Source organism: Chiloscyllium plagiosum, unplaced genomic scaffold (genome assembly GCF_037043375.1).
Source record: "Chiloscyllium plagiosum isolate Xiang-an unplaced genomic scaffold, Cpla_swu_hap1 HiC_scaffold_3, whole genome shotgun sequence".
NCBI classification, from domain to species: Eukaryota; Metazoa; Chordata; class Chondrichthyes; order Orectolobiformes; family Hemiscylliidae; genus Chiloscyllium; species Chiloscyllium plagiosum.
In genome coordinates, this window is record NW_028270141.1 from 124,920,504 (window position 1) to 124,992,592 (window position 72,089).

Consider the following 72,089-nt stretch of genomic DNA (forward strand, 5'->3'; position numbering starts at 1 on the left):
TCAATGTAGCTAAGTGTGAGGTGATTCACTTTGGTAAGAGTAATAAAAAGATGGGGTACTGGGCTAACGGTCGGATACTTGGTAGTGTGGATGAGCAGAGGGATCTTGGTGTCCATGTACACAAATCTTTGAAAGTTGCCACCCAGGTAAATAGTGCGGTGAAGAAGGCAGATGGCGTACTGAGGTCATGTTGCAGTTGTATAGGACTCTGGTGCGGCCACATCTGGAGTATTGTGTGCAGTTTTGGTCGCCATACTATAGGAAGGATGTGGAGGCACTGGAACGAGTGCAGAGGAGGTTTACCAGGATGTTGCCTGGTTATGTAGAAAGATCGTATAAGGAAAGGCTGAGGCACTTGGGGTTGTTTTCATTGGAGAAAAGAAGGTTTAGGGGTGACTTGATAGAGGTGTAAAAGATGATTAGGGGTTTAGATAGGGTCGACAGTGAGAATCTTTTTCCACATATGGAGTCAGCTATTACAAGGGGGCATAGCTTTAAATTAAGGGGGGGTAGGTATAGGACAGGTGTTAGGGGTAGGTTCTTTACTCAGCGAGTCGTGAGTTCATGGAATGCCCTGCCAGTAGCAGTGGTGGACTCTCCCTCTTTATGGGCATTTAAGCGGGCATTGGATAGGCATATGGAGGATAGTGGGCTAGGGTAGGTTAGGTGGGCTTGGATCGGCGCAACATCGAGGGCCGAAGGGCCTGTACTGCGCTGTATTCTTCTATGTTCTAAATCCTCAGGACCTGATCAGGTGTACCCTAGAACACTGTGGGAAGCTGAGAAGTGATTGCTGGGTCCCTTACTGAGATATTTGTATCATCGATAGTCACAGGTGAGGTGCTGGAAAACTGGAGGTTGGCTAACATGGTGCCACTATATTAGAAAGGTGATAAGGACAATCCAGGGAACTATGGACTGGTGAGCCTGATGTCGGTTGTGGGCATGTTATTGGAGGGAATCCTGAGGGATAGGATAAACATGTATTTGGAAAGGGAAGGACTGATTAGGAATAGTGAACATGGCTCTGTGGGTGGGAAATCATGTCTCACAAACTTCATTGAGTTTTTGAAGAATTAACAAAGAGGATTGATGAGGGCAGAATGGTGGACGTGATCTATATAGACTTCAGTAAGGCATTCGACAAGGTTGCCCATGGAAGACTGGTGAGCAAGGTTAGATCTCATGCAATACAGTGGGAACTAGCTATTTGGATAAAGAACTGGCTTGTAGGTAGAAGACAGAGAGTGGTGATGGAGGGTTGTTTTTCAGATTGGGGCCTGTGACCATTGGAGTGCCACAAGGATCAGTGCTGGGTCCACTACTTTTTGTCATTTATATAAATGATTTGGATGTGAGCATAAGAGATATAGTTAGTAACTTTGCAGATGACACCAAAATTGGAGGTGTAGTGGACAGCGAAGAAGGTTACCTCAGATTACAACAGGATTTTGATCAGATGGGCCAATGGGCTGAGGAGTGGCAGATGGAGTTTAATTTAGATAAATATGAGGTGCTGCATTTTGGGAAAGCAAATCTTAGCTGGATTTATACCTTTAACGATAAGGTCTTCGGGAGTGTTGCTGAACAAAGAGACCTTAGAGTGCAGGTTCATAGCTCCTTGAAAGTAGATTCGCAGGTAGATAGGATAATGAAGAAGGTGTTTGGTATGCTTTCCTTTATTGGTCAGAGTATTGAGTACAGGTGTTTGGAGGTCATGTTACGATTGTACAGGCTGTTGGTTAGGACACATTTGGAATATTGCGTGCAATTCTGGTCTCTTTCCTATCAGAAAGATGTTGCAAAACTTGAAAGGGTTCAGAAAAGATTTACAAGGATGTTGCCAGAGTTGGAGGATTTGAGGTATAGGGAGAGGTTGAATAGTGTGAGGCTATTTTTCCTGGAGCGTTGGAGGCTGAGGGGTGACATTAATGAGGTTTATAAAATCATGAGGGGCATGATAGGATAAATAGACAAAGTCTTTTCACCGGAGAGGTGGAGTCCAGAACTGGAGAGCATCGGTTTAGGTTGAGAGGGTAAAGATATAAAAGAGACCCGAGGGGCAACTTTTTCACACAATGGGTGGTGCATGTATGGAATGAGCTGCCAGAGGAAGTGGTGGAGGCAAGTACAATTGTAACATTTAAAAGGCATCTGGATGGGTATATGAATAGGAAGGGTTGAGAGGGATATGCGCCCGCTGCTTGCAAATGGGACTAGATCTGGTTGGCATGGACGAGTTGGACCGAAGGGTCTAGTTCTGTGCTGTACACCTCGCTGACTCTGTGTGACAAAACACGTTGATGAGGACAGAGCAGTGAATCATAGAATCCCTACAGTGCGGAAACAGGCCCTTCAGCTCAACAAGTTCACACTGACCCTTTGAAGACTAACCCATCCATACCCATTCCCATACCTATTATGCTATATTTTCCCCTGACTAATGCATCTAACCTACACATCCCTGAATGGGCTATGGGTAATTTCCCATGGCCAAATCACCTAACCTGCACATCGCTGTATTGTGCGAGGAAACCAGAGAACCTGGAGGAAAACCACGCAAACAAGGAGAGATTGTTCAAACTCCACACAGACAGTTGCTTGAGGCTGGAATCAAGCCCCAGTCCCTGGCACTGTGAAGCAACAGTGCTAATCACTTGAGCCGCCCCGTGGATGTGTATATATGGATTTTAGCAAGGCTTTTGATAAGGTTCTGCATGGTAGGTTTGTTCAGAAAGAAAGGATTCATAGGATTCAGGGAAGTTTGGCTGCCTGGATACAGAATTGGCTGGCCCATAGAAGGCAGAGGGTGGTAATAGATGGAAAGTATTCAGTCTGGCACTCGGTGACCAGTGTGTTATGCAGAATTCTGTTCTGGGGCCTCTGCTCTTTGTGATTCTTATAAATGTGGATGAGGAAGTGGAAGGGAGAGTTAGTGCATTTGTCGATGTCACAAAAGTTGGTAGATCTATGGATTGTGTGGAGGGCTGTTGTTGGTTGCAACAGAACATTGACAGGATGTAGAGTTGGGCTGAGAAGTGGCAAATGGAGTTTAACCTGGAGAAGTATGAAATTCATTTTGTAAGGTGAAATTTTAATGCACATTACAGGGATAAAGGCAGGAATCTTGGCAGTGTGGAGGAACAGAGAGATTTTTGGGGTCATGTCCATATATCCCTCAAAGTTGCCAAGCAAGTTGATAGGATTGTTGAGAAGGCGTATGGTATGTTGACTTTCATTCGCAGGGAGATTGAGTTGAAGAGCCGTAGGGTTATATTGTAGCTCTGTAATGCCCTGGTTAGACCACACTTGGAACACTGTGTTCAGTTCTGGTTGCATCATCATAGGAAGGATGTGGAAGCTTTAGAGAGGGTGCAGAGGAGATTTACTAGGATGCTGCCTGGAGTCAAGGGTATGTCTTATGAAAAATGGATCAGGGAACGTGGCCATTTCTCATTGAAATGAAGAAGGATGAGAGGTAACTTGATACAAGATGATGCGAGTCAGAGGTAGAGTGAACAGCCAGAGACTTTTTCCCAGGGCAGAAATGGCTGTCACAAGGGGGCATAATTTTAAGGTGATTGGAGGAAGGTTTAGGGGAGATGTCAGAGGTAGGTTCTTTACACAGAGAGTGCTGGGTGTGTGGAATACACTGCCAGCAGTGGTAGGAGAATCAGATACATTACAGACATTTAGCGAGTATTGGATCAGCACTTGGATGAGAGCAAAATGAGGGGTATGTACATTAGTGTGATCTCAGAGTAGGATAAAAGGTTGTCACAACATCAAGGGCTGAAGGATCTGTAGTGTGCTATACTGTTCTATGTTATATTGGGCTTGGTGTATTAAGTCAGGAAACCCAATGAATATTGTTTCCTGATGAATTAAATATGAACTTTTATCCATATTGCTAATTATGATCAAACTTTAATGTGATTTTTTAAAGTAGGAATTCTCCCTCTGTGTAAAACATGCTTCACATTTTCCCACAAGACTCAGAAACAAACATGATCAGCAAAGTGATTGTCATCCTTCCATCTGTGAGAGATGGTGGGAAAGCAGCCTCAGTATTTGCTGAGATTATCTGCTGCCCTCTGAATGTCTGAACAATTGATTCTGGAAAGAATCATCATCAAACACACCCTGACAAGCTGTCTCTCTCTGACACGAGTGATAATGAACTGGCCCAAAACAGGGCAGCAAACAGTGAGCTCCTGACCAGACTGAATTTGAATGAAATGTGCCCCAAGGACTGAAGGCAGAAAACTTCATGACAGAAATCAGCTGCCTCTTGATCAGCTCCTGTTCCTACAATTATCATCCTGAGGACGACAGACAGAATGAAGCAAAAACTCAAAATATCGATGTTCCCTCAGATCGGTGAATTCACGGTTCAGTTCTCAGCATCTTCAGGTGGATCTGCAGTTTGAGTAGTGAGCTCAGATATTTTCATACTGTTTTTGGAGCTGTTTTTGGAATAAATTACTCAAACATGAAACACAGGAGGCAAAAAGCAGCAATTTGCTTCTGGAAGTTTCCTTCATTCCAACTTTGAGATGGATTTTGAAATGATTAACTCACTGAGTGCTGGCTCCAGGGAAGTCTGAAGGTCCCCAGCAGCATTTGCTTTCAGCTCCCACAGTGTCAGGCTGAGAGTTTCCCTGGTAATACAGAAAGTACAGCGTTGTCAGAGTAGTTTGTCAGAGCAGATGAGATAAATCAACTTCACTCAACGACCTTCCCTTGGCTCTCAATGCTCCCATTAAGGAAGTCACACTCCAGGGTATTTAAATGGCTGGTAATCTACAGTCTGTGCTGGGTTAGACAATCTCACCCAGGTGGCAGGAAGGTCACAACAGGAAGTTTAACCTCCTGGTGTCAGGAAGGTGACTAGCATCGTCCCAGTTGAGGGGAGTAGCCAGTGAGCTCTGCTGAATTATGTCTCTGTGTGGGTGCTGAGTGAGGACAGTGATGTTTAAACAGCACATCACTTCCAGTGGGGTCAGAAACATCTCAGAGGTGAGAAACCACACGAGTTACCGGGAGAGACACCCTGATGTCTCGGTAAAATACAGGGCCAGCTCCTTCCTGCAGTGACGAGTGTTACAGTCTGGTATGGCAGGAGCACTTGCTCTGTCAATGTCTTTCTGAATTCTGCTTCCTCAATGGTGAACACAGAATTAAATAATCCCCTCAGGGGGGCTGTTCTCTGCTGACTGGGGTCTTCAGGTTCTTTCTTTAATCCTCAGATAATGAAGCAGTTCATGCACACACACAGCAATTCAGAGCGGGACAACATTGATGCCCAGATGGCAAGTGAAATCCATGCGGTGAAAGTGCCAGGCATTTGCCATGTCTGATCATATTAACATTATTGGGTCCAAGTTTCAAACTCCTGGTCATGCTCATTGGCCAGAAAGTGAACTTGACCACCCACATCAATACCGTTTCTATCCGGCCAGATTCGAGACTGCACTGACTCACCCTCTGCACAAACAAACCTCAATAAACATCACAATTCTGGTGTGTAATGGAATATTCCCAATCTCCTGGGTGTGTGTTCCCACTCCAGAAACTAGACACAACAGACCTCAATATATCAATCCCCTTGACCAGAATCCCATCCATTATCTTCAGACTCCATTTTCTCCTCTGTTAGTATATTGCATGTCAGTCTGTTCTTGCTACAGGATGGACTGCAGTGAGGTACTGCAGCTTCTTCAGCTGCTCATTCTCATTCCATAACGTTCACACTCAAAGGACAAATACAGCAGGTTGATGGGAACACCATCACCTCCAAGTCCCCCTCTGAGACATTAGTCTCCATTGTGTCACCATCACTGGCTTCATAGCCTGGAACTGCCACCTTAACAATGCTGGCGTACAGACCCCAGATAGAATCATGGAGATGTACAGCATGGAAACTGTCCCTTCGGTCCCTTCGGTCCACCTTGTCCATGCCCACCAGTTATCCCAAACTAGTCTAGTCCCACCTGCTAGCACCCATCCGCAGTCCTCCAAACCCTTCCTATTCAGGTACCCTTCCATGCCCTTCGTGATTTTATAAACGTTTATAAAGCCACCTCTCAGCCTCCGACACTCCAGAGAAAAACAGCCCCAGCCTGTTCAACCTCTCCCTATCCCTCAAGAGCCTCCAACCCTGGCAATATCCTTGTAAATCTTTTCTGAACCCTTTCAAGTTTTGCAACATCTTTCCGATAGAAAGGAGACCAAAATTGCACCCAATATTCCAAAAGTGGCCTAACCAACATCCTGTACAGCTACAACATGACCTCCAAACACCTGTACTCAATACTCTAACCAATAAAGGAAAGCATACCGTATGCCTTCTTCACTATCCTATCTACCTGCGAATCTACTTTCAAGGAGCTATGAACCTGCACTCCAAGGTCTCTTTGTTCAGCAACACTCCCTAAGACCTTACTGTTAAGAGTATAATTCCAGCCAAGATTTGCTTTCCCAAAATGCAGCACCTCGCATTTAACTAAATTAAACTCTATCTGCCACTCCTCAGCGCATTAGCCCATCTGGTCAAGATCCCATTGTAATCTGAGGTAACCTTCTTCGCTGTCCGCTACGCCTCCAATTTTGGTGTCATCTGCAAACTTATTAACTATATCACTTATGCTCCAAATCATTTATATAAATGATGAAAAATAGTGGACCCATCACCGATCCTTGTGGCACTCCACTGGTCACAGGCTTCCAGTCTGAAAAACAACTCTCCACCACCACCCTCTGTCTTCTACCTATGTGCCAGTTCTGTATCCAAATGGTTAGTTCTTCCTGTATTCCATGAGATCTAACCTTGCTCACCAATCTCCCATGGGGAACCTTATCAAATGCCTTACTGAAGTCCATATAGATCACGTCTACAGCTCTGCCCTCATCAATCCTCTTTGTTACTTCTTCAAAACACTCAATAAAGTTTGTGAGGCATGATTTCCCACACGCAGTGCCATGTTGACTATCCCTAATCAGAGCTGAAAATGTGTTGCTGGAACAGCGCAGCAGGTCAGGCAGCATCCAGGGAACAGGAGAATCGACGTTTCGGGCATAAGCCCTTCTTCAGGAATGAGGAAAGTGTGTCCAGCAGGCTAAGATAAAAGGTAGGGAGGAGGGACTTGGGGGAGGGGCGTTGGAAATACGATAGGTGGAAAGAGGTCAAGGTGAGGGTGATAGGTCAGACTGGGGTGGGAGCGGAGAGGTCAGGAAGAAGATTGCAGGTTAGGAAGGCGGTGCTGAGTTTGAGGGATTTGACTGAGACAAGGTGGGGGGAGGGGAAATGAGGAAACTGGTGAAATCCGAGTTCATCCCTTGTGGTTGGAGGGTTCCTAGACGGAAGATGAGGCGCTCTTCCTCCAACCGTCGTGTTGTTGTGGTCTGGCGATGGAGGAGTCCAAAGACCTGCATATCCTTGGTGGAGTGGGAGGGGGAGTTGAAGTGTTGAGCCACAGGGTGGTTGGGTTGGTTGGTCCGGGTGTCCCAGAGGTGTTCTCTGAAACGCTCCGCAAGTAGGCGGCCTATCCCTAATCAGTCCTTACCATTCCAAATACATGTACATCCTGTCCCTCAGAATTCCATCCAACAACTTTCCCACCACCAACGTCAGGCTCACGGGTCTATAGTTCCCTGGCTTGTCCTTTCCACCTTCCTTAAATAGTGGCACCAAATTAGCCAACCTCCAGTCTTCCAGCACCTCACCTGTGACTATCGATGACGCAAATATCTCAGTAAGCCGCCCAGCAAATCACTTCCCTAGCTTCCCACAAAGTTCAAGGGTACACCTGATCAAGTCCCGGGCTTTATCCAGTTTTATTCATTTCAAGACATCCAGCACTTCCTCCTCTGTAATATGGACATTTTTCAAGATGTCACCATCTATTTCCCCACATTCTATATCTTGCAGGTCCTTCTCCACAATAAACACTGATGCAAAATACTCATTTAGTATCTCCCCCATCTCATGCAGCTCCACACAAAGGCCACCTTGCTGATCTTTGAGGGGCCCTATTCGCTCTCCAGTTACCCTTTTATCCTTAATGTATTTGTAAAGACCCTTTGGATTCTCTTTAACCCTATTTTCCAAAGCTATCTCATGTCCCTTTTTTGCCCTCCTGATTTCCCTATTAAGTATACTCCTACTTCCTTTATACTCTTCTAATGATTCTCTCAATCTCTGCTGTCGCTACCTGACATATGCTTCTTTCTTTTTCTTAACCGAAACCTCAATTTTTCCAGTCGTCCAGCATTCCCTTCGTCTACCAGCCTTTCCTCTCACCCTTATAGGAATACACTGTTTCTGGATTCTCGTTATCTCATTTCTGAAGGCTTCCCATTTTCCAGCCGTCCCTTTACGTGTGAACATCTGCCCCCAATCAGCTTTCGAAAGTTCTAGCCTGATACCATCAAAAGTAGTCTTCCTCCAATTTTGAACTTCAACTGTGAGACCTGGTCTCTCCTTTTCCATCACGATTTTAAAACTAATGGAATTATGGTCATTGGCCCCAAAGTATTCCCCCACTGACAACTCAGTCACCTGCCCTGCCCTTATTTCCCAAGAGTAGGTCAAGCTCTGCACCTTCTGTAGTTGGTACGTTCACACACTGACTCAGAACATTTTCTTGGACACTCTTAACAAAGTCCTCTCCATCTAAACCCTTAACACTATGGCAGTCCCAGACTATGTTTGGAAAGTTAAAATCCTCTTCCATAACCACCTTATTATTCTTACAGATAATTGAAATCCCCTTACAAATTTGTTTCTCAATTTCCCGCTGACTATTATGGGTTTATAATACAATCCCAGCAAGGTAACCATCCCTTTCTTATTTCTCAGTTCCACCCAAGGAACTTCCCTGAATGTATTTCCAGGAATATCCTCCCTCAGCACAGCTGTAATGCTATCTCTTATCAAAACCTTCACTCCCCCTCCTCTCTTGCCTCCCTTTCTATCCTTCCTATAGTGTTTGTATTCTGGAACATTAAGCTGCCAGTCCTGTCCATCCCTGAGCCATGTTTCTGCAATTGTTATGATATCCCAGTCCCATGTTGCTAACCATGCCCTGAGTTCATCTGCCTTCCCTGTTAGGCCTCTTGCATTGAAATAAATGCAGTTTAATTTATCAGTCCTACCTTGTTCTCTGCTTTGTCCCTGCCTGCCCTGACTGTTTGACTTGCTTCTTTTCTCCACTGTACCAGTCTCAGATTGATCTCTTCCCTCGCTATCTCCCTGAGCCCCCCCCCCCCCCTTCCCCCTTTACTGGTTTAAATCTTCCTGAGGAGCTCTAGCAAATCTCCCTGCCAGTATATTAGTCCCCTTCCAATTCAGGCACAATCCATCCTTGTTGTACAAGTCACTTCTGCCCCAGAAGAGATTCTAATGATCCAAAACAGTGAATTATTTTCTCCTACACCAGCTCCTCAGCCATGCATTCACCTGCTCTATCCTCCTATTCATACCCTCATTAGCTCATAGTACCGAGAGTATTCCCGATAGTACTACCCTCGAGGATCAATATGAACATAAGCCAGTACCAGTGAAAAATATTGCCGACTTCATTAGAAACAAAATTACAACAACCTTTAATACTAAACACACAATCTCAAATCCTATTTGACTCCTAAGGTTACAATAAGTCCTGAGTTTCTTGGAGATTTACACAATTGCTCTCCCTCTCTGGGTGTGTGAAGCTGCTTTCATCCTCTCTCTCTCTCTGGATGGCCAGTTGGTCTTTGCCTCTTGCCATGTTGGTCTCCTCAGGAGGCCTCCAGAAGATTCCAAGAGCAACGTCTGCAGGTGAAGCCTGCTTTTATATCTTTTAGATGGTTTTCTGGAACTTTCTATTGTTCTGGCCAATCAGGGAGATACGCTTGGTAGTTGGAAACAGAGTCAATCATTTGGATGGATTGCTGATGTTAGTTTATTTTTGTGTAGAAAGACCCGGCACTGTACCTTGCTGTCCAGGCCCTCCTTTGTTCAGTAAATAAGTTGTTGGGAGTATGTCTGTTTTGCATAAATGTTGCCTTTTACATTAGCAAATGTCATTCGCACCCGACTTCTGTGTTTGCTCTGTGTCTGGTGTGTGGACTTTGTGATTTGAGAACTTTATTTTGCCAATGTACCCAGCATCCCGTGCTGTTTGACCAAGTTCGCAACCTATCTACATTTTAGTAGCCAGGAGGGTGCTGAAGCCATAAACAAACGCATAGATCTGGATGTCATCTATCAACCCCTCAGAAAACAAACAGGAAATTACATCACCACAAACCTCAGGAACCCCATCCAGGAGAAAGATATAAATAGAAAGCAGGAGACAACAGCTTCGCATCACTTGGAGGTCGCCACTGATGATGTTACCTAGACAGTGACGAGTGAAACGTCTGGATATCAAACCTACAGCTCAGCGAGCAAACCTACACCCTACACCCTACACCCGTACACAATGTATTAATCTGGAGTACTGTGCATATTTCTGATCTCTTTAAGAGAAAGGTATACACTTATAGAACCTTCCAGTAATACAATGACTGTTCATGAGGCAAGTTATGTAAATTTACCCATATTTGACCAATTCCATCAAAGTCCCATTTTAGGAATTCTGGGATCCTGTTTATAAATGCTGCCCTCTACTGGCAGTCAATAATTTTAGCTCCAACCAAGAATACTGAACAGCATTTATTCTCAGTTGAAAATTATTCAGCTGAATTAACGTCAGCAGGAAGCATTTCATTCCCATTTACACTCACTGTTCCCATTGGTTCATTAGTTCAATGATTCTAATCAATGGCTTTATCCAAGTTTCTCACTTCATTGGCCTTGGAATTCTGATCAGGAGTCAGTCATTGTCACTGACACACTTCCCCCGCTCCCCCTGACCTGACACCAACCCCGTAATGACCATGTCAGACCGGACAGGCCTCCTCAACCTGACACCCATGAATTGGATTGACCCAAAACTCCCTCACTTTCCCACCAACCCCAGTATCCTACAGATCCCTCATCACTGACCCACTACTCCCCTTCTCCCCAAACATAACCCCATTGGAACTGTCACCTCCCCCACCCCATTACCAGCAAAACAACAACCTCTCCCTTTCATTAGACTTGATACCCCATTTGACCCAAACGTGGCCCCTGCTCCTGTCAACGGGATTGGAACTACAACCACCCGCATCACCCATCGCCACCCAACACCCACCCAGCCCCTCCCTCACTGACCTGAAACCCCACCCAAAGTGACCCAGGTGGTACTGACCCCACCTTCCAGACCTGGTAGCACCACACCCCATCCCTAAAGCCTCTGGAGCTGACACTGCCCCTTCAACCCAGAGAATCATAGAGTCATACAGCATAGAAACAGACCCTTCGTTCCAACTATAATCCCAAACTAACCAGTCCCACCTGCCGGCTCCTGACCCATATCCCTCCCAACCTTTCCTATTCATGTACTTATCCAAATGTCTTTTAGACACTGTAATTGTACCCGCATCCACCACTTCCTCTGGAAGTTCATTCTACATACACAAACCACCCTCTATGTAAAAAAGGTTTTGAAACTCTCTCTTCTAACTTTAAAAATGTGTCCCCTCATCATGATATTCTCCATCCAAGGGAAAAGACAACTATCATTGGCTCTAGTTATTCCTCTCATTATTTTCTAAACTTCTTTCAGATCACTGCTCAACCTTCTACATTTCAGTAAAAAAAGTCCCAGTTTATCTCATTTTCTTTATAACTCAAACCGTCCAGACCCAGCAACATCCTGGTCAATCTCTTCTGAGTCCTCTCCAGCTTGATAATACCCTTCCTATAACAGGGCAACCAGAACTGCTCACAGTTTCCCAGAAGAGGTCTCACCAATGTCCTGCACAACCTCAATATGAGGTTCCCAACTCCTATACTCAAAGGACTGAGCAATGAAGGCAAGCTTTGCTAAACGTCTTTTTAACCACCCTCTCTATATGTGATGCAAACTTCAAAGAATTATGTTCCTGCAGCTGTAGTCCCTCTGCTCTACAACACTACCTAAGGCCCTTCCAATTGAATTGAATAAGCCCTACCCTTGTTTGTTGGACCAAAATACAATGCCTCACATTTATCCAAATTGAACTCCATCTGCTATTTTTCAGCACATTGGCCCATCTGATCAAGATCTCTTTGTGATCTTAGAAAATCTTCTTCACTGTCTGCTATGTCACCAATTTTGTCCGCAAACCTCCAAACCACGCCTTCTACATTCTCATCCAACTCATTTATATCAATGACAAACAAAAGAGGACCCATAAACAATCCTGTGGCTACACCGCTGGTCACAGGCCTCCAGTCTGAAAAGCATTACTCACACACCATGCCAACTATCTTTCATCAACTTGTCCCTCTCTAAATGTCCATAAATCCTATCTTTGATAATCACTTCCAACAATTTACCCACAACCACAGTCAGACTCACAGGTCTATCATTCCCCAGTTTCTCTTTACACCCTTTGTTAACCCAAGGTACAACATCAGCCACTCTCCAGTCATCAGGCACCTCGCCCATTGTTACAGATGTTGCAAATATTTCTGCAAGGGGTCTTGTAATTTCCTCTCTTACTCTCCACAACAGTCCGAGATTCATTAGATCAGTCCCCAGAGATTTATCCACCTTTATGTTCTCTGAGACCTCCCAAACGTCCTCTTCGAACATGGAACATAGAACGTTACAGCGCAGTACAGGCCCTTCGGCCCTCAATGTTGCACCAACCTGTGAAATTAATCTGATGTCCATCTAACCTACACCATTCCATTATTATCCATCTGTATGTCCAATGCCTATCTAAATGCCCTTAACGTCGACGAGTCTCCTACTGATGTAGGCAGGAAGTTCCACACCCCTACCACTCTCTGAGTGAAGAATCTACCCCGATAGCTGTTCTGAATCTATCACTCCTCAATTTAAAGCTATGTCCCCTCGTGTTAGCCTTCACCATCAAAAGAAACAAACTCTCACTCTTCATGGTGGTAAAAACAATGACTGCAGATGCTGGAAACCAGATTCTGGATTAGTCGTGCTGGAACACGACAGTTCAGGCAGCATCCAATGAGCTTCGAAATCGACGTTTTGGGCAAAAGCCCTTCATCAGGAATAAAGGCAGAGAGCCTGAAGCGTGGAGAGATAAGCTAGGGGAGGGTGGGGGTGGGGAGAAAGTAGCAGAGTACAATGGGTGAGTGGGGTAGGGGATGAAGGTGATAGGTCAGGGAGGAGAGGGTGGAGTGATAGGTGGAAAAGGAGATAGACAGGTAGGACAAGTCATGGGGACAGTGCTGAGCTGGAAGTTTGGAACTAGGGTGAGGTGGGGGAAGGGGAAATGAGGAAACTGTTGAAGTCCACATTGATGCCCTGGGGTTGAAGTGTTCCGAGGCAGAAGATGAGGCGTTCTTCCTCCAGGCGTCTGGTGGTGAGGGAGCGGCGGTGAAGGAGGCCCAGGACCTCCATGTCCTCGGCAGAGTGGGAGGGGGAGTTGAAATGTTGGGGCACAGGGCAGTGTGGTTGATTGGTGCGGGTGTCCCGGAGATGTTCCCTAAAACGCTCTGCTAGGAGGTGCCCAGACTCCCCATTGTAGAGGAGACCACATCGGGAGCAACGGATACAATAAATGATATTGGTGGATGTGCAAGTAAAACTTTGATGGATGTGGAAGGCTCCTTTAGAGCCTTGGATAGAGGTGAGGGAGGAAGTGTGGGCGCAGGTTTTACAGTTCCTGAGGTGGCAGGGGAAAGTGCCAGGATGGGAGGGTGGATTGTATGGGGGCATGGACCTGACCAGGTAGTCACGGAGGGAATGGTCTTTGCGGGAGGTGGAAAGGTGTGGAGATGGAAATATATCCCTGGTGGTGGGGTCTGTTTGGAGGTGGCGGAAATGTCGGCAGATGATTTGGTTTATGAGAAGGTTGGTAGGGTGGAAGGTGAGCACCAGGGGCATTCTGTCCTTGTTACAGTTGGAGGGGTGCGGTCTGAGGGCAGAGGTGTGGGATGTGGACGAGATGCGTTGGAGGGCATCTTTAACCACGTGGGAAGGGAAATTGCGGTCTCTAAAGAAGGAGGCCATCTGGTGTGTTCTCTTGTGGAACTGATCCTCCTGGGAGCAGATGCGGGCGGAGGTGGAGGAATTGGGAATACGGGATGGCATTTTTGCAAGAGATAGGGTGGGAAGAGGCGTAATCCAGGTAGCTGTGGGAGTCGGTGGGTTTGTAAAAAACGTCAGTGTCAAGTTGGTCGTCATTAATGGAGGTGAAGAGGTCCAGGAAGGGGAGGGAGGTGTCAGAGATGGTCCAGGTAAATTTAAGGTCAGAGTGGAATGTGTTGGTGAAGTTGATGAATTGCTCAACCTCCTTGCGGGAGCATGAGGTGGCGCCAATGCAGTCATCAATGTAGCGGAGGAAGAGGTGAGGAGTGGTGCCGGTGTAATGACGGAAGATCCACTGCTCTACGTAGCCAACAAAGAGACAGGCATACCTGGGGCCCAAACGTGTGCCCATGGCTACCCCTTTGGTCTGGAGGAAGTGGGATGATTCAAAGGAGAAATTGTTAAGGGTGAGGATCAGTTCTGCCAAACGAATGAGAGTGTCGGTGGAAGGGTACTGTTGGGGACATCTGGAGAGGACAAAATGGAGGGCTTGGAGGCCCTGGTCATGGCGGATGGAGGTGTAGAGGGATTGGATATCCATGGTGAAGATGAGGCATTGGGGGCCGGGGAAACGGAAGTCTTGGAGGAGGTGGAGGGCGTGGGTGGTGCCTCGAATGAATGTGGGGAGTTCCTGGACTAGGGGGGAATAGGACAGTGTCGAGGTAGGTAGAGATGAGTTCAGTGGGGCAGGAGCATGCTGAAACAATGGGTCGGCCAGGGTGGTCAGGCTTGTGGATCTTGGGAAGGAGGTAGAACCGGGCAGTGCGGGGTTCCCGGACTATAAGGTTGGAAGCTGTGGGTGGGAGATCTCCTGAGGTGATGAGGTTCTGTATGGTCTGGGAGATGATGGTTTGGTGATGGGGGGTGGGGTCATGGTCAAGGGGGCAGTAGGAAGAGGTGTCCTCGAGTTGGCGTTTGGCTTCAGCAGTGTAGAGGTCAGTGCGCCGGCTACCACTGCGCCCTCTTTATCCCCTGGCTTGATGGTGAGGTTGGGATTGGAGCAGAGGGATTGGAGCGCTGCGCGTTGTGAGGGTGAGAGGTTGGAGTCGGGGAGGGGGGAGGGTAGACAGGTTGAGGCGGTTAATATCCCAGTGGCAGTTGGAAATGAAGAGGTTGAGGGCAGGTAATAGGCCAGCGCAGGGTGTCCAGGTGGATGCAGTGTGTTGGAGGTGAGCGAAGGGGTCCTCGGAAGGTGGGCGGGGGTCCTGATTGTGAAAGTAAGCTCGGAGGCGGAGGCGACGGAAGAATTGTTCGACGTCACGGCGTTTATTAAATTCATTGATGCGTGGATGGAGGGGGATGAAGGTGAGTCCTTTGCTGAGGACTGATCGTTCGTCCTCAGTGAGGGGGAGGTCTGGGGGGATGGTGAAAACTTGGCAGGGCTGGGAGCCGGGATCTGGTGTGGGTGTAGAGCTGGGAGTGGGGGCGAAACCTGTAACTGGAGTGGGTGTGATGGTGGGTGGTATGGGGGTGGAGTCATGAGCAGGGGTAGTGTTCCCCTCGGGGTTCTGGGGGGTGGGGATAGTGACAGAGGGGTCTGTGGGGGTCATGTCAGCAGAATGCAGGTGAGGGGCGCTGGTGGGGGCGGCAGTGATGGTGACCATGGCAGTAGGGGTGGCGGAAGTCACTGAGCATGTGGCATCAGCGATGATGTGAAGGGCGGAAGTGATGTCACGTGTGATGCATGAGGAATTGTGAGGGGTGGAAGTGGTTATGGGAGTGGCCATGATGGGGGCGGAAGTGACATCATCAATCAGCGTGGGGGTGGTAGCTGCATCAGCCACATGGCTAATGGTGTCTGAGTAAATTCTGAGGCCAGGGGAATCTTCTGGAATATTTGAGGAGCGCTGGTTATGGAGATGGGAAGATAAAAGTTTGTTGTACTTACAGTTTTTGATGTTTGAGATGGAGTCATCCTATCTAACCCTCTGATTATCTTATATGTCTTGATTAAGTCACTTTCAACCTTCTTCTCTCCAAGGAAAACAACCTCAGTTTCCTCAGACTTTCCCCGTAAGATCTTCCATCCATGCCAGACAATATCCCAGTAAATCTCCTCTGAACCCTTTCCAAAGCTTTCACATCTTTCCTATAATGCAGTGACCAGAACTACCCGCAATACTCCAGGTGTTGCCTTACCTGGCCAGTGTCTTGTACAGCTGAAGCATAACCGACAGGTTTAGGCAGTACATTTGGATCGGCTCAGGCTTGGAGGGCTGAAGGGCCTGTTCCTGGGCTGTAAACTTTCTTTGTTCTTTGTTCAAGAAAGTTTTCTGAATCAGTACGTGAATGTACCCACTTAGAGAAGGAGCAAAACATGACCTACTCTTGGGAAATAAGGCAGGGCAGGTGACTGAGGTGTCAGTAGGGGAGAATTTTGATTTGATTTGACTGATTTATTATCACATGTACCTAAGTTCAGTGAAACGCTTTGTTTACGAGCCATACAGACAGATCATAGTAAGCAAGGACATACAGATCATAGCGTTAAAAATATACTTGGATAGAAACATACAGGTTACATGGCACAGGGCGTACACTAGGCAAGATTAACATTAGCAAGCTCAGCATGATTTGAAGGTAGAGAGTCCATTCATCCGTCTAATAACGGCAGTGCAGATGCTGTTCCTGGTCCGGTGGTGCCTGTGTTTAAGCTTCTGTATCTTCTGCCTGATGGAAGAGGTTGGAGGAGAGCATTGCTGGGGTGTGATGGGTGTTTGATGATGTTGGAAGCCTTTCCGTGGCAACAAGCCGTGTAAGTGGATGGAAGATTGGTTTCTGTTTTCGGGCCAGTGACCATAATCTTATCAATTTTAATACACTAATAGAAAAGAATAAAGTGGATCTAAAAGAATTGGAGGAAGGCCAATTTTGATGACATTGAGCAAGTACTTTTAAAAGTTGATTGGAAGCGGATGTTTGCAGGTAAAGTGGCTGGAAAATAGAAATCCTTCAAAGATGAGAAAACAAGGGTCCAGAGACAGTATGTTCCTGTTCGGGTGAAGGGCAAGGCTGGTATGTGCAGGGAATGCTGGATAACTAGAGAAATTGAGGCTCTGGTCAAGAAAAGAAGGAAGCATATATCAGGTAAAGGCAGCAGGGATTGAGTGAATCCCTAAGGGAGTAAAAAGGCAGTAGAACTATACACAAGGGGTCAATCGGGAGGGCAAAAAGAGGGTTTGAGATCACAAATAGGGTTAAGGAGCATCCAAAGGGATTCTACAAACACACTTAATGGTAAGGTACTGGGGAGTGTTGCAGAACAAAGAGACCTTGGAGTGTAGGTTCATAATTCCTTGAAAATGAAGTCACAGGTAGATAGGATAGTGAAGAAGGTGTTTTCTTGGTCAGTGCATTGAGAACAGGAGTTGGGAAATCATGTTGTGGCTGTACAGGACATTGGTTCGGCCACTATTGGAATATTGCATGCAATTCTGGTCTCCTTGCGACAGGAAGGATGGTGTGAAACTTGAACAGGTTCAGAAAAGATTTACAAGGATGTTGCCAGGGTTTGAGCTATAAGGAGAGGCTGACTAGGCTGGGGCTGTTTTCCCTAGAGCATCAGAGGCTGAGGGGTGACCTTATAGAGGTTTATAAAATCATGAAGGGCATAGATGGATGAATAGCCATGGTCTTTTACTGGAGTAGGGGAGTCAAAAACAGAGGGCATAGATTTAAGGTGAGAGGAGGAAGATTTAAAAGGGCCCCAAGGGGCAACTTTTTCACACAGAGTGGTGCATGTGTGGAATGAGCTGCCAAAGGATGTGGTGGAGGCTGGTACAATTACATCATTTGAAAGGCATCTGGATGGGTATATGAATAGGAAGAGTTTAGAGTGTCTGGATGTAGGTTTACTCGTTGAGCTGGAAGGTTTATTTCCAGACTGTTCGTCACCCCACTAGGTAAACCCTTTAGTGGGCCTCTGGGTGAAGCACTGCTGATACTTCCTGCTTTCTATTTACATGCTTGAGTTTCTTTTTGTTGGTGATGTCATTTCCTGTGGTGATGTCATTTCCTGTTGGGGTTTTTTTTTTCAGGATTTGGTAGATGGAGTCTAACTTGATGTGTTTGTTGATAGAGTTCCGGTTGGAATGCCATGCTTCTAGGAATTCTCGTGTGTGTCTCTGTTTGGCTTATCCTCGGATGCATGTGTTGTCCCAGTTGAAGTGGTGTCCTTCCTTATCTGTGTGTAAGTATAATAGTGAGAGAGGGTCATGTTGTTTTGTGACTAGTTGATGTTCATGTATCCTGGTGACTAGTTTTCTGCCTGTTTGTCCAATGTCGTGTTTGTAACAGTTCTTGCACGATATTTTTAAAATGACATTAGTTTTGCTTGTTGTCAAACAAACAATCAAGACTCTTGTGAAAGGTTCCTCAAATGTTGGATTGGTATTAAAGGTGCAGGCTATATTACTGTCTATGGTTTTCTAATAAGCTGACATGTGTGACATATCTGGCAAAATTCAACTACATCCTTGTGTAGTCCAGGCCAGAAAAATACCTTAGCCCATGTTTTCCTCACCCTGAAATGGCCTCCAAGTGGTAGCTCATGTGTCACTCGCAGCAATTCCTTCCTATACCCTGTTTGATGAATTTGATGAATGTGTGCCCATTTCTCATCTGCTTGAATGTGTGATCATCTGCATTTCTTCATTAAGACATCATTTGTTAAGTAATAACACACAGTGATACATTCACTCTCCTCTGTAAATGCCTTTTGACATAACTGTTTTAAGTTCTTATCTTTCTGCTGTAACTCGATCAGCCTAGCAGGGCTAAAGTTACTTGCATGTTTACCTATTTACTCCTGCTCTATCCCATTCATCTGATCAGAAAAAGTCTCAGATAAAGCTATGTCAGCTTCCTTACCTGTGCCTTTTGATCGCTCCTGTTTCCAAAACATGTGCCTCCGTGACCTCGTTAAGACACAATCTGGGAAATGTTCCAAATAAGACTCCTGCAGGGCTTCAGTTGCTTGAGTCTCCACTGGTTTTTCAATGAGAGTATGCAGCACACCTACCGGTGAATCAGTTATGTCAGTTGCAAGAACAAATTGTATTCCTGGAGCTGAGAGTTTGTCCAGTACTCCTACCACAAATTCTCCACTCTTCTCTGGACTCTCTAGCCTCACTTTACATAACTGAGCACTTTTTCTCTCAGCATGAATTCCTGTAACCAGTACCTTTCCTGACAATAGTCTCTCAGGAGTACATATCTCCTCATCCTTCAGCATTACACACTGAAAGCATCCTGTGTCCCTTAATATTGTAACCTCCTGACCGAGTTCTCCTGTCCTATGTGAATAAACTTTGCCCTTGCATGTATGTTTTTTAAGCAGATCTGGCACTTCCTCCTTAATCAATCTCTGATCATCTTGTCCACTCTGAGGCAGTTGTCTAACTTCCCTTGTGCTTTTTGTTACTAGTCCAACAAAACTCCCAGGCTTGTCTGGTTTTCCTACATCTGGCTTTCTCCTCGCCCACCAACTCTGTGATTTTGTGTGGCCCACTTTATTACAATGAAAACACCAGAGCTTTTATACTTCTTTGTCCCCCTCAAGGGTTTCTTTTTTACCCTGTGGTAGGTTATCCTTTAACCTTCACGGAGATCTACCTTTCCCTTTCCACGTGTGTATTTCTTTTTGTCCCAGTTTCTATTCCTCATGGACTGAAATTGATTCTGGAAGCCAAACTGAGTTTTATGAAGCAGCTCATAATCATCAGCCACTTCAGCTGCTAACCTTACCATTTTAACTCTCTGCTCTTCCACATGAGTTTGCACGACTTCAAAATAATTACCTCTCTCAGGGCACCACAGGTTTGCTTGATTTTTAAAGCTCTTATCCATCTATTAAAATTACTCAGTTTGATCCTTTCAAACTCAATATAGGTTTGACCAGGGTCCCTCCTTACATTCCTGAAACGTTGTCTATCGGCTTCTGGTACAAGCTCAGATGCACTTAAAATGGCTTTTTTCACCTCCTCATACCCCAGATCCCTCCTCTGATCGTGATGTGAATACCTCACATGCTCTAGTTACATGTTTCATTTGGATCAACAAAACCCACATTGCCACTGGCCACTGCATTTGTTTAGCCACTTTTTCAATTGTGATTAAAAAAAAGGCTTTCACATCCTTCTCATCAAATTTAGGCAATGCTTGAACATTCTTAAACGTTTTCTCACTAGGCCTCTGACCACCAGGGGCTTGCTCCTCCTCACTCTCTTCCTCACTGAGCCTACCCTCAGCCTTTATCTCCAGCCTTTTAAGCTGAATTCCCTTTTTAAGTGGTAAAAACAATGACTGCAGATGCTGGAAACCAGATTCTGGATTAGTGCTGCTGGAAGAGCACAGCAGTTCAGGCAGCACCCAAGGAGTAGTGAAATCGACGTTTCAGGCAAAAGCCCTTCAGGTTTTGAAGTTCAAAAGCTCTCTCCTTTTCTGTCTCTGCTCTACCTTTTCCCCTCTCTTCTGCTGGTCTTTCTTTTTCCCTCTCTTCTGCTGCTCTCTCTTTTTCTCTCTGTTCTGCTGCTGTCTCTTCTTCCCTCTCTTCTGCTTTTAATCGTAAGTCAAACTGTCCCATTCCTGCTGCCCTTTCCTTATCTCTCGCCTCTCACTCAAGCTGCTTCATTTGCAATTGAATTCTGGCCATCTCTATAGATTCTGATGGTTTCTCCAGCAAGTTTAAACACTGAGCTACTGCTGTAATTCTCTCTCCTTTCCTCACAGAAGCAGGCAGTTCCAATTCCAGCTTGTCTGCAAATTCCTGCAGCTTTGTCTTATTCATCTTTTGCAAACCTTCCAAAGTCACCACATCCACATCCAGAAAACCTTTGGTGACTGAACGAGCCATTACTATCCCAAGCTGTGTCTCCCCAACCAAACCACCACCAGGAATAAAGACACTAGCGCCTACCACTCACTGTTTAAAATCCCACAAAGAGCCCCTAATCTGTTATGGACTACATCAGACCACTCAAAACATTCTCAAGTAGGCAGCCCAGACCATAACTTTGCAATTTGTTTTGGTCGGTGTACAGTGAAAGTTACCCAGAGTGAGGCAGTTAGGTTGACTACCAGGTTTTAAATCAGACAAAAATTTATTCACAAGATTCACAAAGAACAGAATAAAGAACCCCTACAGAACGCAGTCTATCCAAATTAGACTTAATTATGCAGCTCCCAATATACACAACAGTCCCAATAAACAACCCCCCTTAAAACACAGTTAAAAAAATGGAACAGATGCTTACAGGTTGAAGTTAGAAGGGCAGAAAAAGAGAGAGCCTGATCACACAGTCCCCTGATGAGGTCCCAACTAGTTCTGGACTGATCTCAACTGCTCAGCTGAAGGAAGCTCATTCCTGATAAAGGGATTTTGCCCGAAACATCAATTTTCCTGCTGCTCAGATACTGCCTGAGAACTTGCTGTACATGTCCAGCACCACAATCTTGACTCTGCTCAGTTAGAGAGCTGACCACTCCCCTTCCATTATACAGGTCACTTCTGAAACATGACCACTTTGGCCTGAAGTCTCACCTGTTTGTACATAAACAAAAAGACCTCTCTATACCGTTTAATCTCTGTACCAAACCAGTCTAATCAGCACCGGGAGTGTTTACGGCCCCTCTTTAAAAAACTAAGGGACACAGTATCCTTGAGAAAAGGAACAGCTTTTAGAAAAAAGGAACCAGCTTTGTGACAAGGGAAATGGGCCAAATGTTGGCAAATGGGACGAGATTAGTTTAGGATATGTGGTTGGCATGGAAGAGTTGGACGGAAGGGTCTATTTCCATACTGGACAGCTCTGTGACTGTAATAGTGTCCCCTCCAGCTGTGAAGTCATCCATGGGGCTCACTAGTATTTTTGTCATTGATCTGACTGTCTTTGAGCAACTTAATGCTGTGTTTTCGCAAGAAATGAGTTCTGTGTGAAGCAGGATAAACTGTTTAGCACACCCATTGCCTTCAAACCTGTTGACTGCCTTGAATGGCTGATCTTTTTACAGAGTTCTGTTGTTGTGAACTGATCAGATTTCTTTCAGTGGTTTTGAGTTAGCTTCACTTGGCCATTCGCTTTCCCAGCATGCATCAGAAACTTCCCTGACCAGCCATTTTAGGTTACAAACACTTTAAGAAAGAAGTTCAACTTCTCAACAGCAACAAGGAATGAATATTCTCCCAGCCAGCCACACCCACATCCTGGGAGTGAATTAAAAATAACTCCTGATGTATCCACAGGATTCTCACAGTTTGTGTAAAGCAAACTCTGTCCCTGTCAATCTCACTTTAATACAGCACTTCTTGATGGTTTAATCTGCTCTGCCAGTCTTTCCAGTACAACGGCACCCCCTGGCGTTTGTACTGCTTCAGATAAAAATTCTAATCACAAGAACCAGACATTAACCACAGCTTGTATCTCAAGACCATGACCTTATTAACATTGAAACCTTTTGTGACCGTGTTCCCTCCTCTGTCACCAGGGCCTGGGCAGCATCCTCCTCGTTTGTAAAGATAGATGCAAAGTGTTTATTTCACACCTCAGCCACACCCTCCTGCTTCTGTGTAAATCCCCTTGTCAGTCCCTAATCAGTCCTGCTCCTCTGTTAATCACTCAGTTATTATTTATATGTCGACAGAAGACTTTGGGATTCCCCTTCATGTTAATTGCTGGTCTTTTCTCATAATTCCTCTTTGCTTCAGTTTTCCCTCCCACTGAACCTTCAATATTCATATAGGTTCGCAATTGTATTTTCTGCCTTGCACCTTGTCAATGTGCAGTCCTTATACACATCCATTCCCCACAAGAACGGCCTGAGGCCCTCTGCTTCTTCCTCTCCCACAGACCAATCCAGTCTCCCTCCACCAACACCCTCCTCCGCCTCACTGAACCAGTCCTCACCCTCAACAACTTTTCTGTCAACTCTCCCATTTCCTCTAAACCCCAGGGGGTGACCATGAGCACCCCAGATGGGCCCCAGCTATGCCTGCCTCTTTGTTGGCAATGTCAAACAGTCCCTCTTCAGTACGTACTCGGGCACTGTGCACCAACTCTTTCGCTGATACATCGATGACTGAATTGGTGCAGCATCCTGCTCCCAGGATGAACAGGAGCAGTTCATCGACTTCACCCACAACTTCCACCCCACCCTCAAATTCACTTGGTCCATCTCGGACACCTCCCTCTCCTTTCTTGACCCAACCATTTCCATCTCCGGTGACAGTCTCCAGACAGACGTTTACTACAAACTCACACACACCCATAACTACCTGGACTACACCTCCTCCCACCCAGTATCCTGCAAGAACTCCATCCCATTCTCCCAATTCCTCCGCCTCCACTGCATTTGCTCAGACGAGGGGACATTCCGCTCGCGAGCATCCCAGATGTCCACCTCTTCCAAACCCGGTGCCTTTCCTCCTGACATCCAGACAGCCCACCACCACACCACCCCCATTCCCCACTTCACTGCTCTAAACCACCCCCTCAACACAATAAAGACAGAGGCCCCCTTGTCTTCACCTAACACCCCATCAGTCTCTGCATCCAATGCATAATCCTTAAATATTTCTGCCTTAAATATTTCTGCCAATATTTCTGCCAATATTTCTGCCAATATTTCGGCGGCACAGTGGTTAGCACTGTTGCCTCACAGCGCCAGAGACCCAAGTTCAATTCCCGCCTCGGGCGACTGTCTGTGTGGAGTTTGCACATTCTCCCCGTGTCTGTGTGGGTTTCCTCCGGGTGCTCCGGTTTCCTTCCACAGTCCAAAGATGTGCAGGTCAGGTGAATTAGCCATGCTAAATTGACCATCGTGTTCGGTGAAGGGGTAAATGTAGGGGAATGGGTCTGGATGGATTGTGCTTCGGCAGGTCGGTGTGGACTTGTTGGGCCGAAGGGCCTGTTTCTACACTGTAAGTAATCTAATCATTTGTGTGAATTTCCTCCCATTAACCCAGTTTCCTCCCACAGTCCAAAGGTGAATAGTTTAAATTGCCCAGAGTGCCCAGGGATGTGCAGGTGAGGTAGATGAGCCATGTTAAATGGAGGGTTACAGGGATAGGTAGGGGGTGTGTCTGGGTGGGATACTGTTCAGGGGGTTGTTATGGCCTCAATGGGCTAAAAGGCCTGCTTCCACACTGTAGGGATTCTGTGGTACTTCTGATAGACAACTTGTCACAGTATCCTCTCACCTGTTTCATTTATTACCTCCACCTTTATGGATTCTACATCTTCTGATTCCAGATCATTTCTAACTATCCTTACTATTCTATCCCACAGCAACAATGCTACCCATCATATTCCCCCTCACCCCTTGCCTGAGGCCTGCTGACCCTCAGGTATAACTCTACACCAGCAGCCACCTCTGTCTAATGGGAGAGAACAGCCTCTGGGACGATGGTGACTTTCCCTGTAACTACAATACCATGGGAAATAGGAACAGGAGTGGGTCATTCAGCCCCTCGAGCCTGCTCTCCCATTCCAAAGGATCAGGGATTTGTCGATGACATGACAATTGATGGGAAAGTAGGTTGTAATAAAAAAAAATTAGAATTTTAAAAATGAATGGTTAAATTTGGCAGATTAGACTTTAACTTGGATTAGTGAGAGGTTACTCACCGTGGTTGGATGAATAGAAAGGCAAGTCATCGACTAAATGGGAAGAAAGATCAGTGAGCTTCATTGCAGAGGGATCTGGGTGTCCTAATGCATGGATTATAGGAACTAGTGTGTAATACAGGAAAAGGAATTTTGGCATTAATGGAATGTTGTGAAACTGAAAGCCATTCCACACACATTAATCATTGAACCATACATGTAACTCCATGATTTTATATCCCCAATCTCACCTTGCCCATGGCTCATGCACACAGTGGGCTAAATGCCCTCCATTAGTTTGGGATCATTTTCTGAAATAGAATTATTACTTTTAATCTTCAATACTTTGACACATGTATTTCACTGAAATGTGGAAGGCTGTATATAATGTTAAAATTGCGATGTGAGCAGTGACCCGGAATTCCCTCAGAGTGAGAATTGAACAGGAGACTGAGTGTTGTGATGCATCACCCTCTTTATTTCACAGTGAGAATACATTCCCAGCAGTTAGAAAAACACAGACAAACACTGACTCGAAGACAATGGCTTCTTCACTCCACACGAGAAGCCTGTGAATGAACGGCCTGTTAACAGGAATCATATTGGAATAGATCATTTCTTCAATCATACATTCAGTCAGTCTGTATGTGAGTGGGAGCTACCAGTGTGGGGCGAGGAGATCTGAAGCTGAATTTTATTCTATCATTTGACTCTGGATTCTGATTTCACATTGGGATTCTTTCCCCATTATAGGGACCAGTTTGAAGCTGCTTTATTCCCTCCTCCAGGCTCCACGCCACATCCCTCTTCCTCCTCTCACTGACCCCTCCTGGTTCTGACCCTCAATGCAAGCTCCCACTCTCCTGCCCCCTCCCCTCGTGCTGCAGAGTTCAACACGTGAAACCTCTGACCTCAGACACCACAGCACAAAGCTGACTGATTCTCATGTGTCACTAACTTTCAGATGAAGATGGACATCATTCCAAAAGGGTCACAACAATGAGTATTGATGGAATACAAATCCATTCCATGTAGGAATACTCCACAGGGCAGTTCCAGCACCAACCAACCTCAAACAACCAGGCTCTGTAATCCCTCCCACTGTCAATGAGCTCTGACCACATCAACGTGAAACATTCTGACCCAGCATGACTGAGATTAAACAGAAGTATAATCCATCACCAGGACCATCCCTGTCTCAGGCTGTACACAAATCATTCATTTCAAACAAGATTAGAGAAAAGAACATTTAATCCCTGCTTCCCAGTGAAGGACCCAGCTCCCCATCTACAATTGAATTTAACCCTCTGTACGTGCTGGAAGAAGTCTTTAAACTGATGTCACCAATGACCAAATGAATCTGAAACACTGAGCAATAATTTAGTTTTGAAGAGAAATCCTCACTATAAAGGATATTAAAGGGACAGTCAAGGCAACCAGAGCTGGAACCTGATGTCTGGTTAATGTGTGGCTGGAAGACCACATGGTTCCTCCATATGGGTTTGAGGGTGGGGGCAGAAACTGGGCAGATGGGATAGAATTTGGGGAAATGTAATGGTAGCCAAATGTGGAAAAAATATCCCAGTGGAATGTTTAGAATTGGTGAGTGACTGGAAAATGGTAGCATTCAGAATGACCTGGATGTCCTTCTACGACAAGCACAGAGCGTTAATGGACAGGTTCAGCAAGCTACTGGAGAAACAAACAGTATTTTATCCTTTATTACAAAGGGGGTGAAGAGTACAAAAATCTCACTTCAGTTGTAGCAGTGGATGACATCAGTAGTTTCACTCTCCGTACCCAAGAGTGAACTACAGTGAGTGCAATGACATCATTGGACAGATTACCCAATCGAGGGACAGTGTGGGAAAGTGGATTTGAAGGAGAAGATCAGCAATGATCTCATTGAATGGTGGACCTTCTTTTTTATGACCCGGGGGAAAGACAAGACAGTACAGCCCCCAGGACAGCTGAAAACCATTGTGCGGAGGTGAGAGTGGAGGGAAGTGTGGAGGGAGGGTGAATGATAGGTAGGAGGGGGAGGGGCTGCAGTTGGTGAGAGGTTGGGAAGGAGGATGGACAGAGTGGCAGGTGGGTGAGGGGTTTCAAAGGAATGTGTGTGAGGGGTTAGCATGGAGGTGGGTGAGGAAGGTAGAGGACCAGGGGAGTGGGAGAGAATGGTACTGGGGTGGAAGGGTATATTGTCAGGTAAGTGAGAGAACCTATGGGGTCTGACAAGAGATTGGTGGAGAGGAGGCATGTTGGTTTTGCTGGGATCAAAATGGAGTGGAATGGGATTAATGGATTTGCTGGGATTGTATGGAGGGTGGGGATATGCCAGGTCCAGATGGTTTCAGGATGGGGTGCGGGGCTACCTTGTCTGGACAGAGTCACTTCCACCTGGGTCACTTTGGGTGGGGTTTCAGGTTAGTGAGGCAGGGGCTGGGTGGGTGTTGGGTGGTGATGGGTGAATGTAGTTGGCTGTCAGTCCCAATCCCATTGGCAGGAGCAGGGGGTGCCTGTTCATGGGCAGCGTTCCGGTTAGTGGGGTTGGGCTGAATGGGGTGTGAAGGCTGGTGAAAGGGAGGGGCTGTTGTTTTGCTGGTAATGGGGTGGGGGGGAGGTGTCCCATTCCAATGGGGCTGCGGTCAGGGCGAAGGGGAGGAGTGGTCAGTGATGAGGGATCTGTAGAATCCTGGGGTTGGTGAGGAGGTGATGGAGTTTTGGGACCAGTTGGGTCATGGGTGTCAGGTGGAGGGGGTTTGTCCAGTCTGACATGGTCATGTCGGGGCTGTTGTCGGGTTGGGGGAATGGGGGAAGTGTGTCGGTGACAACGACTGTCTCCCAATCAGAATTCCGGGGCCAATGCAGAAAAACTTGGATAATTCCATTGATTGGAATCATTGGACTAAACAACCAATGGGAACAGTGACTGTAAATGGGGAACTAAGTACTCCCTTTTGATGTTAATGCAACTGAATTATTTTGAATGAAGAATAAATGCTTGTATTCTTGATTGGAAATACAATAACTGACTGCCAGTAGAGGGCAGTGTTTATAAACAGGACACCGGGATTTCTGAGATAGGACATTGGTGGAATTGATCAAATTCCCAAAGTGGGCACATGTCCATAATATGTCTAAGGAACAGTCACTACATTCTCTGGAAGTGAGGGAGAAGGGTATATCTTTCTATAGGTACGGAGACCAGAGTTATGCACAGTAGTCTAGGTTAATGCAATGTGTAGTTTGGGGAAGACAAAACAGTTTTAGAATTAAGCACATCTCACTGTTCAAAATGTACAAAGGTAACATAACCTTCTAGAAAAAATTCATTTCAATTCCTTTTCTAAAGCTATTTGTGTTAGTCCATTTTTCTTATACCAAAAGAAAAGAAATATCCCATTAAATATTCTCTTGTCTTTTTCCAATTCTTTCAGGAAATCAAGGATCAGTTCTTCACATTGTTTCCCATCAGTCATGTTGGGAATAGTCCTGCAACGGAATTAAGAATATAGACATTTAATTCTCATTCCTCGTGACAAAACCTGTCTGAATCAGAGTAGGTTACAGGGCAACAGCAACAGGAGTCAGGCTTTCAGCCCATTGGGAACCCTCCATCATTCCGTTCCATCATGGCGACAGGAACAGAATTGAAAAGCAATCAGAATGGACAGTCCCGTGGCCGATAAGGGGATACAGTTTTGGTGAGGAATTCTGAGAGTCGACATCAACTTCACGGCACTGTTCGAAACATTGCATGGCAGAGGGACAGGGAAATCTTGGTGCACCGATCTTTATTGAGAGAGTGAATAGCAAAGCAAACAGGGCCTTGAGTTTATAACGAGATGATTGATTCCCCAATCGAGGAAGTTTTGCTGAACCCCTATGAAATTCTGTTATGACCATTGTGGCCATTGATGATCACATTTTAGGGAATACATGAGTCTCCTTAAGAGGTTGCAGAGAGTCCTCACTAGAATGGTTCCGCAAAGGAGGATGAAGAAACTTGTAAGGAACAGGAGAATTGAATATGAATGTAATCCTTAAAAATCAAAAATGGACTGCAAAAGCTTCCATTGGTGATGATTTGGCTAAAACGGATGTGGGTCCATTCCAGACAGAGTTGGATGGATTTATTTTCAGGAATAGAGAAGTGGTCGAGGAGCTGAATCAATATGTTGTGTCTGTTTTCACTGAAGTGGTGGATCCAGTGACTGTGATGCCATTGAATGTCAGTGGGTGATGTTTACCTTCTGTCTTGTTGGAGATGGTCAGTGCCTGACAGTTATGTGGTGCAAACCAAATTGGTGCAGTTATGGACAGTGAGGAAGGTTGTCAACGGATACAGCAACAAATAGAGATCACTTGGAAAGATGGGCAATGAAATGGCATGTGGAGTTTAATCCAGACGATGATGTACTTTGGAAGGTCAAATGGAAGAATTCCAAATTATACAATAAATGGCAAGGATTGATCTGCAGAGGGATCTTGAGTCAAGTCCATAGCTCCCTGAAAGTGATAATGAAAGCATAACGGCATGTTAGCCTTCATCAGTCTGGGGCTTAAGAATAAATGTTGCAAAGTCGAGCTGCAGATTACAGGAAGGAAGTGAGGGCCTCGGACATGGTGCAAGAGAGATTTATCAAGATAAGGAGAGTTTGGGCACACTCGGATTGTTTTCACTAGAACATCAGAGGCTGAGGGATGAACTGATGGAAGTATATTAAATAATGAGAGGCATGGAGAGGGTGGATAGTCAGAGTCTTTATCCCAGGGTGGAAATCTCAAACACTAGTGGGCACAGGTTTGTGGTGAGAGGAGAATGTGCGAGGGGAGGTTTTATACACAGTGTGGTCAGTGCCTGGAATGTGCTACCCAGGGTGCTGGAAGATGTAGATATGGGAGTATAGTTTAAGAGACATTTAAGGGAACAGATGGATATAGACCTTGTGCAGGTAGTTAGGAATGGTCAGCACAGATATGTTGGGCTGAAGGGCCTGTTTCTGTGCTGCACTCTTGTATGTTCTATGTTCTCCATTCTAAATGTCACCTACCACCTGTTAGCCCAATCCCAGATATTGTCCAGGTCTTGCTGAATCTCTGGAGACAGAAGCAGAGTCAGTGATTCATGTTCAGTGGGACTCTTCTTCAGAGATTTATTTGGGCTGGTGTTCCTTAACACCTGAAAGGGACAGAAAAGATTTCTCAGGAGGGGTCAATTGAGATGAAGGATGAAATGAAACTGGTAACAGAGACAGCTTTGAGACGGCTTCAGTCAGTCCCATTGAAGAGGGAGGTGGTTAATGAGCATGTGCAGGTATGACTCCAACCAGTGGAAATTCTTCCCAGTTCCCATTGATTCCAGTTTTGCTGGAACTCCTTAATATCACATTTGTTCAGACACAGCCTCGATGACAAGGGCAGCCTCTCCCACCTCAGCCCCGGAAATCAGCTCCTTTGGAAATGTCTCCTCCCACCATCAACACACAAAGTTAACAACGTGTACCATCTACAAGATACACTGCAGTATCTCACTGAACCCTGTCCACCATCGACAAGGCACGGGTCAGGAGTGGAATAGACTACACACCACTTGCCTGTATAGGGAAGGCTGGACAATCACTCAGATTGTATTCCAACCAATCAGCTTGCTCCTTTGGCATCAACGTCCAAATCTGTGCTCTCTACTCTCTAGAAGGACTAAGGGCAGTGATTACATGAGAACACCACCTCCTGCAAGATCCCCTCCAAACCACACACAACCCTGACTTGAAAATATATCACCGTTCCTTCAGTGTCACTGGATCAAATACCTGGAACTCCCTTTCTGACAGCATTGTGGATGCCCAAGTACCCAAAGGATGCCAGCAGTTCGTGAACTCAGCTCACTGTCGCCATCTCCAGGGCAATTGGGGATAGGTCAAACCCAAATCTCATGAACGAGGAAGAAAATAAACCAACATCAGGATCTGGCCATTAGAGGGACCCACACTCCTGCCCTTTCTACTGACCCACCTCACCCACACCACATCCCCATGACAGTGTCCTGTGATCCTCTCCCTGGTATCACACACCTATCAGCCTGGGAGTCAGTGCTGATGCTAGGTCTCTCAGGTACAGTGCCATCAGCAGTCAGGAGCCAGCAGTGCTGACGGTCACTGAATGCAGCAAGCTTTCCCTGAGAGGGCTGATGTGGGTCTGTTATCAGCTCTCCAGTCAGTGGGCGAGACACTGATCACCTCCATTCAATTACCGCCTGTGAGCTACCGACTCACAATCGCATCTATTAGAACTACACCCTTTGGGATAAAGAATCCCTTAGCTGTATCCTTTCTGTTACAAAATCTGATTTACAAAGGGACATTTATTTGAAATCAAACAAAATTCCCACAGGACTCACTGTTTTCTTCCCGGGTTATAGAGAGTTTTCTGGGAACTGAGAGGGTGTTCCTCATGGGACTGACATCTCAAACTCTGACATCACCCTCTGTCCTTATAACGGGTACATTTTCACTTCCTCAGATATCAGACATCTCAAAGAAGTAAGATGTTTGGGGTTCTCCACTGAAGCTAAATAACAATTATGCTGTGTCTGCATTCAGAAAGGGAGATAAAATAATCTCTCAAAAATAACAGAAACCCAAGGGACTGGTGAGAATAGGGAGTTGGAGAAGATTAGTCTTAGTGAACAAATAGTATTGCACAAATTGATCGGATGAAATCTGACACAACTCTGGACCTGACTATCCATATCCCATCATATTGATAGAGTTGGCTAGTGAGATGTGGATGTATTGGGTTTTACTCTGAAATCTTCACAGTTTTATTAATTCTGGAAGACTGCCTGCTGAACTGTGGAAGCTCAGTCACTGAGCCTGATCAGACAGATATTGATACCGTTTGAAATAATATAGAGGGCATGGTTAGTAAGATTGTGGATGGCAGTAAAATTGGTGGTGTAGTGGACAGTGAAGAGGTTTATGTAAGATTGCAAAGAGTTATTGATCGATTGGGTCAATAGGCTGAGGAGTGGCGTATCGAGTTAATTTGGATAAATTATGCTGTTGCATTTTGGTAAAACAAGCAAAAGCAGGACTTAGATCATAGAACATAGAACATAGGACATTGCAGCGCAGTACAGGCCCTTCAGCCCTCGATGTTGCATCAGCCTGTGGAACCAATCTGAAGCCCATCTAACCCACACTATTCCATTCTCGTCCATATGCCTATCCAATTACCATTAAATACCGTTAAAGTTGGCGAGTCTACTACTGTTGCAGGCAGTGCTTTCCATGCCCCTACTACCCCCTGAGTCAAGAAACAACCTCTGACATCTGTCCTATGTCTGTCTCCCCTCAATTTAAAGCTATGTACCCTCATGCTAGCCATCATCATCTGAGGAAAAAGGCTCTCACTTTCTCTCTGTCGAAACCTCTGATTATCTTGTCCGTCTCAATTAAGTCACCTCTCAATCTTCTTCTCTCATGGAAAACAGCCTCAAGTCCCTCAGTCTTTCCTCGTAAGACCTCCCCTCCATACCAGGCAATATCCTAGTATATCCCCTCTGAACTCTTTCCAAAGCTTCCACATCCTTCCTATAACGCGGTGACCAGTGCTGTACGCAATACTCCAAATGGGGCCACAACAGCTTTGTACAGCTGCAGTATGATCTCATGGTTCTGAAATTCAAATTGATGAACAGATGAATAGGCAGAGAACAAAGGAATACTGACAGTGGAGAAGCAAAATGGTTTTAGTTTAGAAAGGCATCTCGTGGCAGCACAGTCTGGTGGGCTAAAGGGCATGTTCCTGTGCTGTACTTTTCTTGGTTCACTCCAAACTTGCGTCATTAACTGGGTAATATTCCCCTCTCGTCTGATGCTAGCCCAATTCTCTCTGTAGACAGAAGTACCCTCCACTGTGGAGATATCCTGGGATCCCGAGCACAGGCACCATATTTAAGGACCATCATGATCTGGACAAGCGCAGTCAGTCCCTGACTGCCCACTTCCATATATTTGGCATGGAATCAGACAAGGAGAAATCAGCACCTCACTTCATGGATAGCGACCTTGAGATCCTTGTGGATCGGGCAGAGCAGAGGAGGGACATCCTGTTCTCCTGGCACTGGCAAAGGAAGGCACAACACCTGACCTTGCCAGCCTGGTCAGTGGCAGCCACTGGGTTAGTGTAGAGGAAGGTCAATGACCTTTGCTGCTCCACCAGGTTAAATGCCACCCTCTTCTCATTGATCCTTCACACAGGGTGGTCAGGATCAGAGGTTCTGTATCTCTTCAATCTGAGGTGTGGACCATATGCTGCGCTGTGGATTCAGTCCTCACAAGACTGGAGAGATCATGTCATCAACACCCCTCCAGAATGTGTTCAGGTAGGGAATTCTGAGATGGTTCGGTGATCAGTGACAAATGGCCAAGTCAGAATGATGCATGAGTAGGAGAGAAATTTGGAGGTGAAAGTGAAGTGAATGGGTTCTGTTTATAAAATCATGAGAGGCATAGATATGGAAAATAGCCAAGGTTTTCTCCCCACAGTGGGGAGTCCAAAACTAGAGGGCATAGGTTGAAAGGTGAGAGGGGAAAGATTTAAAAGGGACCTGAGGGGCAACGTTTTCTTAGATGATGGTGTGTGCATGGAATGACCTGCCAGAGGAAGTGGTAGAATTGACTACAATTACAATATTTAAAAACATTTCCATGGGTACATGGATAGGAAAGGTTTAGCGGGACACGCAGGCAGATTGGACTAATTCAGTTTAGGACACCTGGTTGGCACTGACGAGTTGGACTGCAAGGCCTGTCTCCATGCTGTACAATTCTATTATGATATCACAGCTCATGTGACTCTCAGTAGTAAGGGTCATTGGGAGTGTTGGTATCAGGCACAAAATCAATTTGGCAAACAATATCCTTATAAGTTGTACATTAATGCAGTCTTGATGTGCCAGTGACCGAGAGGATGGACTTCACTGGTGGTAACAGCGACACTGTTCCAATGCAGTGCTGAGTCCTGGCTAGCACTGAGCTTCATGAATCTTGTTGCACCTGTCCAGCTGGGTAGTAGACCACATTTCTGACTGGCCATGTAAATAACGGTGAGGTTTGAAGGATTTACCAAAATGGTGAACTGATCATTAAAGAGTACCTGACCTCTGCATTGGCCCCAAGCATTTCTGAACCTCCTACAAACTGAATCAGGAGTTTGCATATTGAAGAGAAAGGCACAAGACACCTATGAATGTACAGTAAAAGAAATTGGTAAAGTGAGGGAATCAACCCAAGTTCAGAGCTCCTGAAACAAATTGCTTACACTGATTGTTTTTCTTTACCAGTGAATTCAGTGGAACCCTGACTTGTTCTGCTCAAAACACACCTTAATGAATGACTACATGCTATATTTGTGTACTCGTAACCAGCTGCACATTTTAGAATTTACTCTCTCAGAATCTTTATCAGGCAACTACCTTTAGCAAGGAAGCCCATTTACTGGCTGCTGTGCTGGGGAAGGAGTGCAGAGGGGAGGATATCTATCAGGATTGTAACAAGGTCAGCCAGATAGAGTTCAGAGAATAGGAGTTCCTTGATTGGACCAGATTAACATCCTCCAATTAGGGAGCCCTGGCTGACAGACAAGGACAAGAGTATCAGACATTCTCACACTCTGGGATGGTTCTGAGGAAGCTGGATCAGTATCAAAGGACTTTCCATGATTAAATAAAGGGTGACTTGGTGACGGGATACTGGCCTGTATGGAGTTGAGTGGTGACGAGAGCAAAGTGTGCTCCTGAAGAATTTTGCTTACAACAGGTGCCTTTGAGCTGTGGTAAGCATTTCTGGCATCATGCTGTTATTTGGCAAGTTTGATTTGTTCGATCTTGCCAATGACTGGACCCAGTATTGGAGAGAATGTGTCCTTGTTTTATTTTTAAATGGGCATATGACATTGGGACTGAGTTTTGGGAACACCACTTGAGTGAAGGCAATTGCAAAGCCTCACTCAGGACATATACTGAACAGAGAGCCACCAGGTCAGATCACATCAAAACCCCAAGACATAGACAAGTCTTGACCAAAGGGTTAAAATTTTCTTTATGATCCGGGCCAGCAAGCAATTGTAGTTACTTCCGGTATTAGGACTTGTGACAGCAAAAGTATCCCACTCGACCTAAATTGAATAAGGAAAATTATAGGTCAGTATCCAGGCGAGTGCACACCCTGGGAAGTCCACTCACATCTGGTTTAGAACAGTTACATTTTTTAACAACTTCCAAATTCGAAGGAATTAAAATAAACATGTAGTTAAATGTGCACCTGCTTCTAATGGAGGTTGAAACCAGCCTGGCCATTTCAGTGATCACAGATCGCAAAATTGACTCAGAACTTCAACACTTGTTTACTCAAGACCTCGGCTAGATTGAGGACCCACAGCACAGAACATTTACAGATTACCGATCCAACTTTGGTTGTGTCTCTTATAGGAGACACTCCTGAAGAAGGGCTTGTGCCCGAAACGTTGATTCTCCTGTTCCCTGGATGCTACCTGACCTGCGCTTTTCCAGCAACACATTTTCAGCTCTGTGTCACTTATAAGCTGGTTCAGGTACCGCTGATAGTGCTAAAAGGCTTGGGCCCAAGCTTGATGGGGCAAACCTTTTTGATTAGAAAATGGCTGCCTGAGTGAAGTTCTAATTAAATACCTAGAAGTTTTTCAGGAAGGTCTAGGGACTATCAAGGGATAGTTGGCCAGGAAGCAATTCCACGATCTTGGAAAGCTCGCCCACAGCCATTTGCCTTACGGGCAAAAGTCGAGGCAGAAATCAGGAGGCTGGAATGTGATGGAATCATCAGAGCGGTCCAGTTTGGGACATTGGCAGCACCAATCGGGCTGATTGTGAAACTAGATTGTGAAACTAGATGGGTTGGTTCACCTTTGTGGGGATTTTAAACAAATGGTAAACCACTTCTTGCGGCTGGATAAATACCCAATCCCTCACGCAGGTGGTTTATATGCAAAGCTGGCAGGAGCCAGTCCTTCACAAAGCTGGACATGAGCCACCTATACTTGCAATTGGAGTTAGATGAGCATTCCCAGAAGTATACTACAGTAAATACCCATTTGGGATTGTACCAGTATATGGGACTGCCATTTGGGTATTGTCAGCCTGTGTAACTTTTCAGCGGATGATGGAGAACATTTTCCACCATGGCACGCTAATAGCAGGGAAGACCAATACAGAACTCTTGGAGAACTTTAGCATATTCTTTAGACATTTCTCCCAGGTGGGTATACAGCTTAGAGTGGAGAAAAATGTGTGTTCAGGCACCCCCAAGTGACCTACTTGGGACACAGCTTTGACAAGACCAGGTGAAACCCATTGGAATGAGGGCGATCAAAGGTGCCCCGGCTCCCATGTCTGTATGGGAGCTTAGGTCCTTGCTTGAGCTGGTGAATTATTATGGAATGCTCGTGTATAACCGAGCCTCCTTCCCAGCACTTTGCATCAATTCTTAAAAAAGGGTTAGCTTGGAAATGAGCATGTAGCCAAGGCACAGTTTTCAGGGAAGTGAACAAACAGCTATCATCCCAAGTGAGATCTGCTATTGACATGTGATGCCTCCCCATATAGCAATCAGGCTCCCATTGGCTGGTAGGTGGCACAATGGAGAGCAACGCCCAATAGCGTACGCATCCAGGACACTGGCTAATGTAAGGCGTAAACATGCCCAGATAGAGAAGGGAGGTTTGATGGTCATACTTTGGAGTCAGGAAGTTCCACCAATACCTTTCTGGATGTAAATGTGTAATAAGAATAGACCCCAAAACCCCTTCTGGTCTCCTTAAAGAGGACAAGGCAGTGCCGGCCCTAGCTTCGGGCTCACTCCCATGGTGGGCTATGATACTAAGTGTGTATAATTACAAGTTGGAACACCATCAGGAAGGCCAAGTAACAAATGCAGATGCATTGAGCCACCTCCTAATGGCAGATACACCACTGGTGGTAGTACCACTGGAAGAGTCCGTCGTGGTTTGAAATGTTATGGACACACTTCACAGCTGATCATATCAGACTTTAGACACAGAAAAATCTGGTCCTGGCAGAACTAAAACAGCTGGTGGTGATGGGTGAAACCAAAGGACCATCACAACCAGATCTGAAACCTTTTTGGACCTGGAGGGACCAGATCACAGTAGACAATGGCGATTTGTTATGGGGAGCAAAGGTCACCACCAGATACTGGCTGAACTCCATCAGGGTCATCCAGGGGTTTTCAAAATGAAGATTTTGGCAAGAACTTACATCGGTTGGCCGGGATTAGATGCAGACATAACCACATTTGTGGGGCAGTGCCCAGAGTGCCAAAAAGGGCAACAATTACAACCAGCAGTTCCCCCACATTCTTGGGAATGGCCGGTAAATCCTGGACTCGGTTACACATTGATTCTGCAGGCTCCTTTCACAGGCTCAATGTTCTTAGTCATTGTAGGCGCCTACAAAAAGTGGATGGATGTGCATAGAGTACATTCATCAAACATGGGGACGACAATAGAAAAGCTGCATCTTTTGCACGACACGCCCTCCCAGTACTGTTGGTCACAGATAAAGGGCCATCAGTTACCAGCAGAGAATTGGAGAATTGCTTAAAGTCAAATGGCATTTTACATAATGACAGCTCCACACCATCCACCATCCAATAGTGTGGCAGAAAGAACAGTACAAGCTTTGAAGACATGCTTAACGAACAGCCAATGGCTTCATTAGATACCAAACTGTATTGGCTCCTATTTGAGTACAGGACCACCCCGCTTACAACTATAGGGATATATCCAACAGAGTTACTAATGGGGAGAAGATGCCACACCAGGTTAAACCTGATCTTCCCAGACCTGCTTGGGGTGGGGTGGGGTTGGGGGGTTGGTGGGGGTGGGGGTATGTCAGTGGCATTGAGAATGTCAATGCCGGACACAAGACACTGGTGAACGAAAGACACTTTACTTCAGGGGACAATGTTTAGTGTAGGAACCACAGGATGAGCCCTGAATGGGTAAGAGGCATGGTCAGTGCAAGGTCAGGTCCAGTGATGTATAATGTTCATGTTGGTCCGACATTCCTGAACAAGCACATGGTCCACATGAAAGCTGCAAACGCGCAAACAGTGCGGAATCCAAACTGACCCGAGAAACCAGACACATCAGAAGGGCTGACAGAAGCCGTGGGTTGTCCCTGTCCATCAAGCGATGAAGAGACCTCGGAATCTGAGATGGACATGGCGGGTGTCACCACCTTGATGCCATTGTCACCTGAAGATCAGAATGAACGTCTTCAGAGATGCTCCAGGGGTAAGAGGCAAGTTACTGCCAATCACAAGCTGCCCCTCTCAGGGGCAGTGTTAAAGGAACCTGACCCGATGCTCAAACACCCCAGGAGCAGCTACAAAAGAAAAAGGCCAGGCCTCTGGTCTCGGATTCAGAGAGGGCAGGATGCAGTGATTGTAATGAGGTCAGCCAGGTAGACCTCATATGAGTTATGCAATATACGTGCGGCATGGTGGCTCAGTGGTTAGCACTGCAGCCTCACAGCACCAGGGATCCGGGTTCGATTCCAGCCTCGGGTGACTGTCTGTATGAGTTTGCACATTCTCCCCGTGTCTGCGTGGGTTTCCCCCCACAATCCAAAGATATGCAGGTCAGGTGAATTGACCATGCTAAATTACACCATAGTGTTAGGTGCTTTAGTCAGAGGGAAATGGGTCTGGGTGGGTTACTCTTCGGAGGGGCAGTGTGGACTGGTTGGGCCGAAGGGCCTGTTTTCACTCTGTCGGGAATCTAATCAATTAAAAGTAGGGTCTTTTGTGATGTTGTACAACAGGGTCACACAACGGTTCAGATACATAATTCCTTGAAGTTGGCATCAAATGTAGACAGAGTGGTTAAGAAGGCGTTGAGCACACTTGCCTTCATTGCTCAGCTGTTTGAGTATCAGAGTTGGGACACTGTGTTGAGGTTGTACAGGAGATTGGTGAGGCCTCTTCTGGAGTAATGTGTCCAGTTCTGGTCACTCTGTTATAGGATGGGCATTATTAAAGCTGGAGAGAAGTTTCAGAAGAGATTACCGAGGATGTTTCCGGGAATGAAGGATTTGAGCGAAAAGGAGAGGTTGGATAGGCTGGGATGTCTTTCACTGGAGCAGAGGAGGTTGAAGGGTGACCTTACAGAGGTTTATAAAATCGTGAGGGATATAAATATGGTGAATGGCAGGTGTCTCTTCCCTCAATTGGGGAATTAAGACAAGGGGGAATATGTTGAAGGCAAAAGGAGAAAGATTTAAAAAAGACATGAGGTGCAACTTTTCTACACAGACTGATTTGTGTGTGGAATGAACATCCAAAGAAAGTGGTGAGTATGGGTACAGGTACAATGTTTAAGGGACATTTGGATAAGAACTTGAATAAGAAATGTTTGGAGGGATATGGGCCAAGCCCAAGCAGGTGGAACGAGTTTAGTGTGGGATTATGGTCAGCATGGACTGGTTGGACCGAACAGTCTGTTCCCGTGCTGTGTGACTCTATGACTTGACCATAACAGCATCAATAGGAATGGGAATATTGTGGGAATATTTCATTAAAGTGGATGAGCTGCCATTACCGAGAAGGGTGAAGCTGACTAAAGGGACTGCTTCAAAGACCCTTTGTTCAAATGAAGTGAAAGTGTTCTGTGAAAAATGTGAACCATGCTGCAGATGAGAATTTCAGAACCCAGGAGCCAGCTCTGTGTGAACTGGAGTAATGTGAATGTGGAGGACTGGCTGTGTTCTCAGGAGGTGGAGCTGCAGATTGTGAGATATGAACCACTCTACAACACCATTCATATTGACCAATGTCCCAGTGTAACTGGATGGACCTGTTAATCTCAGCCTTACCCTGACAAGAATGATTTGGAGATGCCGGTGTTGGACTGGGGTGTACAAAGTTACAAATCACACAACACCAGGGTATAGTCCCACTGGTTTAATTGGAAGCACTAGCTTTCGGAGCACCGCTCCTTCATCAGGTGATTGTGGAGTACACAATTGTCAGACACAGAATTTACAGCAAAAGTTAACAGTGTGATGTAACTGAAATTATATATGGAAAAATACCGTGATTGTTTGTTAAGTCTCTCATCTGTTAGAATGACCATGATAGTTTCACTTCTTTCATATGTAAATCACAATTTTTTTTTAAATAGTTACATTCTCAGGTTAACTGTAACAATTGGTGTCAGCCCAGATAAGATGTTGAGATATTGTGGTCCCTGTCTGTGTCGTCATGTGATTCTATCTTAAAAAGTGAGCTAACAGAGTCTTACATGGATTCATGCAGTTTTTGAGCAAAGTACAATGTAACTCTGCAAGTACAAATTCACCCCCAAACGTGTATGTGTGCATGTGTGTGTGTGTGTCTGTGTGTATACAAAGTGGTCTAAGTCTGTGAGAGAGTGCATGTGTGAGTGTGGGAGTGTGTGTGTGTCTGTGTGTGTCTTCACCTGATGAAGGAGCGGTGCTCCGAAAGCTAGTGCTTCCAATTAAACCTGTTGGACTATAAACTGGTGTTGTGTGATTTGTAACGTTGTACACCCCACACTGGAATGATGGTGACATAAAGTCATAGAGTTGTAGAGATACACAGCATGGAAACAGACCCTTCGGTCCAACCCATCCGTTCCGACCAGATATCCCAACCCAATCTTGTCCCACCTGCCAGCACCCGGCCCATATCCCTCCAAACCCTTCCTATTCATATACCCATCCAAATACCTCTTAAATGTTGCAATTGTACCAGCCTCCACCACTTCCTCTGCCAGATCATTCCAAATACATACCACCCTCTGTGCCAAAAAGTTGCCCCTCTGGTCTCTTTTACATCATTCCTGAAGAAGGGCCTGTGCCCGAAACGTCGAATCTCCTGTTCCCTGGATGCTGCCTGACCTGCTGTGCTGTTCCAGCAATAAAGTTTCAACTCTTTTACATCATTCCCCTCTCACCCTAAACCTATGTTCTCAAGTTCAGGACTCCCCGACTCCAGGGAAAAGACTTTGTCTATTTATCCTATCCATGCCCCTCATGATTTTGTAAACCTCTATAAGGTCACCTCTCAGCCTCCGACGCTTCAGGGAAAACAGCCCCAGCCTGTTCAGCCTCTCCCTTTCGCTCAAATCCTCCAACCCTGGCAACATCCTTGTAAATCTTTTCTGAATCATTTCAAGTTTCACAACATCTTTCCGATAGGAAGGAGACCAGAATTGCATGCAATATTCCAACAGTGGCCTAACCAATGTCCTGTACAGCCGCAATATGACCTCCCAACTCCTCTACTCAATACTCTGACCAATAAAGGAAAGCATACCAAACGCCTTCTTCACTATCCTATCTACCTGCGACTCTTCTTTCAAGGTCTCTTTGTTCAGCAACACTCCCCAGGACCGTACCATTAAGTGGATAAGTCCTGCTAAGATTTGCTTTCCCAAAATGCAGCACCCTTGTGGGCGGCACGGTGGCACTGTGGTTAGCACTGCTGCCTCACAGCGCCAGAGACCCGGGTTCATTTCCCGCCTCAGGCGACTGACTGTGTGGAGTTTGCACGTTCTCCCCGTGTCTGCGTGGGTTTCCTCCGGGTGCTCCGGTTTCCTCCCACAGTCCAAAGATGTGCAGGTCAGGTGAATTGGCTATGCTAAATTGCCCGTAGTGTTAGGTAAGGGGTAAATGTATGGGTGGGTTGCGCTTCGGCGGGTCGGTGTGGACTTGTTGGGCCGAAGGGCCTGTTTCCACACTGTAATGTAATCTAATGTAATCTCACATTTATCTGAATTAAACTCCATGTGCTACTTCTCAGCCCATTGGCCCATCTGCTGCAGATCCTGTTGTAATCTGAGGTAACCCTCTTCGCTGTCCACTACACCTCCAATTTTGGAGTCATCTGCAAACTTACTAACGTACCTCTTATGCTCGCATCCAAATCATTTATATAAATGACAAAAAGTAGAGGACCCAGCACTGATCCTTGTAGCACTCCACTGGTCAGAGGCCTCCATCTGAAAAACAACCCTCCGCCACTACCCTCTGTCTTCTACCTTTGAGCCAGTTCTGTATCCAAATGGCTAGTTCTCCCTGTATTCCGTGAGATCGAACCTTGCTAATTAGTCTCCCATGGGGAACCTTGTCGACTGCCTTACTGAAGTCCATAAAGATCACATCTACTGTTCTGCCCTCATCAACCTCTTTGTTACTTCCTCAAAAACTCAATCAGGTTTGTGAGACATGATTTCCAATACAAGAAGCCATGTTGACTATCCCTAATCAGTCTTTGCCTTTCCAAATACATGTACATCCTGTCCCTCAGGATTCCCTCCAACAACTTCCCACCACCGACGGCCGGCTCGCTGGTCTATAGTTCCCTGGCTTGTCCTTACTGCCCTTCTTAAACAGTGGCACCACGTTTGCCAACCTCCAGTCTTCTGGCACCTCACCTGTGTCTGTTGATGATACAAATATCTCAGCAAGAGGCCCAACAATCACTTCTCTCGCTTCTCACAGAGTTCTAGGGTACACCTGATCAGGTCCTGGGGATTTATGCACCTTTACCCGTTTCAAGACATCCAGCACTTCCTCCTCTGCAATATAGACAGTTTGCAAGATGTCACCATCTATTTCCCTACAATCCATACCTTCCATAACCTTTTCCACTGTAAATACTGATGCAAAATACTCATTTAGTTTCTCCCCCTTTTTCAGCAGCTCCACACAAAGGCTGCCTTGCTGATCTTTGAGGGGCCCTATTCTCTCCCTCGTTGCCCTTTTGTCCTGTATGTATTTGCAAAAACTCTTTGGATTCTCCTTAATTCCATTTGCCAAAGCTTTCTCATGTCTCCTTTTTTCCCTCCTAATTTCCCTCTTAAGTACACTCCTACTTCCTTTATACTCTTCTAAGGATTCACTTGATCTATCCTGTCTATACCTGACATATGCTTCCTTCTTTTTCTTAACCAAACACTCAGTTTCTTTAGTCATCCAGCATTCCCTATACCAACCAGTCTTCCCTTTCACCCGAACAGGAATATACATAAAGAAACATTAATCACAATATTGGAACATCAAAACTCACCTCACAAAGAACTGACCCGAAAATAACGATCTTTGTTTAATTGTTTGATCTGTAGGTGTGGGCGGACTGTTAACTTCAGGAACGATGGCCACACCTACATTGAATCTCTGTGGAAATGTTCCATTTACCAAGCGTCCCACAAGAAACCAAGGTGCAGTGATAGGAACTATTGTTTCTGTAGATAGAGAAAAACCCTGTTATAACATTTTACTCGGTGATCATCTGTGGTGCCACTGACAGTGAGTCAGAGGTTACAGGTGAGGGGTCAGGGTGACATTGCTGAAGTGGGGCAGACACTGATGTGACAGATTGAATAATAGCCTCACAGAGTGACACAGCGCTGGGGGAGGGGACTCCTGTGCTGGCTGTTTGGTTGACGTAACCAGCTCATTACACTGACCTGCTCTCTTTCCAAACATCCACATCTTGTCTCTCATTATTTAGATGTTCATCTTTGAATGCTGTGATTGAAGTGACTTCTTGCACTATTCCAGGCAGTGAATTCCACATCATACGTGGACACAAACATACAAACGGAGAGCAGGAGAAGTTATTCAACCCCTCACACCTGAACCACTGATCCCACAGGATTTCCTTCTCTTTTGCAAATTTGACAATTTTTAATTAGGTTTCTTCCTTGCGATTCTAATTGTTAATTGCGAAGCTTCAGGCACAATCTCCTAAATATTGAGCACTGTGTCTTTGACTGTGTTGTACTCTGCAGTTCTACTCCGCTTGTCCCTCTGACAATCTGACACACACAGTCAGAGCTGTACCTGCCAAAACACACTGTCCTGTTCAGGTCGAGACCTCTCGAAGCCACATCCTCTATTCAACAACCTTTTCAGATGAGGCACAAGACCTTTTGACTCCATTGTCAGTAAATGTAAGGATTCTGTGTAGATTCTTGGTTTAAGGAAATCCCTGATTGGAACCAGAATCATCCTCCAAGCTCCTCCCTCCTTCTTTCTTCATTTTCCCACTGAAGCTTTTCTTTCGCTCCTCCAGTTCTCAGAGTTCCTGGCTCTTTAGAATTCAAGTTATCTTTCTTTCAGATTCCTTGGTTTCACCTTGCCTCCATTTAATTTTTCTTATCTTTTCCTCCCATTCTATTTCAACTTTCTCTGAACTCTCTTTCCCTTATTTCTGTTCTTCTCCAAACTGAAGGCCTGTCATTTCTATCTCTAGCTGTGTTACTTTCACCTGTGACATCATACTTTCATTTTCCTTTCTTCAACTGGGGGGACGTCATGGTCTCATGGTATTATTGCTCATGTATTAATCCAGAGAGCTCGGTAATGTCCTACGGACGCTGGTTCAGATCCAGTCAGGGTAGAATTTGAGTTCAAAGGTGAACAAAAATCTGGCATTAAGTATCCACTGCTAGCCATGTAACCATTATTGGGGATAAAACACCATTCTGGTTCAGTAACACCCCTTTGGAGACAGAAACTGCTGCCCTTGCCTGGACTGGTCTATATGTGACACCAAACGTGCAGAAAAGTGGTTGACTTTTAACAGCCGTCTAGACAGGGAGGGATGGGTAATAAAGGCTGGTGTAGCCAGCAATGCCAACACCCCAGGAATGAATGAAACACATTCACATTGTTGGATCATTACTTGAACAATCTCATCTGCATGAGATCCTACTTTGCATTGTACCTTCCATTTATCTGATAATTCTCCAGTTTTAATTTTGATCAAATAACCCACTGTTATTACTTTAACTCCCACAAAGCTGTCAGCAACATTAAAATGTGCAACAAACATCACCACAATGCTGCTGTTTTAGGTCCCGAGGCACCGCCAAGTTGTGACTTTAAAAAAAAAGACATAGATCTTTCTTAAATGCAGTAATTTAAAAAATTCCGCCACAAATCAAAATATGATGATCCCAGCTGATGGTATTACAGCCCAAATCAGATCCCAGATGGGCCTGTGGCTGGATCGATCATATTGTGAATTGTTCTTAGTTCAGAGAGAGACCAGTCACAAAAACCACAAGCACTCAAACGTGCAGATTGCTTTGAACAGTAAAGCAGGCAATGTTTATAAGGAGTGAAAATAAAACAGATTGAAGTGAATTATTTTCATAGAGCGTACATTTAAAGATTTCAAAACACACCCCAAAAGTATTTGAATTCCAAAAACACCTTTGACATTCTCTATCATCCCCTACAGAGCTTCAGCAAACTTTAGTTTCTCTTTCTGTCTTGAGCAACTGTTTTACACATCTGCCATCAGCGAAGAACACTGCAGAAAATCCCCAAATAGAAGCTAAATCATAAGACCATAAACCAATCCCATGTTTTCCCAAATGACAGGGGTTTTGGCCCACCAACAAAATCCATCCTTGATCTTCTAAGTGAGAGCACAATACACATCTGTTTCCCCTGTTGACACATAAAAGTTTCCCAATGTGACCAAAAACCCATTTGTGCAGAAATTGAATTCGATGCTGAAAGGGGAGAATGTGCTGAGCTATGAGGAGAAGGTGGAGAAGTGGCATTTTGTGAGTGGTCCTTCAGATTGCTGGCACAGGCGTGATGGGCTGAATGGCCTCTTACAATGTAGTAAACAGGTTTTCCCTCTGCTCGATTTCCCCAGCGTGAAATAGATCACATTGTGAGAGGCAGAACAAAGAAATTATGTTTTAAACTTTGGTTCACAACAGCTGTTTCAAGAAAGAATTAGACCTTCCCTAAATGGCGAAATAATCGATTTGCAGTGTTTACAATGCTGAGATTACTTTTGTCATCTTTAGAAGGAGAGCCCAGAGACCACAAGGAGACTGTTCACAAGACAAATACCGTACCAACAGGACAGCAGTATAGTTTTGGACAGTGTCCAAGCCATCAGAGCTGGAAAGAGGACTTCAGCTGTTTTAATTGTCTTAAAACGTTCAATGTTTAAAGAGAAGTCAGTGAGTGAGGCTGTTTGTGGGTCTTTGGGAGAGATGGAGGGGATAGCAGATGGTGAATGTGCAGTGTGTCACCTTCCATAAGGAATCCAACAGTGGGCTTCATGCCTGGCAGGGAGCCTTTATTTGTGTGAGGACAATTCAGCGATCATGGCTGAAGTCAGACAGTGAGATTGAAATCCCACTCCCACCACAAGGGGGAAACCTTCCCAGATTCTGGGACCATAAAGCCAAGTATCAAAAGAGGGTGACACTTTGACAAAATAGCAGCATGTGACCAAGGGATCCCCAGGGATTGACAATTGTGGAATGTTTTGTCAATGTGTTTGTCGATGTAGAAAGTATTAAGCAAGAAATGTGAAAGAGTGAACAGTCACTATATTCTGTTGTTACAATGATGGGATATCTGATATACCTTCAGTATTGCCAAAACGTGAATAATTGAACAGTTTGTCCAGACCGAGCTCCACGACTTGCTCCAAATCCGTTCCATGAACCTCTGTCTCAACCCATTGTGCGTTTACGTATGTCACCTCATCATAATTCTGAAATGAGAGTAAAAAATGTCACTGTATGGTATAAACTGAACTCCCACCAAAGTACATCAATGCTGAGAGAACTGTCCCAAGTGTCCAGGTGTGGAAGAGCCTTCATGTTCTGGACGGACTGAGTCTGAAACTGAGTTTGGAGTTTTTAATGGGATTCCTGACAGCAGCACTTCCTGATTCATTCCCTTTCTCTCTCACTATTTCATCTTTCGAGTTATCCTGTATGACTCACATGCTCTGTCCCTTTGGGTTCTCAATAACAACATTGAGATAATGTTATTGAAATGCTTCTACATTGAGCCAATGTTAATGCCCACATGTCCCGGTGTTGTGCATCTCTCTGTCTGTTTTAACACATTATTTAAACAGAGAAATTCTTTGAGGTATGAGGAATGATCACCAAATGGGATTTATCACAAGGGTATTAATCCAGAGACCCAGGTCATGTTCTGGGGACCTGGACTGAACCCCAGCAGGGCAGATGATAGAATTTGAATTCATTGAAACAAATATGTGGAATTAAGGGGCAATCCAGGGTTGGGGTTGAGGGGATTCCACTCACAACCAGACTTGGCCTCTTCCACATTGAACACAGAGACCTTCAGCCTGTGATCAGCTGCCTTTCAGAAACAGGGTTAGATTGAGTGAAGACAGGAGCAGTAGGAGAGCTCCCTGACTCTACAGTCCTTGTGTTGTCCCCCACCAGCCCCCTCTCTGTGAGCACACTGACCCCTCCCTTCACCTGCTGCTGGAGATGGAAGCCCTGATATTCTTCTTACTGCACAAGCTGGCAGTGGGAGCCAGGCGGGCGATGGCAGCTCATGTAGAAAGTGTTAATGAGGCCCGAGGAGTAATTTCAGTCCAGCCTCATGGTTCAGGGTTGGGATGTGCACTGTCAGTGCACTGCAGGTTAGGGACTAAAAACAACATGGAATAATTTCCACTGGTACAAACACAACAGAATAGAGGAAACTCTCAGCTGTACTGACCGTGTCCTGGGTGACTTGATTTGGCCCGACACAGTCAATAACCTCACAGAGGTCGATCACCTCCTGCTCTGGATCCCGTGCAGCAATCTGATGTCCAAAGAGGACAGACACAGTTAAGAAGATTCTCAGCATCATGGTGTTCTCTCAGATCACTGGTGAACGCACTGACTGACTCTCAGCACCTTCAGGTGGATCTGCAGTTTGCACACAGACTTACACTCGTTATATACTCTTTGATGAAGATGGTTTTGAATACAGCTTATCCTTAGGTAGGAACGTCATGGTGGAGGAACATTCCAGCTGATTTTTTATGGAAATTTCTCTTCGCTCTGACTTTACAATGGATTCACAAATAATTAACTCTCTGTGTGCTGGCTGCTGGGAACACTGAACACTTGGGAAAGCTGTTTCTGTAATTGCTACCAGCTCACATACTCAGGGTTGTCACTCTTCCCGGTTTGGGAATGCACTTCCCCTAGCACTGTTTATCACTGCATTAGTGTTCAGATGGCATTGACTCTGGCGGGGTCACTCATTCACTGACATTGTCCCTCACTGAATCAGCATTTTCCTGGCACTGGCTCTCATTGGATCACCATTTCCTTGACACTGACTCGTACTGGACTACCATTTCCCTGGCATGGAATCTCACTGGATCACTGTTGTCCTGGCACTGACTGTGATTGGATCAATGCTTCCCAGGCACTGACCGTCACTGGGTCACCACTGCCTTGGCACTTACTCTCCACTGTTTCCTGATTCTGGCAATTGGCCTAATTATGATCTAAATTCATATGTTTGTAAAACATTGTTTACAAGTAATCAAGGGCTACAAGGAAAAGGCAGGAGGATGGTGTTGAGAAACTTATCAGCCATGATGGAATAGCAGAGTGGACTCAATGGGCTGAATGGCCAAATTCTGCTCCAATGCATTATGGGCTTACAATTTAATTCCTTGGAAGAAGAGGTAAAATGTGTTGTGTCTGCACTGGCTGATGGCCCGAAAGATAGTCGGAAAAGCAAATGAGGTGGAAGTCATAGCCACGTGAATGCAGCTGTAAAATGCAGTGATGGAAAAACAGAATTTGCTCAATTTCTTCCAATATCTCACTTTTCAAATATCAATAAAAAGCTGCTTTCATCAACTTGAGGATATGCAGTAAAGCCCTCTTTGTTCCTGAACAGCTCCCGAGGGGATCAGAACGCTGCTCACAGACTAGATCACTGAACTGCTTCTTAAACATCATGTAATTTCACCATTGAGTGCATAAAATAGCACTGATTATCAATGCATTTATCAATTTATTTCAGAAGAGGTTAAGTAGGATGTTCCCAGGAACGGAGGATTCGGGTTATAATGAAATGCTAGACAGGCTGAGAATGTTTTCACTGGGGTGTCGGAGGGTGAGCGATGACCTTATAGAAGTTTATAAAATCATGAGGGGTATAGACAAGGTGAATGGCAGGTGCCTGTTCCTTCGGGTGGGTGATTTCAAGACAAGAGGGCATATTTTTAAGATGAAAGGAGAAAGATTTAATAACGACATGAGATGCAAGTTTTTTACACAGAGTGGTTCATGTGTGGAATGAACTTCCAAAGGAAGTGGCGGATGCAGCTACAGTTACAACATTTAAAAGACTTTGCGATAACCACATGAATAAGAATTGTTTGGAGGGATATGGGCCAAGTGCAGGCAGGTTGGATGAGTTTAGTTTGGGATGATGGTCAGCATGAGTTGAAACTTTATTGCTGGAACAGCACAGCAGGTCAGGCAGCATCCAGGGAACAGGAGATTCGACATTTCGGGCACAGGCCCTTCTTCTGCATCCCTGAAGAAGGGCCTGTGCCCGAAACGTCGAATCTCCTGTTCCCTGGATGCTGCCTGACCTGCTGTGCTGTTCCAGCAATAAAGTTTCAACTTTGATCTCCAGCATCTGCAGACCTCACTTTCTCCTCCATGATGGTCAGCATGAACTGGTTTAACCAAAGGGTCTGTTTCCGTGCTGCATGACTTGGTGACTCTCATCCCAGTTTCAGAAACAACTCTCCAGGTTTGGTGGTGTGAAACAGTTTTCTTCAAGGTCAGACACCCAAGAGATTGGAGTCAGTTTCAGGTTCTCCCATTTACAAACACTTTGTCTCAGAAGATAACACATGTCTTGGCTGGTCAAGGCCAAGTCTCTAACAGGCAAATCCCAATGGGATGTCTGTAAATTTCCATTAATACACATTTAGAGATATGGAAGGTGTCTGGGGGAATTGAAAGGAAGCTGCCAGCAGAAAGAGTTAACTCACTGTGGGTCTGAGACTGGGGGGTGGGGCCAACTCACTGAGTGATGTTGTTGTAATTATACTTTGTTCAGGAAAACTGCTGCAATCTGCTGTTCATTAACTTTTTCAAAAGCTGAGTTCAGTTTGATATTTGCCAAACGATAGTTTATCGAGATTGTGAGAACAACCTGAGGGTGTAAAGCACAAAAATTTGATTTAATGAGAATCAAAAACACACAGTTTACTCTATTCCCAAAGGTTTGAAATTCATTATTAATCTAATTTTGAGTCTTTGATGTTGTGCATGAACAACAGCCTAATTTTCAGTGAGCCCTCTTTAACTATGGGGTGAGTTCCCACCTCCGTGCAGTGTAGTGAGGTACACAGCTGTGATTCAGTATACGGGGTGTCCCTGTCTACTGCCCATTTTTCAGCTGTTTCTACCTTATCCTCATCGACACCTGCTGCAGCCACTGACTCACCGTTTCTTCTTGTTTTCGTATTAACTCATCGACACAACTGTAAATATAAAGTGGTGATGATCACTCCCCCTTTCTGATCTTTATCATTCTTCGGAACCATCCATGAACAATTTCCCCTGGGGTGGGGATGGCCCGATGGGTTGAACCCATCTCTCAGCATTCCCTTCATCAATTTTGACTGTTGTTCTGCTGTAAACCCGGTGTTGGAGCCCTCTGACATTCAATCAAAGTTTACAGCCTTTTCCTCATTCCCCTCCCTGACTGTATTTTTCAATCTCCTCCAACGAAATGTTTTTCCTCCCTACAGATGTGATTATAGCCACTGACACAGGCAGTGAAACTGTGACTTCTCTTGTGAGATCTGTCAGCTCAAACCTGATGTATTTTCACATTTTGGTTGGTGAAGCCCAGCGAAAGGTTAGGATTTAATGTTTTGAATTTTTTTTCCTGAATGAAGATGGCAGAATAGGATATTCAACCCCTCGAGACTGTCCCTCCATTCCCACCCTCTGGTCTGTCCAAGTGTCACTCCAGCTCCCACTCCCATCTCTTCACCACTCCCTGCTCCAGGCTTCTCTTCCCCTTCCCCAGTTGTAATCTCTCCTGGACCTTTTCCCGGACCACTTTCCCAATGCCAGGGATCATTCCCTCCAGTCTCAGGTGGTGTTCCGAATCCGTGTGGTATCACTCTCCCACCCACCACCCACCTCCTTGTTCCTGCTTGGTTCAGGTTTTACCACAAGGTTTGTCACTGTTCCAGGGAGTAAAGAGCCTGGGGGAATTACAGATACATTTTGTGTCTCATGTTGTATAATTTGCAGTTAGTCAAATTCAGGGATTTGGATGGTCCTGGTGTGGGTGAAGTCACTTTATGTCTCGTAACAATATTTCTTTGCATGTCTCATGGTTCAACGTTAAAATGTTGTATCGCCACGGAGACATTATTGTGAAATGGGCCAAATGGTGACTTGCGTGTCTCTTTATGCAAAGTAATAAAATTAGCTCAGTATCTCACTCATGAACAGCAATGGTGTAAATGTTGGTCAAATCTGGACCACACAATATTCACTGAAAGAAAGACAGACCCAAACGGCAGACCTGAGGCTAAGTTTCAATTGTCCATCTGTACATTTACAGGGTCTGTATTTCAGAGCAATGGGTGGAGCTGACATTTATCTTTATATGAGTGGTTCAAGTGCTCTTCATTCACATTGAAGAAATAAAAAATGTAAAAAAAACCCTGAACCCGCAACAGTACTTCAGTTCAGTCATTTCACTTTGCAGACACACAGTATTTCCTGTTGCCTCTCAGTGTGCAGGAGATTCTGACAAGGTGGGTATTTATTCCTTATTGCCCGAAGATGGTGGTGAGCCCTGTTCTTGAGTTGCTACAGTCCATGTCTTTTACTTAGTAATGTGTGTTTCTAAGAGCCTGCAGACACCTCGACCAGTGTACACAATATTTATTTACCCAGGATCCTTAGCGTGTATCAGGTAAGGACAACACAGCATGAGACTGCAGTCAGTCAGCCAAGTCCCAACTTTATTTGAGACCACAAAGGGAAAAACTACACTCGACAATTTTACCAACTCTATTTCTAACGATCCAATTCTTTTGAATATTAAAACACTTCCCAGACCTTTTGCTGCTCTGTTGAATTGTTCCATCTGTACCTCTCTTCATGAGTTGATTCTCTCTCTGGTCGGAGGGTGAGCTGCTCTTCTCACTGCTGTATCCTGACCTGCCTGTAGGTCGGCTGGAGAGTGGGGCCCAGCCAAGTCCTGCCAGACCCGGGTTCTTATACCCTCCTGGCTACATTCTGGAACCTTCCAAGGACTTGGATAATCAGGGGAATCAAACAAATTGGTTTTATCACCTTGAAAAAACTGCTAATGGTTCTCGATGGCTTGCTAACAGTGACCCGTTCAATGTGTCTGCCTTGGACCTGGAAGTCTGGTTTCGTCCCCGAATACACACCTGGTCTTCTGCCTTACTGAGGCATGTCCCATGCATCTTGTGATGTTTGTTTAACACACTTTGTGATGTGCTCTGGTGCCTCTCCAGTTTTCAATTATCCGAGCGTAAATCTTGCAAGGACATGTCCCTGGGCAGAATTGTCTCTTGTGTGTCTGTCTTGGCTCAGGATTCCCAGCATACTTTGCTTTTTGGCCAATTTTTGTGCCCTGTTTATTCCAGTTGCTGTTGATGTATTTCTGCCCTCCCTTCTTAATGGTTTTTATTTCATCTGAGCAGTCGCAGGCATTTACAATGCTCCACCGACAAACCCTGGTCACCCGACACCTGGAGAAAGAACACCTCATCTTTCGCCCTGGAACCCTCCAACCGCATGGGATCAATGTGATTTTCATCAGCTTCCTCATTTCCCCTCTCCCCACCTTACCCCAGATCCAACCTTCCAACTTGGCATCACCCTCTTGAACTGTCCTCCCTGTCCATCTTCCTTCCTACCTATCTGCTCCACCCTCCTCTCTGCCATATCATCTTCACCCCCACCTTCACCTACCTATCACAATCCCAGCTATCTTCACCACGCACCCCCCTCCCAAGCCGCCTCATTCCCCTCCCATTTATCCCTCAGCCCCCTTGGGCCACAAGCCTCAATCCTGATGAAGGGCTTATGCCTGAAATGTTGATTCTCCCACTCCTGGGATGCTGCCTGACCGGCTGAGCTTTTCCAGCACCACACTCTTTGACTCTGATCTCCAGTATCTGCAGTCCTCACTTTCTCCTCCCTGCTACAATGTGGTGTCAGTACCCCAGCATTGTTCAGTGGGCAGTTCCAGGATTTGAAGACAATGACGGTCACACAATGGAGAGGGGACTCTGAGGTGATGGCGTTCCCATCCACGTGCTGCCCTTATCTTTCCAGTGGCCCTTATCCTTCCAGTAAGTTGATGCTTGGATATAACAATGTTAATAAGATGAGAACAACAAGGAACACTACATCACAGGAAGTAGCCCTTTGGCTCACCAAGCCTGTGCCAACACATGATACATTTCTAAACTAAAAATCTTTTGTCTCTGTGCAGTCCATATCCCTTTTTTCCCGTCTATTCATGTTTCTGACAATATGCTTCTTAAATGTTGCTGTTGTATTCTCTGACAGCACATTCCGGGCATTTACCACCCTCTGAGTAAAAATCTTCCCTCTCACATCTGCTTTAAAAATTCACCTTTTCACCTGAAATCTATCTCCTCTAGTGAGTGACATTTTGATCCTGAGGAAAAGATTCCATCTGTGCATTCTCTCCATGCCTCTCATAATTTTGAAAATTTCTATCAGGTAGCCCCTCAGCCTCTGACGTTAGTTGAAAATAGGACCGAGAAGAATACAGCACAGGAACAGGCACTTTGGCCCAGGATATTGTGGTGAAAATGACGCCAATTTAAATTAATCCCTTCTGCTTGCCCCTTGTCCATATCCCTCCATCCCTTACATATCCATGTGCTTATCTAAAAGTCTCTTACACGCCCCGATTGTATCTGCCTCCTACATCATCCTTGTCAGTGCATTCCAGACCCCTACCACTCTCTGTGTAAAATACTTACACCTCACATCTCCTTTGAACTTTGCCTCTTTCACCTTAAATGCATTCTCCCTAACATTAGATATTTTGTCTCTGGGTAAAACCCTATCTATGCATCTCACAATTTTATAAACGTTTATCAAATCTCCCTTCGGCCTCCTCCCCCGTCCCCAGAGAAAACAACCCTTATTTTTGTCGTCTCTTCTTATAGCTCATACCCTCTAATCCAGGCAACATCCTGGTAAACCACTTTTACAACCTCTGCAAAGCCTCCACATCCTTCCTGTAAAGTGGCGACCAGAACTGAACGCAATACCCTCAGTGTGGCCAGACCAGAGTCTTATAAAGCTGCAACATGAAATCCTGACTCTTGTACTTAATTCCTCAACCAATAAAGGCAAGCATACCATACACCTTCCTTACCATCCTATCTACTGGTGTGGCCACTTTAGGGAAGCTATCGAATTGAACCCCAAAATCCCTTTGTACAGCAATGCTGTTCAGGGTCCTGCTATTAACTGTAGACATTTCCTTAACATTTGAATTCCCAAATGCATCACCTCACACTTACCCAGATGAAACTCCATCTATCATTTCTCCACCCATATCTGCACTGATCTATATCCTGCCGAATCCTTTGACAACCGTCTACACTATCCACAACTCCACAGATCCTTGTATCATCTGCAGACTGACTAAACTTACTACATCTACATTTTCATCCAAGTCGTTTTTATAAATGTCACAACCAGCAGAGATCCCAGTACAGATCCCTGTGGAACATCATTAGGTCACGGACTTCCAGCTTGAAAACATCCTTCTGCCACTGCCCTCTGCCTTCTATGGGCAAGCCAATTCTGAATCCATGTGGCCAAGTCACCGGGGATCCCATCCTACTGAGATCTTAATCTAATAGATGAGCCTACCATGAGGAACCTTACGGAAAGACTTACAAAAACCTATGTAGCCAACATCCGCTGCTCTACCCTCATCAGTCACCATTGTCACCTTTATGAAAAATGCAATCACTTTAGTCAGGCATGATCTGTGCAAAAAATACGGAGGTATGGCATTGCGGGTGAGTTGGAGGTTTGGATTAGGAGTTGGTTGGCTGGAAGAAGACAGAGGGTAGTAGTTGATGGCAAATGTTCATCTTGGAGTGCCGTCACTAGCGGTGTTCCGCAAGGATCTGTTTTGGGACCATTGCTGTTCGTCATTTTTATAAATGACCTGGAGGAGGGGTTAGAAGGTTGGGTGATGAAGATAGAGCAGTGAATTATAGAATCACTACAGTGTGCAACAGGCCCTTCAGCCCAACAAGTCCACACTGACCCTCTGAAGGCTAACCCACCCAGACCCAATCCCATACCAATTATGCTATATTTTCCCCTGACTAATGCATTGAACCTACACATCCCTGAATGGGCTTTGGGTAATTCCCCATGGTCAATTCACCTAACCTGCACATCGTTGCATTGTGTGAGAACCTGGAGGAAACCCACGCAAACAAAGAGAGATTGTTCAAACTCTACACAGGTAGTTGCTTGAGGCTAGAATCAAGCCCAGGTCCCTGGCACTGTGAAGCAGCAGTGCTAACCACCTGAGCCACCATGCCACCCCATGGATGTGTTTATATGGATTTTAGCAAGGCTTTTGATAAGGTTCCGCATGGTAGGTTCGTTCAGAAAGTAAGGATTCAATGGATCCAGGGAAGTTTGGCTGTCTGCATACAGAATTAGCTGGCCCATCGAAGGCAGAGGGTGGTAATAGGTGGAAAGTATTCAGTCTGGCACTCGGTGACCAGTGTGTTACGCAGAGTTCTGTTCTTGGACCTCTGCTCTTTGTGATTCTTATAAATGTCTTGGATGAGGAAGTGGAAGGGTCGGTTAGTATGTTTGCTGATGTCACAAACGTTGGTAGAGTTGTGGATAGTGTGAAGGGCTGTTGAAGATTGCAACAGAACATTGACAGGATGCAGAGTTGAGCTGAGAAGTGGCAGATGGAGTTTAACCTGGAGAAGTGTGAAATTCATTTTGGAAGGTTAAATTTGAATGCAGATTACAGGGATAAAGGCAGGAATCTTGGCAGTGTGGAGGAACAGAGGGATTTTTGGGGTCAAAGTTGCCAAGCAAGTTGATAGGATTGTTAAGAAGGCGTATGGTATGTTGACTTTCATTAACAGGGAGATTGAGTTGAAGAGCCACAGGGTTATATTGTAGCTCTGTAATGCTCTGGTTAGATCACACTTGGAATATTATTTCAGGTCTGGTTGCCTCATCATAGGAAGGATGTGGAAGCTTTGGAGAGGGTGCAGAGGAGATTTACTAGGATGCTGCCTGGAGTCAAGGGCATGTCTTATGAAGAAAGGTTGAGGGAACTTGGCCATTTCTCATTGGAACGAAGAAGGATGAGAGGTGACTTGATACAAGATGATGCAAGTCAGAGGGAGAGTGGCTAGCCAGAGACTTTTTCCCAGGGTGGAAATGGCTATCACGAGGGGGCATAATTTTAAGGTGATTGGAGGAAGGTTTAGGGGAGATGTCAGAGGTAGGTTCTTTACACAGAGAGTGCTGGGTGTGTGGAATACACTGCCAGCAGTGGGAGGAGAGTCAGATACATTACAGACATTTAGCGAGTATTGGATCAGCACTTGGATGGCAGCAAAATGAGGGGTATGTAAATTAGTGTGATCTCAGAGTAGGATAAAAGGTTGGCACAATATCAAGGGCTGAAGGATCTGTAGTGTGCTACACTGTTCTATATTCTATTGGGCTTGGTGTATTAAGTCAGGAAACCCAATGAATATTGTGTCCTGATGAATTAAATATGAACTTTTATCCATATTGCTAATTATGTCTCGCTAACTTGTTGTTGTATCTGTCCCAAATCTCTCCTTTGATGGATAAACTGCAATTGAACAATCAGCTGAAACATCCCTCTTGGAAAAGGGGTTAAATTTTAACGTAATTTCTTAAAGTAGGAATTCTCCCTCTGTGTAAAACATGCTTCACATTTTCCCACAGGACTCAGAAACAAACATGATCAGCAAACTAATTGTCATCCTTCCATCTGTGAGAGATGGTGGGAAAGCAGCCTCAGTTTTTGCTGATATTATCTGCTGCCCTCCGAATGTCTGAACAATTGATTCTGGAAAGAATCATCATCAAACACACCCTGACAAGCTGTCTCTCTCTGACACGAGTGATAATGAACTGGCCCAAAACAGGGCAGCAAACAGTGAGCTCCTGACCAGTCTGAATTTGAATGAAATGTGCCCCAAGGACTGAAGGCAGAAAACTTCATGACAGAAATCAGCTGCCTCTTGATCAGCTCCTGTTCCTACAATTATCATCCTGAGGACGACAGACAGAATGAAGCAAAAACTCAAAATATCGATGTTCCCTCAGATTGGTGAATTCACGGTTCGATTCTCAGCATCTTCAGGTGGATCTGCAGTTTGAGCAATGAGCTCAGATATTTACATACTGTTTTTGGACCTGTTTTTGGAATAAATTACTCAAACATGAAACACAGGAGGCAAATAGCAGCAATTTGCTTCTGGAACAGTTTCCTTCATTCCAACTTTGAGGCGGATTTTGAAATGATTAACTCACTGAGTGCTGGCTCCAGGGAAGTCTGAAGGTCCCCAGCAGCATTTGCTTTCAGCTCCCACAGTGTCAGGCTGAGAGTTTCCCTGGTAATACAGAAAGTACAGCGTTGTCAGAGTAGTTTGTCAGAGTAGATGAGATAAATCAACTTCACTCAACAACCTTCCCTTGCTCACAATGCTCCCATTAAGGAAGTCACACTCCAGGGTATTTAAATGGCTGGTGTAATCTGCAGTCTGTGCTGGGTTAGACAATCTCTCCCAGGTGGCAGGAAGGTCACAACAGGAAGTTTAACCTCCTGGTGTCAGGAAGGTGACTAGCATCGTCCCAGTTGAGGGGAATAGCCAGTGAGCTCTGCTGAATTATGTCTCTGTGTGGGTGCTGAGTGAGGACAGTGATGTTTAAACAGCACATCACTTCCAGTGGGGTCAGAAACATCTCAGAGGTGAGAAACCACACGAGTTACCGGGAGAGTCACCGTGATGTCTCGGTGAAATACAGGGCCAGCTCCTTCCTGCAGTGATGAGTGTTACAGTCTGGTATGGCAGGAGCACTTACTCTGTCAATGTCTTTCTGAATTCTGCTTCCTCAATGGTGAACACAGAATTAAATAATCCCCTCAGGGGGGCTGTTCTCTGCTGACTGCGGTCTTCAGATTCTTTCTTTATTACTCAGATAATGAAGCAGTTCATGCACACACACAGCAATTCAGAGCGGGACAACATTGATGCTCGGATGGCAAGTGAAATCCATGCGGTGAAAGTACCAGGCAGTGGCCATGTCTGATCATATTAACATTATTGGGTCCAAGTTTCAAACTCCTGGTCATGCTCATTGGCCAGAAAGTGAACTGGACCACCCACATCAAGGAGGAGAAAGTGAGGACTACAGATGCTGGAGATCAGAGCTGAAAAATGTGTTGCTGGAAAAGCGCAGCAGGTCAGGCAGCATCCAAGGAGCAGGAGAATCGATGTTTCGGGCATAAGCCCTTCTTCAGGAATAAGGAGGGTGTGCCAAGCAGGCTAAGATAAAAGGTAGGGAGGAGGGACTTGGGGGGAGGGGCATTGGGAATGCGATAGGTGGAAGGAGGTTATACAGGCCAGGTTCGAGACTGCACTGACTCACCCTCTGCACAAACAAACCTTAATAAACATCACAATTTTGGTGTGTCATGGAATATTCCCAATTTCCTGGGTGTGTGTTCCCACTCCAGAAACTAGACACAACAGACCTCAATAAATCAATCCCCTTGACCAGAATCCCATCCATTATCTTCAGTATTTATTATTTTCTCCTCTTCTCCTCTGTTGGTCTGCTGCATGTCAGTCTGTTCTTGCTACAGGATGGACTGCAGTGAGGTACTGCAGCTTCGTCAGTTGTTCATTCTCATTCCTTTACGTTTACACTCAAAGGACAAATGCAGCAGGTAGATGGGAACGCCATCACCTCCAAGTTCCCCTCTGAGACATTACTCTCCATTGTATCATCATCATTGGTTTTATATCCTGGAACTGCCACCTTAACAATGCTGGTGTACAGACCCCAGATAGAATCATGGAGATGTATAGCATGGAAACGGTCCCTTCGGTCCATCTTGCCCATGCTCACCAGATATCCCATCCCGGTCTTGTCCCACCTGCCAGCAACCAGCCCAGATCAATCCAAACCCTTCCAATTCATGTACCCATCCAGATGCCTTTTAAATGTTGCGACTGTACCAGCCTCCACTACTTCCTCTGGCTGCTCATTCCATACATGTACCACCCTCTACATGAAAAAGTTGCCCCTTAGTTCCTTTTATATCTTTCCCCTCTCACCCTCAACCTGTGCTCTCTAGTTCTGGACTCCCCCACCCCATGGAAAAGACTATGTCTATTTATTCTATCCATACCCCTCATGATTTTATAAACCTTTACAAGTTTGCCCCTTAGCCTCTGACTCTCCAGGGAAAAAAGCCCCAGCCTGTTCAACCTCTCCTTTTAGCTCAAATCCTCCAATCCTGGCAACATCCTTGTTAATATTTTCTAACTCCTTTCAAGTTTCACAACATCATTCCGATAGGAAGGAGACCAGAATTGCATGCGATATTCCAAAAGTGGCCAAAGCAGCCGTACAGCTGTAACAGGACCTCCCAACTACGGTACTCAATATTCTACCTGCGACTCTACTTTCAAGGAGCTATGAACCTGCACTCTAAGGTCTCTTTGTTCAGCAACACTCTCTAGGACCTTATCATTAAGTATATAAGTTCTGCTTCGATTTGCTTTCCCAAAATGCAGAACCACACATTTATCTAAATTAAATTCCATCTGCCACTCCTCAGCCCTTTGGCCCATCTGATCAAGATCCCATTGTAATCTGAGGTAACCTTCTTCTCTGTCCACTACATGTCCAATTTAGGTGTCAACTGCAAACTTACTAACTATATCTCAAATCATTTATATAAATGACAGAAAGTAGTAGACCCAGCACTGATCCATGTGGCATTCCCTGGTCACAGGCCTCCAGTCTGAAAAGCAGCCCTCCACTACCACCCTCTATCTTCTACCTTCGAGCCAGTTCGGAATCCAAATGGCTAGTTCTCCCTGTATTCCATGAGATCTAACCTTGCTAATCAGTCTCCCATGAGAAACTTTGTTGAATGCCTTACTGAAGTCCATATAGATCACACCTACTGCTCTGCCCTCATCAATCTTCTTTGTTACTTCTTCAAAAAACTCAATAAAGTTTGTGAGACATGATTTCCCTCACACCAAGTCATGTTGACTATCCCTAATCAGTCCTTATGTTTCCAAGTACATGTACATCCTGTCCCTCAGAATTCCCTCCAACCACTTTCCCACCACCGACGTCACGCTCACCAGTCTATAGTTCCCTGGCTTGTCCTTACCACCTTTCTTAAATAGTGGTACTACATTAACCAACCTCAGTCTTCCAGCACCTCACCTGTGATTATTGTTGGTACAAATATCTCAACGAGTGTCCCAGCAATCACTTCCGTAGCTTCCCACAGAGTTCTAGAGTACACCTGATCAGGTCCTGGGGATTTACCCACTTTTATGTGTTTCAAGACATCCAGCACTTCCTGCCCTGTAATGTATTAACATTTATCAAGATGTCACCACCTATTTCCCCACATTCCATATCTTCCATGTCCTTTTCCATAGTAAACACTGCTGCAAAATACTCCTTTAGTATCTCTCCACATCTCCTGTGACTCCACACTAAGGCCACCTTGTTGATCTTTGAGGGCCCTATTCTCTCCCAAGTTATCCTTTTATCCTTAAGGTATTTGTAAAAACCCTTTGAATTCTCCTGAAACCTATTTGCCAAAGCTATCTCATGTCCCCTTTTTGCCCTCCTGATTTCCCTCTTCGAAATACTCCTACTGCCTTTATTCCCTTCTAAGGATTCGCTCCATCTATCCTGTCTGTACCTGACATATGCTTCCTTCTTTTTCTTAACCAAACCCTCAATTTCTGTAGTTATCCAACATTCCCGACACCTATCAGCCTTTCCTTTCACCCTAACAGGAATACACTGCCTCTGGACTCGCGTTCTCTCATTTCTGAAGGCTTCCCATTTTCCAGCGGTATCTTTACCTGCGATCATCTGCCCCCAATCAGCTTTTGAAAGTACTTGCCTCATACCATCAAAATTAGCCTTCTTCTAATTTAGAACTTCAACTTTTAGATCTAGTCTATCCTTTTCCATCACTATTTTAAAACTAATAGAGTTGTGGTCACTGGCCCCAAATGCTTCCCCACTGACAGCTCAGTTACCTGCCCTGCCTTTTTTCCCAAGAGTAGGTCAGGTTTTGCACTTTCTCTCGAAGGAACATCCACAGACTGAATCAGAAAATTTTCTTGTACACACTTAACAAATTCCTCTCTATCTAAACCCTTAACACTATGGCAGTCCCAGTTGGACGACAGCAATTCAAACAGAGGACTGACCACTATCTTTGGGCATCAAGGAATGGTCAATAAACATCAATCTTGTCAGAATCTCCCACACCCCAAAAGGAATAAACAACACTGAGTGTCTGCAATGTGAAATTCCGAAACCGGGTATGTTTCTGTTCAAGTGTTTTCCAGCTTCATTTTTTTGATGTCAATGAGGAGCACCTGAACTACCTCTAAAGATGAACATCAGCTCCAGCCATTGCTCTGAAATGCAGACCCTGTAAATGTCTGATGGACGTGTGGAATTTAGCTTCAGGTCTGCCTTTTGAGTTTGACTTTACTTCAGTGAATATTGGGTGGTCCAGATTTGACCAACATTTACACCATTGCTGTTCATGAGTGAGATACTGAGCTAACTTTATTACTTTGCACCAACAGACACACAAGCCACCAATTGGCCACGTTTCTCGTTAATGTCTCCATGGTGATAGAACATTTTAATGCTGAATCATGATTGATACAGAAAAACATCATTCCGAGCCCTAAACTGACTTCATCCACACCCAGACCATCCAAATCCCTGAATTTGACTAACTGCAAATTTTACAACATGAGACACAAAATGTACCTGTCATTCTCGCAGGCTCTTTACTCCCTGGAACAGTGACAAATCTTGTGGTAAAACCTGAACCAAGCAGGAACGAGGAGGTGGGTGGTGGGTGGGAGAGTGATACCACACGACATGGGGACACCACCTGAGACTGGAGGGAATGATCCCTGGCATCGGGAAAGTGGTCCAGGAGAAGGTCTGGGAGAGATTACAAATGGGGAAGGGGAAGAGAAACCTGGAGCAGGGAATGGTGAAGAGATGGGATTGGGAGCTGGAGTGACACTTGGACAGACCAGAGGGTGGGAATAGAGGTGAAAATGTGTGGCTGGAAACGTCGATTCTCCTGTTCCTTGGATGCTGCCTGACTTGCTGCGCTTTTCCAGCAACACATTTTCAGCTCTGATCTCCAGCATCTGCAGACCTCACTTTCTCCCCGGTGGGAATAGAGGGACAGTCTCGAGGGGTTGAATACTTTATTCTGCCATTTTTACCCAGGAAAAATATTACAAATCATTAAAGCCTTACATTTAACTGGGCTCCTTCTAAACAAAATGCAAAACCACGTCAGGTTTGTGCTGACAGATCTCACAAGAGGAGTCACAGTCTCAGTGCCTCTTCCAGTGGTTAAAATCACATCTGAAGGGGAAAAGTATCATCATAGAATGTGCAAAAATGCAGTCAGGGAGGGGAATGAGGGAAAGGCTGTAAACTTTGATTGAATGTCAGAGGGGCTCCATCACCGGGTTTACAGCAGAACAACAGTCAAAATTGATGAAGGGAATGCTGAGAGATGGGTTCAACCCATCGGGCACCACGTCCCCAGGGGAAAATGCTCATGGATGGTTTGAAGAATGACAAAGGTCAGAAAGGGGGAGTGATCATCACCACTTTATATTTACAGTTGTGTCGATGAGTTAATACTAAAACAAGAAGAAACGGTGAGTCAGTGGCTGCAGCAGGTGTCGATGAGGATAAGGTAGAAACAGCTGAAAAATGGGCAGTAGACAGGGACACCCCGTATACTGAATCACAGCTGTGTACCTCACTACACTGCACGGAGGTGGGAACTCACCCCATAGTTAAAGAGGGCTCACTGAAAATTAGGGTGTTGTTCATGCACAAGATCAAAGATTCAATATTGGATTAATAATGAATTTCAAATCTTTGGGAATAGAGTGAACTTTTTTGATTCTAATTAAAAACACATTTTGTGCTGTACACCCTCCGGGTTGTCACACCATCTAGATAAACTATAATTTGGCAAATTTCAAACTGAACTCAGCCTTTGAAAAATGTTTAAGAGAAACATAGAAAATGTAAAGGTGAGAGATAAATGCTTCTGCTGTGAAGTTGATCTTAAAAATAGGAAAGGGATCAGAGACAATTGAAGGCAAAGTGTAAAACTAAAGAAAGGATTATCAAATCCATAAGGTCAGTTTGAAATGGACAGCAAATTTCAGCAGTGTTCTTGAACATCGACCCATCCAGGTGCCTTTTAAATGTTGCAATTGTACTAGCCTCCACCACTTTCTCTGGCAGCTCATTCCACACACGGAACACCCTTGGCATGAAAAAATTGCCCCGTAGGTCTCTGTTATATCTTTTCCCTCTCACCCTAAACCTATCCACTCTAGTTCTGGACTTCCTCACCCTCGGGAAAAGACTTTGTCTATTTATCCTATCCAAGCCCCTCATGATTTTATAAAGCTCTATAAGGTCACCCCTCAGCCTTCAAAGTTCCAGGGAAAACAACCCCAGCCTATTCAGACTCGTCCTGCACCTCAAATCCTCCAACTCTGACAACATTCTTGTAAATCTGTTCTGACATCCTTTCAAGTTCACAACATCCTTCTGAGAGGAAGGAGACCAGAATTGCACATGTTCCAAAAGTGGCCTAACTAACATCCTGTACAGCCGCAATATGACATCCCAACTCTGATACTCAGTGCTCTGATCAACAAAGGAAAGCATACCAAATGCCTTCTTCACTATCCTATCTACCTGTGACTCTATTTTCAAGTAGCTATGAACCTGCACTTCAAGGTCTCTTTGTTCAGCAACATTCCCTAGTACCACTAAGTGTGTAAGACCTGCTAAGATTTGCTTTCCCAAAATGCATTTCCTCACATTTATCTGAATTAAACTCCATCTGCCACTCCTCAGCCCATTGGCCCATCTGATCAAGATCCTGTTGTAATCTGAGGTAACCTTCTTCGCTGTGCACTACACTTCCAATTTTGGTGTTAATTGCAAACTTACTAACTGTACCTTCTATGTTCATATCAAAATGATGAAACGTGGTGAACTCAGCACAAATCCTTGTGGTACTCCTCTCGTCACAGGCCTCCAGTCTGAAAAACAACCTTCCACCACCACCCTCTGTCTTCTACCTTTGAGCCAGTTCGGAATGCAAAAAAATGACTAGTTCTCTCTCTATTCCATGGGATCTAACCTTGCTAACCAGTCTCCCATAAGAAACCTTGTTGAATGCCTTCCTGAAGTCCATATAGACCATGTCTACCGCTCTGCCCTCATCAATCCTCTTTGTTACTTTTTCAAGAAACTCAATCAAGCTCGTGAGACATGATTTCCAATGCACAAAGCCATGTTGACTATCCCTAATCAGTTCTTGCCTTTCCAAATATATGTAAATCCTGTCCCTCTGGATTCACTCGAACAACTTGCCCACAGATCTATAGTTTCTTCGCTTGTCTTTACTACCTTTCTTAAATAATGACACCACGTTAGCCAGCCTCCAGTCTTCTGGCACCTCAGCTGTGACTATCGATGATACAGATATGTCAGCTAGGCGCTGTTGGACTTTGGCTCAATCTACCAATTTAAATTTACTTTCTTCTATGTGTGAGCCAAGTCCTGCGTGTTCTTTTAAATGAAGCAATAGGAGAAGATATTCGGTCTCACACTCTTAATTTATTTTACACAGTAAGTGGACAAAGCATTCAGAGCTCTGGGTCTAAACCTCTTTGTCCCTGACAAACTACAAAGTGTGTCAGTTCAAAAAGTAAGACCTCGTTTTATCCCTGCCCCAGTCTTTTATACAATAAAAAACGTCATATAAACACTGAGGTAGAATTATCTTCTGATTGGGTGTTGGGTTGACTCCATTCCCTGCCTCCTCGCATTCATAGCTGTCCGACCCCACGTGACCTTCTTTTGCCCGCGAAATGGAGCATCACGTGATCTCCTCGACCCACTTCCGAGGCAAAAACGGAACATCACGTGATCGCCCGCCCTCTTCCGGGGCGCGAAACGGGACGTCACGTGACCGCCCCGCGCTCTTCCGGGGCGCGAAACGGGACGTCACGTGACTGCCCCGCAGTCTTCCGGGGGCAAAACGGGATGCAGCGTGACAGCCCCGCACTCTTCCGGGGCGCGAAACAGGATGCCACGTGACCGCCCCGCACTCTTCTGGATGTGAGACGGGGACGTCACGTGACCGCCCCCCCCTGCTTGGGTTACAGAGTCACCACAGGGTTTTGAGTGCTGAATCCATCCAGAGTCCCAGCCAGCCTTCTGTCTTTAAAGTAAGGGATGTATTTACAAGTCCCCCTTTTGGTCTCATGAAAATGAGACCAACCAACCAGTTCTATACATCATATTCGCTCTCTGATGCATAGTCTTCCCTCCTTGCTAAAGCCATGGTTTCCGTCTCCATCTGTGACATCTAGTAAGACGGGGGAGCCTTCCCTTCAATTGCTGTAATAATTACCCTGTTTAACAAAGATCTAATACAGGGAATACAACAACATCCGCACAACACTAACACAATAATCATACCTCCGAGGGACATAAACACAGAGGCAATTAATCCTTTCCATTTCCCAAACCATGAATCGAACAATCCTCCTAGAGGGTTGTAAATACCCGAGTGTTCATGCATTTCTTCAGACAAAATTCTTAGTCCTTCCAAGGCTCTGGTGACCGAACCATCAGGTGCCGTATTGTTGGGGATGAACGTACAACATTGATCTCCAAACATAGAGCACATTCCCCCCTTTTCTGCTAGCAACATATCTAAGGCCATTCTATTTTGAACTGTCATCAATGAGGTTGCTGCCAATTGTTCAGAAAGTCCCGCCACTGCATCTCTAGTTCTATTGGCGAGCCTAAGTACATTGTAATGTACATAATTAATTCGGCCAATGTTTTTATTTCGGCGGAACTGGGAATAAAACACCGATAATTGGGAGATTCTCAAACTCTGCTGCTATCTGGTCTGCCAATCAGGTACACCACGGGGAACACCTATTGCATCTATGTAAGTGGTTGAGCCAGATGTGACATCAAACAAATCCCTACGAATTCGTGTATACGGATTTATTCCCTGTCGTCGTTCTCCCAAAAGGAATAAGGGTACCCTAACCTAACCATTGCACAGGTTCCAGACCAATCTGGAGGTAGACTAATATGCAGTGTTTTATCTCCACAGTACCAAAAAAGATCAGCTCTGGCCCAAACCATTGTGCTAGCGTTCTGCCAGCCAGTTACATTAATTGTGTCCTGACACCAGTCAGTGGGCATGTCTCCCAAGACAATATTTGACTTTCGAGGAAAACACGTGTAATTGTTGGCTCTTGGTGTAAACACTGGAGGCAACATAGAATTCTTTACCGGTGGGAAAATAGCACTTAATGTGGTACAATTTGGAGGGTCCGCTTGCATAGTGAGGGCCATCAAACAGTGAAATCCGATTGGGTCTATATTAGGGAACAATGGGGCCGGGGTAGTAAATAGGGTTGGCCTTGCCGAAGAACACGCGACGCAATTACTCATATTCATTGAGGTTGCGGTCGCTGTCATCCAGTCCAGCCATAAGTTCTTGTCCCCATACCCGGTAGCTAATTTAATAATCTCCCTTCTCGTAAGGTTGTTGTGGTCTATTACCACAACTCCTGAACTTGGTTCTACCTCCATACTTGTATTTTCAGTTTGTGGCTGGCTCATAGGAGGGTCCACTAAGGTTACCTTTAATAATCCCATATTATCCACTCCAGATTGATCTACACCTATTACAAGATAAAAGCTTCTGTCATCACTCTCACAGTAACTCTGTACCTCTTTTGGACTAGGATTAATATCAAATTTTGTCAGGGTTAACAAAAGTGGATTTTTTAACTCTGAAGAATGATCAAGTTGCCCCTTTGTCAGGCTCACATGGTCTCGAATGTTCCATCTATTATCCAAAGGTGACGACCTCTTGGGGGTCCATCGTACCCCAGTCCATGTTAATACATTATCCCATGACGGGCATGGGTCATAGTAAATGGCATAGAAACAAAGGTATACATCATACTCCTTCCAGCTCCCTTTATGGGTGGCATGGTGGCACAGTGGTTAGCACTGCTGCCTCACTGCGCCAGAGACCCGGGTTCAATTCCCGCCTCAGGCAACTGACTGTGTGGAGTTTGCACATTCTCCCCGTGTCTGCGTGGGTTTCCTCCGGGTGCTCCGGTTTCCTCCCACAATCCAAAAAGATGTGCTGGTCAGGTGAATTGGCCATGCTAAATTGCCCGTAGTGTTAGGTAAGGGGTAAATGTAGGGGTAGGGGTATGGGTGGTTGCGCTTCGGCGGGGCGGTGTGGACTTGTTGGGCCGAAGGGCCTGTTTCCACACTGTAAGTAATCTAATCTAATATCTTTACCACAATCAATTACTTCGCATAAATCAAACTGATATGTTGTACCATGATTTCTATCGTGTCTGATGTGTACCTGGCTCCTCGTCTCCCTTAAACATTTATCCGCCTCTTGTCCTACTACTCTTTTGTTCCTGGAACTTCCTCCCTCGCCTGTGTGTTTGTCCCTCGTGGTTAATACTCCTATTAACAGCAGCATAACACTTATACATAAGACAATAGCAAAGACTCCCAACCTCCACAGCCTAAGGTAATGTGGGCTGCTTACAGAGATAAACATTATATCCTTTACACAACTTTGCTTAGAAATCTTGAGAACCTCTCCCCCTTTTTCCAAAACCTTCTTCGTACAAACATTAAACATTTAGGACCCTTCTACTCTTTTTCTGTTCTTATTTGTTCTAAAGTTCTCGTTGGCGGTTCCGTGGCTGCACACTGGCTCCAATGGTACCAGCTTTCTCCTTTCCCCTGTAGTCTAACTGCATGAGATGTCCTCTCCACCACCTTATAAGGTCCTGTCCACCTCAGCTCCGACCACTTCCGTTTGATCACCTTCAGCAGGACCCAGTCTGTGGTAGATGGCGCCTGGCTCTGTAGTTCCCCCTTTTCCGGTCCAACCTGTTTGGAGAAAGCTGACACCAAAGCTGTTAGTTGGTCATAGTAAGGTTTGTACCTTAGAGAGGCTCCTCCTCCCTCTAACATCGTATTCCAGCTCCTGGTCCCGGGAACTGCTGCCCTGTTGTCAGCTCATACGGGGCGAACCCTGTAATAGAGTTTACTGAGCTTCTAATGGACATTAAAGCTAAAGGTAGGGCATCCACCCAGCTTAACTTTGTTTGTGCACACACTTTTCCTATTTTTCCTTTTATGGACTGATTCATTCTTTCCACTTTTCCCTGTGACTGAGGATGGTACACTGTTCCAAACGCATGTTTCAGTCCAAAAGCTGCTTCAACTTCTTGCAGGTCTTTATTCTTAAAATGTGTGCCATTATCTGACCTGACTTTCTTTGGAAACCCATGCGTTGGAATTATCAAGAATTTGATCACTGTCTTTGCATCTTCCTTTTTCGCAGGTATTGCTTCTGGCCAACCAGTGTATGCATCCACTGCTACCAGAAGGTACCGATATCCATTTACTCTCTCTATCATATCAGTGTAGTCAATCACTATTTCCTGACCTGGCATTCTTGGAAGAGGGAATTTTCCCTCGTGTGATTTCACTGTTGGTCTCACGTTATATTCTGTGCACGTTCTACATTCCCTGATATAATTTTCAATCATCGCTGGCAAGAACGGATGCCACCAATGTGTCAGATACCTCTGCATCTGTGTTTTTCCACAATGTGTGAGCCCATGAGCCTCCTGAAGCATAGAAGCTATCAAACCTGGGGGTAGCACTGGTCTACCATCCGGTGACCTCCAAATCCCTTCTGACTCTGTGGCCCCTCTCTCTCTCTCTCCATACTGTCAGTTCATGAGGAGAGGCTTTCTGCTGCTCTTTTATTAACACATTCGCATCGCAAGCGGGCAGCAGGTCATACATTGTTCTCTCTGTTTGCATCATTATATACTGTGGTGTATACCCTGCTGCTTTCTTTGCTGCTGAGTCTGCTTCCTGATTACCCTTCGCTACTACTGTATCTGCTTTATCATGTCCTCTACACTTGACCACCGCCACTTCTGCAGGTTTCATCAGGGCCTCCGCTAATCTTTTCATATCTTTTTCATGTTTAATTGGGGTTTTTGCTGCTGTTAAGAATCCTGCCCTGATCCATTGACTAAGTTCTACCTGTATAGCCCCTGCCACATATGCAGAGTCGGTATAGATATTTACTCTTTTTCCCTCTGACCATTCTAACGCAGCTATCATTGCCTGTAGTTCAGCCAACTGAGCTGATTCTTTACCTGTCACTTTTCCTGTCAACAGTTCCTCAAATCCCTCACTTGTCTGTCGCACCACTGCATAGGCTGCTTTAAGTCCTTCAGTTGGATGTATATTACAGCAACCATCTGTGAACAGCACTTCTTCTGGGTCTACTAATGGAATTGCCTGTAAATCTGCCCTTACTTTGGTATCTCTCTGTACCCTTTCCTCACAGATGTGTGGCTCTCCTTCTCCCATTTTATCAGCCATGTTAATTCCTTCATGTGTAAAAATTATATGTGGTGCATTCAAGATTTTCTCTAACCTAGTTTGCCGCAATGACGTCATTGTAAAAGCTGTTGAGTTCACATAGGCCACTGTACTATGTGTCGTCAGTATTGTTAATGAATGGCCCATGACTATATGTGCTACCTTTTGGAGAATTTTTGCTACCCCTGCTGCATGTCTTGTACATGGCGGGTGTCTGTCCTCCACTGGGTCAAGAGTAACACTTACGTACATCAACACCTGCCTGCCTCCCCCTTTTTTCCGAAAAAGAACACCATTTATTGTGTGTAATTTTTCAGAAATATCGAGGAAGAATGGCTCTTTGTATTCTGGGACCGCTAAATCAGCAGCCCGCGTTAAAGCCTGTTTAACAGATATGAAACTTTCGTCTGCCTCCGTAGTCCACTGCAAATGGGCTGACAAATTTCTCATACCTTGCTCATTTACCATAGCCCTTAAAGGGAAAGTGAGCTCCCCATATGATGCAATAAATTGTCTACTGTATCCTGCCAACCCAAGAAATGAGAGCATGTCTTTTACAGTGACTGGTTTGGTATGATGCAGAATGGAGGATCTATGGGACGGAGACACACCTGTTCCCTTAGCAGAAATAATTTTACCCAGAAAAGACACCGTTTGTCTGCAGCATTGCAATTTAACCCGTGAAACTTTAAAACCGACACTATACAGGTGAAACAGCAACGACTTTGTGGCTTCCAAACAAGAAACATGATCGGGTGCTGCCAAAAGAATGTCATCCACAGACTGGATCAATACCACCCCCTTTGGGAGCGCCAGATCCTTCAGCTGCTGTTTCAGTACCTGATTAAACACCCCAGGTGACAAAATAAACCCTTGAGGGACCCTTGTATAACGTAATTGTTGGCCTTTATAGGTAAACGAAAAAATGTCTCTCAAATGATCAGCTAAGGGCAAACAAAAGAACGCGTTGGCGAGATCAATGCACGAGAACCATTTATGGTCAGGGGTCAGCACAGACATTGCAGTGTAGGGGTTTGGAACTGGAACTGTTGGAGTAGAAACGACACTATTAATCCGTCGAAGATCATGCACCATCCTATATCTGCCTGTATTCTGCTTCTCTACAGGTAAGATAGGAGTGTTCCAAGCTGACTAGGAGGGTTCTAGCACCCCTGCTGCTAACAATCCTTCAATTGTGTCGGCAATGCCGGCTTCAGCCTCTGGTTTGTGTGAATATTGTCTCTGCCAAATCGGAGTGTGGTCTATTAAATCAAATGTGATCGGTGTGACATGTTTGCAGTACTCAACGTCCGTTGAACTAGCTGACCACAAGGTATCTGGTAGAGAGTCAAGCATCGCCGCAGCCTGTGGATGGTCTGTTTTTTCCCTACCATGAAACCGTTCAATCTGCCTATGTTCCAGCAGTACCTTGTCAGTTGTCCTGTACATAATTCTATAGGCTTCCTCCGGTGGTGAATATTGTAAACCGGGTAACTGAGTCCACACCCAGTCCGTTAACACCATCAAGCGTTTGGACATAGGTCCCAGATCCTTGGCCTGATGTTCAGCATGCACGGCCAATGTGACATGAGGTATAGCTTCTTCAGACATCTCATACCATTCCAACTGTTCTACAGTTAATTCAACAATACCTGCCACACCTTCGTTTCCAAGCAGAATGCAACTGGAAGAAATATCCCATTGAGTCCCTTCTAAGTGCTGATAGAATGCATGCTGATAAATTTCATTATCATCTCTATCATAATATAAAGTAACATGAAGGGGATCTGCAGGAGGAGCATAGGGATGCAACATCTGAACCCAGGGTCGCCATTGATTGTATAAAGACTGTATGCCGTTGTTTTGCCTGTTTTCGGGTTTGAGAAGTCCCCAGTATATATCTGCCCACTGCCCTTCTGCCATTGGTGATGTGTCCGGTGATAACATCATTTGGGATCCAGAGTGAATCATTGTCCTAGAACAGTTAATGGAATGGCCATTTGGAAAGGTCACCACCAGTCCATCTGGCCCGCAGAGAACCGAAACCCCGCATCTCACCAGCAGGTCACGTCCCATCAAATTCACGGGGCATGCGGGTGATGAAATACACTGGTGACGAAAGGTCTGTCCGGCCACTGATGTAATCAGTGGCGATGTCAAAGGCAGATTTTCTGGTTTACCCGAGAACCCTACTAACTGGACGCTAGAGGATGACATGCTTGACCGAGGTATATCACAAGTGATGGTAAAAAATCTTGCACCCGTGTCAACCAAAAAAGACAGAGTCTTGTCCATTACCCTCATTTGCATATAGGGGTCTGCCAACCCCACATGCCCCTGGGTTCTCGGGTCCCATCAATCTTCATACCCCTGCCCTTCCAGCATAGTTTGGGGGTACTGTCCTTGCCCCGGGGCTGCAGCTGCATTTGGGACTTGGTAAGGCTGAACAGCCTGTTGAAAAGGAGGC

At 45.3% G+C, this 72,089-nt stretch overlaps 1 protein-coding gene across 1 annotated transcript; it reads right to left on the reverse strand.

Annotated features, from left to right (window-relative positions):
- Positions 1 to 25,253: 25,253 nt before the first annotated feature.
- Positions 25,254 to 47,542, reverse strand: LOC148151310 (uncharacterized). The gene is made up of 4 exons (XM_087976320.1): positions 47,406 to 47,542; positions 46,284 to 46,413; positions 42,949 to 43,123; positions 25,254 to 28,285 (listed from the first exon to the last, which is right to left on the reverse strand). The coding sequence occupies exons 1-4, from the start codon at positions 47,538 to 47,540 to the stop codon at positions 28,123 to 28,125; spliced, it is 603 nt and encodes a 200-aa protein (XP_087832446.1). The 5' UTR covers positions 47,541 to 47,542; the 3' UTR covers positions 25,254 to 28,122.
- Positions 47,543 to 72,089: the final 24,547 nt, after the last annotated feature.

What these genes read in the sequence shown, in the direction of transcription:
- LOC148151310 (XM_087976320.1), bottom strand. Translation starts at nt 47,540, where the DNA reads ATGATGCTGAGAATCTTCTTAACTGTGTCTGTCCTCTTTGGACATCAG. An exon ending in ATCAAGTCACCCAGGACACG is followed by an intron (nt 46,414 to 47,405) that starts GTCAGTACAGCT and finishes CTCTCATTTCAG; the next exon opens with AATTATGATGAGGTGACATA. An exon ending in ACGTTTTGGCAATACTGAAG is followed by an intron (nt 43,124 to 46,283) that starts GTATATCAGATA and finishes CTCTATCTACAG; the next exon opens with AAACAATAGTTCCTATCACT.